Consider the following 52,653-nt stretch of genomic DNA (forward strand, 5'->3'; position numbering starts at 1 on the left):
GAGAAGGAGCAGGCGAGGGTGGAGATGGAGGTGGTGGTGCAGGACCTGCAGGAGCAGCGCAGGGTGGAGCTGGCCCAACTGGAGGCGGCCCTCAGGCGCTTCTACGCTGCCGAATGGGACAAGGCCCACCAGACCTACCAGGAGGAGATGGACAGATGCCAGGCCCTCATGATACAGCAGGTGGGCCGCGTCCCAAATCGCCACACAAACAAGCAGACTACAGCCCAGGCACCCCACACACTAATCCCACAACACAGGGCCATACATTGAGCATTCCGTTCATTACTTGTATTCATTCACATTTGCATTTAGGGCATTTAGCAGACGCTGTTATCCAGAGCGACGCAGAAACACACAGGCTTATGTTACTACCTTTGTGGGGAATCTTTGTTGACTGCTGTGCTAATTCAGCTCTCAGTACTTCACACACAAATTTTAGCATGTCATGGTCACATTTGCATTTAGGGCATTTAGCAGACGCTCGTATCTAGAGTGACTTACAAAGTATTCACACCCCACTATACACAGAAACACACGGGTTTGTGTTACTACCTTTGTGGGCTATCCTTGTTGACTGCTGTGCTACTTCAGCTATCAGCTAACACACACACACACACACACACACACATGTCATGGTCTTGAAGAACATGTTGCTATCATTTCTGTTTTTAGAAGTTAATGACTAGTATGCAGAGTTGTATAGTAACGAAGTAGAACTACTTCACTACTGTACTTAAGTACTAAGATGCTGTATCTGTACTTTACTGGAGTATTATTTTTTTCTCCTACTTCCACTTTTACTTCACTACATATTTTCCATCAGTTTAATACTTTTACTCCGATAAATTTTTTACGTGCTATATAGTTACTCATTACAATTATAAACATGTTAGCTGGCGCTGTCACCGGGTCAAGCGATCAGGTTGTCTTATGAGAAAACTGCGCATGCTCCGGTCGCGTCTCGTTTACTCTGCTGCTGCCTTCACTGAACACTTGAGCTTCGTAATCTAGGTTCACTTGACACGTCGTGACTGCCGCAAGGGTCCGCGCGGCAAAAATGACGCAATCGCGGCAGCTCCGCCCACGCGTTGACCACGCGCGCAGTCGCGTCGCGATGTCGTGCACCACTCGATTTTTGTGCGTGCGAAGTTACAAGGTAGAATTCATGCACTTGTACGGCACTTTGAAGGTCCATTTTCTGTATTTTCCAGCACCTTCAGCTTAATTTACATATTTATACAAATGCACATATATTCGAAATGATTCCAAATAATTCGCTTTTTATCTCATTAAAAGAGATGGTACCGTGTTTGGTAACAGCAGAAGAGCGCAGTAAGCACTAGTTAGGTTAGATATCTTAGCTAACTAACCTAATTATGTTCATGGCGTGCTGCAGAATTCACTTAACATTAGCTGGCAATAAAGGCAACGTGCTGACTAATCGTGTCCATTTTTATAGTGTAGTGTTTTTATAGGGTAAGGGCATTTAATGAGGGTAAACGCAGACAGACGCAGACGGATTTTACGTCCAAAATACACCTCGTTTTCTCAGCTAAATTAAGGCGAATTTGTACTTCTGCGTCAAACCTACGACATAGCAAGACATAGGTTATCTGTTTTTTGTGTACGAAGTGTTGTTAACCCCAGTTTTTTAAGTACATACAGAACACTTGTACTTGTGATCTTTGACATCTTTGATTTGTAAGTGATATATAAAAACTATTGATAATCAAACTTTGATGGCTTTCTTTAATTAATTCAAAACACAATACTTGTACTTTTTACTTTCAGTACTTGAGTAATAAATTTTAGACTAAACTACTTGCAATACTTAAGTACAAAAAATGCTGAATACTTCTGTACTTCTACTTAAGTAAAGTTTTTAAAGAACACTTAAACTTTTACTCAAGTCAATGTTTTGATAGAGTACTTGTACTTTTACTCAAGTATGGGTCTCGAATACTTTATACAACACTGCTAGTATGATTTTATTAGATGCGTTGGCCCCAACTGTGCCTGAAGAAATCAATCACGATATTGGCTGTATGTTAATTACAGAAGCGTTATTTGTAATATGTGCTGTGCTCAGTTATACAAGATGTAAGTCTGTTTGATGTTTCAGCTCCTCAGGTGGTCTGTAGTGCGACTGCTGCTGTACTGTGGTGTGACTGTGACAGTATTCTGTAGTGTGACTGCTGCTGTACTGTGGTGTGACTGTGACAGTGTCCTGTGGTGTGGCTACAACAGTGTCTTGTGGTGTGACTACAACAGTGTACTGTGGTGTGACTACAACAGTGTCCTGTGGTGTGACTACAACAGTGTCCTGTGGTGTGACTACAACAGTGTCCTGTGGTGTGACTACAACAGTGTCCTGTGGTGTGACTACAACAGTGTCCTGTGGTGTGACTATATCAGTGTCCTGTGGTGTGACTACAACAGTGTCCTGTGGTGTGACTACAACTGTGTTCTGTGGTGTGACTGTGACAGTATTATGTGGTGTGACTACAACAGTGTCCTGTGGTGTGAATGTGTTTTACAGTATGTGGTTTGGTTACTGTGGGTTTGTTAAAGCTTGTGGTAGGACAGATGTGGCAGTAATACCACTGGACATATTCACCCAGAGCAGAGTGGGGTTCACCGGGTGGTTGTTCAGTGGGATGAATGTCTGTTGCTGTGGCTGTGGCAGTGGTTTTTTTAGTGTGTATGGGTTCCTAGACTGTGAGGGGAGATGATATGCAATGAGATCGATGTGGCGTGTTTGTGCGTATGTGTGTGTGTGCAATTGTGTGTGCACGTGTGTGTGTGCAAGCATGCGTGTGCCTGTACATCGGCATGCACATTGTCCCATCATGAAAAGCTAGACGCAAGCATATCTGTGTTAGCAGACACTGCCTCCTGCTGGTGCGTTTGTGAATTGCGTCTTCAGAAGGCCTGCAGGAGGTAATTCATTGACCTCTCCAGATCTCTCACTCGCTAATCTTTCCTTCCACCAGGTAGAGGAGGTCAGAAGCAAACAGGAAGCTCTCAGGAAAGAGCAGCAGGTGGAACACACTCGGCAGATGGAGACGCTGAAACAGGAACACGAGCTCTCACTGGCGGGTGAATGTTCTGTTTATACCGCCAGCACGTCTGGACCTCTGTCTCTATAGAAGTGTATCTAGCCTCAGACGTCTGGGTTTTTCTTTTCTATTCCAGTTTAATTTGTCCATTTATATCACTGGAAAACAGTCAACCAATCAAAAACCTTTTGTTTTTACCCAGAACTGAAAAAATCCCATGAACAAGACCTGCACAAGCTGGACCACATGCTAAAATTGGAGACCTCGCTGAAGGTGAGCAAACACACACACACACACACACACACACACACACACACACACAGCTACAGACTTTTAAAAACCAATGACGTGTATCATGGTGAAGAGGATCACTTCCTGTCCTAAAGCTCCATTGTAATTTGGTCCTTCAGGAGAAGATTGAGAGTCTGCACTCAGAGAACACTGCTCTGAACGCCCGACTGAGTGAGGAGGAGGACAGGAGGAAGGCGCTCGCAGACAAGAGCCAGGTAACCACTAGGCCTGTCACGATAACAAAATTTTCAGAACAATATATTGTCCCAGAAATTATTGCGATAAACGATAATATTGTCATTTTATTTTTTTTTTTTAATTCTTTATTTTGTGACAAACATATGTTATCTTAGTATACATCATCAAAGTCAATGTTGTCACTTAGAACATTTTGTGCGTTTATAAGATTATGGAAAACAAGAAAAAAAATAAAAATAAACACACTCAAAATATATATATATATATATATATATATGCATACATATACATTCACATACATACATATACACATGCATACATACATACAACAAATAATCAGTCACATGTCTGGCAGGTGATAATTTTACCTTAATACTCGAGCATGGGAAAACACTTCTAATTACATAATTAATATGAACAGACATTGATGTCTACTCACTAGTTATTTCAACAAAATGTGGTCGTAAGGGCTTTACATAAGTTACCCATTTTAGCCATAACTTGCAGAATCTTTTCATTTGTAAACGGAGTGAAGAGGTAATTTTTTCTAAGATATAAATTTCGTTCACTAGATCAATCCAGTTATCTATTAAGGGGGGATCAGGTGTATACCAAGACCTTGTTATATTTTTTTTACAAGCAGAGATCAGAACCCCAAACAAATGTTTTTCAGGCCTTTCCCACATCCAATTTCCCAGGTATAGGATCTCAAATTGAAATGGTATTTCCATATTAAATATTTCCATCAGTGCTTTATGAACAGCCAGCCAATAGTCCTGTATCACGGTACATTCCCAGAATATATGCCAATGATTAGCCATCTGATTCCCACATTGTCTCCAGCATGTTGCATTCCCAGTAAAATGTGCCTTTTGTTGTGGAGTAGTAAAGAAACGTACTAGACATTTCCATCCAAATTCACGCCATATATATGAGTTGGTATGTTTCCATTGAGATTCACAAACTTTGTGCCATTCTTCTTCTGAAATAACAAAGTTGCCTTCTTTCTCCCATTTATTTTTAATATATTGTGTAGAATGAGCTTTTACCATTGTAAAGCCCTTGTACAATCTAGAAATTATGCCTTTACACAGTCTAGATGAGTATGCATCAACCATTATTTGTATCATAGGTTCGTTCATGTCTGGAGTTTTCAGTTTTATTTTATGATCAAAATAATGGCGTATCTGGAGATATCTGAAAAAATCTTGTTTTTCTAATCCGTATTTTTCTGTCAATGTCTGGAAATCATGCAACTGGCCCTTTTCTGTTAATGAATAGTATGTCGTTATCCCTTTAGTTAACCAATATTTAAATCTATTATCCATTTTATTAGGCTTAAAATCCTTATCATAGGCACACCATCTAAATATTCTAAGTTTTTCACATAATTTGTATTCCTCTTTAACTGTACTCCAAATTTTTAATTCAGATTTCATCCAGGGATTTTGGATTTTATCCTCATATATTTTCCAATCATTTTCTGCTAATATTGCTTGCATTGGTGGATCTTTGATTATTGACAATTCAATATCTTTCCATCTAGCTTGATAATCTGGGTTACATAAGCAGATCAAGTATTTGATTTGGGCTGTGTAGAAATAATCTGTAAGATTTGGGAGAGCCATTCCACCTTTCTCCTTCAAAAGTTGTAATGTTTTGAACCTAATCCTGGGTCTCTTCCCCTGCCATATGAATCTAGATATCATTTTATTCCATTCTGAAAATTGTTTTGGGATTATTTCTAATGGAAGAGCCTGGAATAAGAAGAGAAATCTTGGGAGGATATTCATTTTTACAGTGTCTATTCTGTGACTAAGATTTAGGAAGGATATGGAGTTCCATCTCTGTATGTCAGCTTTAATTTTTGTTAAAAGGGGGTCATAATTTGTCTCTGTTAAGGTAAAAATGTCTTTTGGTATATTTATGCCGAGATATTTTATTGTGTTCTGGTTCCATTTGAGGCTAAACTTGTCCAAGATCTTCTTGGAGGGCGTATAGTTAAAAACCAATATTTGAGTCTTCTGTACATTTAGTTTGTATCCAGCATATTTCCCAAAACGTTCCAGTAGGTCCATCAATTCAAGAAACGAGTTTGATGGTTCCTCCATGTACATCAAAACATCATCTGCATAAAGTGCAATCTTGTGTTGCTCCCCATGTATAGACACACCTTTAATTTTTTCTGTTTGACGTATCCATTGAGCGAGTGGTTCTATGTATAGGGCAAAGAGTAGAGGCGAGATTGGGCACCCCTGTCTTGTTCCCCGTTGTAATGTAATAGTGTCAGAGAGATATCCGTTTATTTTAATTTGTGCTTTTGGTTTATCATATAAAGTCTGGATTCCCTTAATAAATTGGTCATGAAATCCAAATCTTTTGAGAATGCTATATAAAAAGGACCAATTTACAGAGTCAAAAGCCTTTTCAGCATCCAGACTCACTAGACAGGCTTTTATTTTACGTTGCTGAATATGGTTCACTATGTGCAATGTACGTCTAATGTTATCATGGGTTTGTCTTTGTGGGACAAACCCTGTTTGATCATTGTGTATGAGTTTGGGCAGGATCTTTTCTACTCTTCTGGCCAGGATTGCTGTATATAGCTTATAGTCCACGTTGAGAACCGAAATAGGTCTATATGATGCACAATCTGTTTTATCCTTTCCTTCCTTGGGAATGACTGAAATTATAGCCTCCCTCCATGAAGGTGGTATTCTACCTTCCAACAGTGCTGTATTACAAGTTCGAAGGAGATTCGGTATTAGTTCAGATCTAAAAATCCTATACCATTCGGATGGAAAACCGTCCGGGCCCGGAGACTTATTGGCCTTCAACCTTGAAATGGCCTTCTGCAGTTCATCTTCCGTTATCTCTGCTGTCAATTCCAATTTTTCTTCTTCCGACAGGATAGGTAAATGGAGGGATCCCAGGAAACTATCTATTTGCGGGTCATTCTCTGTGTGTGGTTGAGAATACAATTCTCCATAGTAATTTTTAAAGGCTTTTTGTATCCCATCCCTGTCATATATTAATATTTTAGAATCTGCTTCTCTAATTTTATAGATCATATTTTCTGATTCCTGTTTTTGTAGTCTTCTTGCTAATAATTTGGTAGCCTTTGACCCTGACTCATAATATTTTTGTTTTGTAAATAACATCTTTTTTTCTATTTCTTGCGTATATATTGCGTTTATTTTATTCCTAATCGTCTTTATTTTTGAAATTAGATTCGGGTTTTGTTTTGCTTTGTTTTTCATTTCCAGCTCTTTTAATTCTTTATTTAAGTCCAACAGTCTGGATTGTCTTATTTTCTTTTGATAAGCACAGTGGGCTATTATTTTGCCTCTCATGACTGCCTTCAAAGTGTCCCACACTATCTCTGAACCCACTTCCCCATCGTCATTCTGTTGAAAAAACATTTTTATTTCTTCAGCCATTTGTGTTTTGAAATGCTGATTATTTAAAATGCTTGAGTTAAGCCTCCACAGTGTATTTCCCATAGTTCTATTAATTTGGATACTCAATGAAATTGGTGCGTGATCTGACAAATCAATTATACCTATATCATTATGACGTATTCTGTGTCGGTCTCTTTTAAATAAAAAGAAGTAATCAATCCTTGAGTAAACATTGTGGGGCGGGGAGTAATATGTGTAGTCACGTCCTGTTGGGTTCAGGTCCCTCCAGATATCTATTATACCCAGTTCTGTCATAAGTATAGACATTTTTTTATGTAATGCATTCCTTGAGTTATCTTTTGTCGAGTCCAATCTTGGATTCAAACGTATATTCCAATCTCCCCCACAAATTACAATACCTTCTGCTTTTGCCATAAGGTCAAACATTTTCCTATAAAATGTAAAATCACTACCAGGTGGTGCATAAACATTCAATATAGTTATTAGAATGCCCTCTACTTTTCCTGAAACCATGACATACCTTCCCTCTTTATCTTTTATTTCAGATATTTGTTCAAATGGTATTTTATTAGAAAATAAAATTGCAACCCCTCTCCTATGGCCTGATTTATAAGATGAATAATACATTTTTGAGAAACCTATCCTTTTAAGTTTTTCATGTTCACTAGAATCCAGGTGTGTTTCCTGCAGAAGGACAATATGTGCTTTTTCCTTTTTCATTTTTGTTAAAATCTTACTTCTCTTCACTGGGTTTAGCAGCCCGTTTACATTAAAAGAAATTACTTTAAGATTTTGGTTGTTCATAGTTTATGAAGCATATCCAGTTCTTTCTCATAATTTCCCCACCTCTCTGAGCTGAATTTAAAATATTACGTTTCTCCCTGCCTGCCATAAACATCATGTGACACGTAAACTTCAAAAATCCACACAAAAACAGTGTAATAAAAGTAACTATGGTACATTCAAACAGAACAGCAGATTCCAATGCTGGGGCTCGTTTCAGAAGAGCCCTTTGGGTGCTTAGGTAGTCAATACACCCACAAGGGAATATCCCACTCTTTAGGCAGAGTAGGGCCCTTAAAAGAACGTCCGTGGTAGCGTTCGTTATTTCTTTTCCTTTTTAGATCCTGACTTGTTTACTTAATTCAGAAACTTTAATTTCAGATGGCGTAGGAATAATACCTCGTGTGAAATAAATAGTCATGTATGACCGATGTTAATTAAACCGATTAACTGAGAATGTATGGATAACTTATCTATTCCTGTAGTGTAGTTCAGAACGTCTGATCATAGTTCAGTCCTCCACTGTAGGTTTCCGCCTGAACTCCCGCAACTTTTCCCTATAACGTGGTACCGAAGTCGTTTTCCCTGGCTGTGTAGATCCTGTAGCCGGAGCCTGAGCCCGGTGATATGGGCGACGAGTAACCACCTGCCATTCCGATAAAAGCTGCATCTCTTCGAGGGCCGAATCGGTCTGCGGTTCGAGCACTTGCACCGGTATTCCCCGCGAGGCCATGTCCTTCGTTGCGTCCGCCGCGTTCTGATACAGCCTGGTACCATCCTCGTAAAACACGCGGAGTCTCGCTGGGTAAGGTGTCTGGAATTTGATTTTCTTTTCTTTCAATACTTTCTTTGCTTCCTTATATTCACTGCGTTGTTTAAGGATAGCAGGAGGATAGTCGTGATCCACATAAACACGGGTATTATTATAGAGAACCTCTTTCTTCTGCCAAGCTTTACGAAGCACCACTTCTTTGATTCTATAGCTTGTGAATTTTGCCACTACTGACCGCGGTCTTCCCTGTGGGCCGGATGGTTTTGGGACCAATGCTCTATGCGCTCTCTCGATTCGTAGGTTTTCATCTTGAGGGAAGTCAAGCGCATTGGTAAGAAAATTCTCCAGAAAACTGATCATGTCCTTTCCCTCTGCATCTTCGGGGATGCCATAGATTCGGAGGTTGTCTCTGCGCGAGCGGCCTTCTTGGTCAATTAGCTTAGCCTCCATTTCAGTTTGGCGTCGGAGAAGATGCTGGATCAGCGATGTTGCCGTCTGCAGCCTCTCCTCCGTCTCGCCGATGCGTTCTTCCGCTTGCTCTAATCTGGCGTTCGTTTTATTCAATTCTTGCTTTATATCTGCAAGCTGTTGCCGGTTGTCCCGTCTGAAATCTTTCAGCTCGTTTAGAATGCTAAGCAGGCTGACCTCTTGTTCTGGCCCGCCATGTTGTTCTTGCTCGGGAGAACCGCTTCGGCTTCGCTGTTCAGCAAAATTCTGGGTTGTGTCGGTCGTCAACATATTTGTCCTTCGCCTTGTTGCAACCCCTTTTTGCATTATCTTAGAAATTCACTTCGATTTTTATATTCGTTGTGTTTTTGGGGTTGTTTTACTGGAATGTCAGGAGGAGAGCCAAATTACGCTGCCATGTCGTGCCGCGGCGGAACCGGAACCTCCAATATTGTCATTTTAAAGTGCCATTATAGATTTTTATCTTGCTTCTGGGCTCCCCAAAGGAGCTATAAGACAATGTGCCACAATAATAATATAGTAGCATAATAATACAATTACACCAGTTTGCAGTAATGTATTGTAAAGCTCATGTATGGGGTCATATTTGAGCTTGACCACATATATGTAGTAGGCAGATATAGTGGGAGATATAGGTTTTCTTTGGCAATTCATACTGCTTGTCAAATATTTGCAGCATGTTTATAAATGTTTTCTTTTCAACCGAATTTAACGGCAGCATCTCGTGGCGAAAATGACGATATCGCGGTGGCACCGCCCGTGCTCGCGCGCTGACGCTTTTTGATCACAGATTCGTCTTCCCTTAAGAGGGGGGAGGTGTGCGACAGAGCAGCACTGCGTGCCTTTCTGAAATCTAACGTAGTTGCGCAAATTTGCGCGAAAACCCAATGGCCAATTATCGACATCAGCAAAAATGATCGCGGTTTAAAAAATTATCGTACGATAAGTTGATAATGTAATTATCGCGACAGGCCTAATCACCACACATGCTATTCATCAGAACCAGTCTCATTCAGCACCTGGGCACTGTCTCCCTCTAGTGGCTGACTGAGGAACTGCTAAAAACTTTGTTTATATTCTACACATCATTATTATGGTATAAACCCCTTCTCTCTGTCTTTCTCTCTCTCGTCCTGTCTCCCTCTCGGCCTCATCTGTCTGTCTCTCCAGAAGGACTCTCGGGTGGTGTATCTTGAGCAGGAGTTGGAGAGTCTGAAGGTTGTGCTGGAGATTAAAACCAACCAGCTGCACCAGCAGGACAAGAAACTGATGCAGATGGATAGACTGGTGAATACACTACACAGGGATTAGAATACACTACACAGGGTACACTACACAGGGATTAGAATACACTACACAGGGAATTAGAATACACTACACAGGGTACACTACATGGGGATTAGAATACACTACACAGGGTACACTACACGGGGATTAGAATACACTACACAGGGATTAGAATACACAGTCACTGTTTCCATTGCTGTCTTTGTTGGTTCCTCCTCGATGTGTTTGTTCATTGGTTCCCTTCCATGTGATGTGTTTGTTCATTGGTTCCCTTCCATGTGATGTGTTTGTTCATTGGTCCCCTCCCATGTGATGTGTTTGTCATTGGTCAGATGGAGAGTAATGTGAAACTAGAGGAGTGTGTGACGAAGCTGCAGCAGGAGAATGAAGACTACAAGGCCCGCATGGACAAACATGCTGCACTGTCCAAGTACGGAGTGTGTGTGTGTGTGTGTGAGTGTGTGTGTTTGTGTGTGCACCCGTGTGTGTGTGAGAGAGCGAAGTATTACAGTTGATATTCTGTTTATTTCAACATTGCACTTCACGTGCGTGTGCTTCACGTGTGTGTTGACTATATTTCCTCTCACTCCTGCAGGCAGCTGTCCTCGGAGCAAGCCATGCTCCAGCAGACCTTACAGAAAGAGTCAAAGGTCAACAAGAGACTGTCTATGGAGAATGAGGAGTTGCTGTGGAAACTGCACAACGGTGACCTCAGTAGCCCACGCCGGCTCTCACCCACCTCCCCTTTCCAGTCGCCCCGAAACTCCGCCTCCTTCCCCAGCACACCCTTATCGCCCAGATGACCTCCAGTGGCCTCCTGTCAACCCCACCCTCCCCGACTCCAATCCACGCCCCCGGCCGCCCCCATCGACGTCCTGGGAAATACAACTCTTTACTCAAGTGACTTGTACAGTTTGTAAAGACCTTATCACCTAGTCAAAAACACAGTGTTGCACAGACGCACTTCTGCGGGAAGGACCCGCCTTGCTCTGCCTCGCCATGTTTTTACTTTCTTTCCTCTCTCACTCCCCCTCTTGAAGGAGGAAAACACCTCAGGGTTTGTACACACACTCTCACCCACCTCGCCTCACCACGAGCCCCTTCCAGCTCGCCTTCTTTGGTGGTTTTATCGTTAATGTTTTTAAGGCGTTTGTGCGTGTTCCTGATCCTGGAGGACTCTTAAACGGACACGACGACGTGCTGGCCTCGCTGCTTCAAACGTAACCAGTATGTCTCTACATGGGGACGATATCCCACTGTGATTGGCTTGAGGATGAAAAAATATAAATAAAGCAGGCTTGTACAAAAGCTGGTGGACATCCCATTCAAACAGGGTGCATTCTACTTTTATTATGCATTTTGAAATTTGAAATTTGCTAGTCAGTTCTCACTGGCTGATCCATGTTCCAATATACATAGCATATAAAGTTTGACAAAAGCATAGAAATTAAAATAACTTTCCTGTCTGCTTCTAAAATGGTAAGTACAGAGATGGACGTTGAGTTCAAACCTGGATATTAAGTCCACTTTGTCCTCACACCCAAAGGAAAATGTGTACAACACGAGTTCTGAGATTGGAGTACCTTTGTTCTAGAATGTGGTCTGCTCAGAATAGAGTTCATCTGTGCCCTAAATCTCTACCCACAAGTCTGTGTGAGGACTGGGACACATGACTCTCTCACACCAAATACCATCACCTTCAGTGTTTGTTTTATTTTGAATAATACATTAAAATAATCTGACTTTTGTGGGTTATTTATGACATGATAATCTGACAGTTGTGGGTTGTTTTGACATTATAATCCGACAGTTGTGGGTTATATGATGATAATCTAACAGTTGTGGGTTATAAAATGTGCCATATTTGTGAATTGTGATTTTCACCCCAATCGAACCTTGTCCTCCACATTTACCCATCTGCGCAGTGATATCACACACACACACACACACTAGTAACTAGGGGGCTGTGGTACACATGGGAATTTATGATATGATCGTCTCACAGTTGTGCGTTATTTATGATATGCATCACTCTAGTTTTGCATTTCTTTACTCAGTTCTGACATCTAGAGGTTAAAATGTGACGCATTCCTGAGAAGCACGTTCTCAGTTTTCTAGTGTTTTACAGGATCAAGGTTGTTGAAAGAACAAGGTGGATTCATACCAGTAGTTTGGTCCAAATCACTGCAGACCCAAAACTGCTTATGTCAGGGGTTTTTTTTTTTTACCTGGGAGAGGAGCAACTGCATGTCATGTCGCATGTAGAAGGTGGGTGGAGGTGGATGGAGGGAGATGGAGGTGGGTGGATGACCTGTGGTTCCGGTCCAGCTGGGCCTGGTTTCACACGGGTTAAAATGCAGTGTGTTTACCATGCATGTGCACGGCTGGAGATTTTGGAGATGACGGCAACACAAGTTCACGGGTAGCACGTTGGACAGACTCACTGCGATGATGGTCTCACCCATACCACGGTCCTGTCAGGACGCCACACCGCGGGACATACCACGGTCCTGTCAGGACGCCACACGGCGGGACATACCATGGTCCTGTCGGGACGCCACACGGCAGGACAGCAGTCCGGTGGCTTCAAAACGACCAAACGCGAGGCTCTATTCCCCTGGTAACTCAAACCTGCTGGTGTTGGAACTATTATCAGCCAATCAAAAAGCTTCCCATATATACAGGTCAGAAATAGTTGACCCAGAGAGGAAACATACACAGAAATGTGTGATTTCCAAGGTCCATGATTGCGAGACACGAGCTGAATAGGAAACTTTGCTAAAATGTAATTTCTCATTATTTGTAATCATGTATAGAACTCGCTCCCACACATCGCAATCAGAAACCACTACATGTCCAATGGCACTGTCCCTCAAAACTCTTCTTTTCTCACTGTGCTAAAATAAGTGAGAATAACCAGTAAACAGTTTCACTAAATGACGGGCTGTACCAGTAAAATGTTTCACTAAATGACGGGCTGTACCAGTACAAGGTTTCACTAAATGACGGGTTGTACCAGTACAAGGTTTCACTAAATGACGGGTTAAACCAGTACAAGGTTTCACTAAATGACGGGTTAAACCAGTACAAGGTTTCATTAAATGACGGGTTAAACCAGTGCAAGGTTTCATTAAATGATGGGTTAAACCAGTGATGGCCTATTACAGGATAATAGCAGACCTCTAGCTGAATGTGACAGTGATATGGCACAGATGTGTGTGTGTGTGTGTGTGTCTGTGTTTGTGGGCATGTGTATTTTGGGGGTATGTCTCCCGGAGTAACTGCAGCTTGTCAGATAGCTGTAGTTAAAATAAAACCATGACACCATCTCCATGGACTATACCACTACTCATAGGGAGGGGGGGGGGGGGACTGGCTGTCAGCTGTGCTCTGTGTCCCTGACTTCAGCTGTAGTGAGATATACCAGTGGTATATTTGGATATAATGATAAAATGGTCATAGTACTCAGCACACAAATAGGTCAGGTAAAGTCTGTCAGTGAGTACAGCCATTGTGAGGTGAGAATGTGATATCTGGTCTGAAAACTGGAAATCAGAGGTCATGGATGAGAGTTCATGGGTGACATAATCTCACACACAGGTTTATATGGCAGGGTTCATTTGTTAGTTCATGTCAGAATATCCTCTCTCTCTCTCTCTCTCTCTCTCTCTCTCTCTCTCTCTCTCTCTCTCTCTCTCTCTCTCTCTCTCTCTCTCTCTCTCTCTCTCTAGCCAAGAAACAAATCCTTTCCTGTAGAGTGTGGGGACACCATAGCATAGATGGTCCATGACTGAAGCGCAGAGATCCTCTGTAAGGCCGTCCAATCGCAGTGAGCCCTGGCCACTTTTTCATATTTTACTACATTTCAGTACCAGAAAAATACCCAAGCTAACCAAATAGCTAGCAAACTAGTACTTATAGCTAATGTCTAGCTATGTTAGGTTCACAACATAAGAGCTAGCCATCTTCAGTTTGATGCCCAGAGCCAACTGCAAAGGACTGACATTGTTTATGGTCAAAACAACCACGGCTGTTTATAACCGTTAAAACTGTTGAAGGAGAGTGTATGATAACTATACCCCACTTAGCTAGCTGTATTCCTGCTGAGACCACTCCTTATTGTAGAGACCACTGTTACACCACACCCTGTTGTAGAGAGACCACTCTGTTTCACCACACCCTGTTGTAGAGACCACTCTGTTACATCACACCCTGTTGTAGAGAGACCACTCTGTTACATCACACCCTGTTGTAGAGAGACCACTCTGCTACACCACATCCTGTTGTAGAGAGACCACTCTGTTACACCACACCCTGTTGTAGAGAGACCACTCTGTTACACCACACTCTGTTATAGAGACCACTCTGTTACATCACACCCTATTGTAGAGAGACCACTCTGTTACACCACACTCTGTTATAGAGACCACTCTGTTACACCACACTGTTATAGAGAGACCACTCTGTTACATCACACCCTGTTATAGAGACCACTCTGTTACACCATACCGTTATAGAGAGACCACTCTGTTACATCACACCCTGTTGTAGAGAGACCACTCTGTTTCACCACATTCTGTTTTAGAGAGACCATTCTGTTACATCACACCCTGTTGTAGAGAGACCACTCTGTTACATCACACCCTGTTATAGAGAGACCACTGTTACACCACACCCTGTTATAGAGAGACCACTCTGTTACACCACACCCTGTTGTAGAGAGACCACTCTGTTACACCACACTCTGTTATAGAGAGACCACTCTGTTACATCACACCCTGTTGTAGAGACCACTCTGTTACATCACACCCTGTTATAGAGAGACCACTCTGTTACACCACTCTGTTATAGAGACCACTCTGTTTCACCACACCCTGTTATAGAGAGACCACTCTGTTATAGAGACCACTCTGTTACACCACACCCTGTTGTAGAAAGACCACTCTGTTACAACACACCCTGTTATAGATAGACCACTCTGTTACACCACACCCTGTTATAGAGAGACCACTGTTTCACCACACCCTGTTATAGAGAGACCACTCTGTTACATCACACCCTATTGTAGAGAGACCACTCTACTACACCACACCCTGTTATAGAGACCAGTTTCACCATACCGTTATAGAGAGACCACTCTGTTACACCACACCCTATTGTAGAGATTACTTTGTTACACCACACCCTGTTATAGAGAGACCACTCTGTTTCACCATACCCTGTTATAGAGAGACCACTCTGTTACACCACACCCTGTTACAGAGAGACCACTCTGTTTCACCACACCCTGTTATAGAGAGACCACTCTGTTACATCACACCCTGTTATGGAGAGACCACTCTGTTTCACCACATTGTTTTATAGAGACCACTCTGTTACACCACACCCTGTTATAGAGAGACCACTGTTACATCACACCCTGTTGTAGAGAGACCACTCTGTTACACCACACCCTGTTGTAGAGACCACTCTGTTACACCACACCCTGTTATAGAGAGACCACTCTGTTACATCACACCCTGTTATAGAGACCACTCTGTTACATCACACCCTGTTATAGAGAGACCACTCTGTTACATCATACCCTGTTGTAGAGAGACCACTCTTACAGAGATATGGTCAGACAGTCAGCACAGTCTCTATTGATTCCTGTGCTCTACGATTGCTAACAGATGAAGGGGAAAGTACTCTGTCTTAGACACACACACATACAGACAATGGTGAAACACTCTTAAAGGACCATAGTAATGTTCTGACAATGGTGAAACACTCTTAAAGGACCGTAGTAATGTTCTGACAATGGTGAAACACTCTTAAAGGACCGTAGTAATGTTCTGACAATGGTGAAACACTCTTAAAGGACCGTAGTAATGTTCTGACAATGGTGAAACACTCTTAAAGGACCGTAGTAATGTTCTGACAAGCTCTCTGGTTGGCTAGCTTTATGGACCTTTTATTATTATTCTTTATAATTATTTCTGATATTTTTCTTTTGAGTGTCACTTTTACACAACACTCTCGGGGAAGCTGGTTGTTAATTTGCTCTTCTCCCAAACTCTTCACGTGGAAATATTTCCAATATTTGGGTCATTTTCTGTTTCAATAGAAAATGGAGAAGCAGTATGTTTACTTCCCATTTATAGACACATGGGTACAAACATTCACACACACACACACACACACACACACACACACACACACACACACACACCTGTGCCTTCGCACTCCCCTTAACCACACGGGGGAGAGATGGGGCAAATCAGAGGGAGATCTGGTGAAACAACGATGGTGCCAGTGGACAGGACACCCGTTACCTTGACCACCCGTTACCTTGACCACAGGAGCAACCCAAACTGGGGTCAATCTATTACAACCTACATGTACAAATGGTTAGTCCGAATGTTACAGCTCTACAGGAAGAGTATAAACAGACATGCCACAGCACACACGCACATGCCACAGCACACACGCACATACCTCAGAACACTCGCACATACCTCAGAACACTCGCACATACCTCGGAACACTCGTGCATGCCTCGGAACACACGCGCATGCCACGGAACACGCACACGCCTCGGAAAACGCATTGATATTACAGGCAAAGAGGTAACTATAATACAAAAAAATGATTTTAAAAAATGAAATAAAAACATGAACCTGTTAATATGGTAATCATATACACCAGGGAATAGTACAATCAGAGTACAAGTACTTTACATGCCTCCACATCTGTTTTATTTCATAATGTATATTAACACATAATATACTGTACATATTATGTAATTAAAAACCATAACAATTTCCATGAATGTGACCTTATTTATGTATTTATTTATTTATTTATTTGCTGTCCCTGTGTCTGGAAGACTCCTACAGTGAAGTGTGTGTGTGTGTGTGTGTGTGTGTGTGTGTATGTGTAATGAACCACAGCGCTTGTGGGAGTGAAAAGCTACTCACACTGCACATCTAAATACTATTTCAGCAGTATCATTAATGAACCCAAGAGCATGAGAGAGACTAAACGAGAGAGAGAGAGAGAGAGAGAGAGAGAGAGAGAGTGGGTGAGAGAAGGATAGTGCTTGTGCTTGCATTGAATTAGTGAATATTCAGTACTGAGCATGCAAATGGTTCTGTTTGTGCATGAAGGTTACTGGATGCAGTACTGTGTGTGTGTGTGTGTGTGTGTGTGTGTGTGCTTTACATCAGTTTCTTGATCTCTTGCAATGGTAAAAATACTGAAGATGACAGTTTCTGACAGTTCACTTCCAAATGCCTACAGACCAGCTCTGTAAATGGGACGACTGACTCATGGTGTGGTCACGTCTTTCAGGAAGCACGCCGATCCCACGTTTGTCCTATGATCAACCTGCCAACGGTCATGCAGGCTGAGATGTATGGACGTGTAGGGTCACAGCTGATTGATATGGGGTTGGCAAAAGATGTGATTAGAAGATCAGAAGCCTTTAACTCAGACATATTAATATTAATATTAATTAATATAGTGACACTGCCATTTTATCCATAGCATCAAAAAATCTGAGCAAATTAACATATTAAAGAACTTCACTGCAGACGTGCAATTTCCTGAGGTGGAAGTCAGATTGCATTAGTAGGCTGGTTCATAAAACCCAGGGGTAGCCAAACTAGTTTTAGACTAAAGTTCAGCATCAATAGTGTCAACAGAACAGTACAAATCAAGAAGTTATGTCACCAACTAAGGTGTGAGAGCACCATATTTGTTTTGGCAATAGCTATATGATTTCTGTCATGGTGGACCAGAGACTCCCCGTGACCCCGACTAGCGGGATTAAGCGGTTCTGATAATGGATGGATGGATGGACCAGAGACTGACATCAGGACAAGACTTTTGAGGGACCCTGATTATAAATGTATTTTCAAAAAGGTAAATTAATGTAATGAATGTATGATTTACTGTCTTGGACCCTCAATCTGAACATGGACATTTTGTTCAGTCATTTGGGCAGTCATGGCCTAGTGCAGGGGTGGCCAACCCAACCCGCGGCTCGCGAGCCGCATGCGGCTCTTTGCCTGGTTTCATGCGGCTCCCCAGCCGGTCCGCGGGCTCACCTGCACAAACGGGGCGACACACTGCTACATTTTCGTGGTGCGCGGTTAGTTTACAAGCCTAGCGAGCCGCTAATACTTTTAAAACCGGCGTAGTGGAAAACACGCATTTGACTGTCTTCACAGCTAATAATTTACACTCAGCCACCCCCCCCCCCCCCCCCCCCCCCAACAGATTACACTCGCCCATGTACGACGTGGCTCTTTGCCGTAACACAGTAAGAAAAGTGGCTCTTGGTCTATGACGGGTTGGCCACCCCTGGCCTAGTGGTTAGGGAACTGGTCTTGTGACTGGAGGGTCGTTGGTTTGATTCCTAGACCTGAAGCCATGACTGAGGTTCCCCTGAGCAAAGCCCTTAACCCTCAACTGCTCACTTGTATAAAAAAAATGAGATAAAAATGTAAGTCGCTCTGGATAAGGGTGTCTGCCAAATGCCATAAATGTAAATGTTCACTCTGTTGTCTGTCTGCCCCTCAGTTAGAACTCTTCTTTTCCATCTTAAGCCCTGTTTATCTTGTATTTATCCATTACTCCCACATCTATTTTGTTTCAACTGTACCTCCTTCATCATACGGTTTTTATTCTTAACCAGTTGCTTGAAGACATATTTTATTTCTATTCTATTCTATTTCTATGTTCCTTATTACACTTTTGAAGTCTTTCCTGACACCTGTGTGTAGTGAATCTGTTCTCCTGGTATGATTTAAAAGGTAAAATCCGTTCTCCTGGTATGTTTTAAAAGTTAGTCTTAAAGTTAAAACTAGGTTTAGATTAAACACGTAATTCTCCCGCCGAGGAGCCAAATCAGGCATCCAAGAACGACTGGATTATTGGACCCATTAAATTTACGGGTACATTTCTAATAAAGAGGATAATTTGGCCACCTTGCGTGTGTTATTTTCATTATCCTTCCAACAACTCGGTGTATTTCGGTACGGGTCTTACGTGCTTTTATTCGTCCTCTTCCACATTGCAACCGAGTTTCTGCAACTTTGTGCGTCTCTTCCACGCAGAACCAAGTCACCAACACAGCCATCGTTTATCCCTTCGCGAAACGAACTAGTGCCGATTCCAACGTCCTCTATAAACACGTTAGTTGGAACATGTCGACAAAAACGCCTCACAACACATAAAAATTAACAAATTATTTTTGGTTTTCGTGTTGATTTACGGAATTTGCGAAATTTTTTTGAGCACTCGATCAAAGAATCGCGGCCAGCAACTCGATATCACTCCGCGCTCCCGTGTGGATTTGTGGTGGAAGATGGCGGCGCGTCGAGCTGCGTTCACCCGCTAGAGAAAGCTCGTTGTTCCGACAGCCACCCGCAGTATTACACGCTTCAACCCCCTCTGGAGTCGTTTGAAACCCGGAGCCCAACACACCCGAGTGTCGAAGGTGCTGTATGTCGACTAAGGGCCCGCCGGTCAGCCGGTTAGTCGTTGGGGAGGATTTACCAGGTCACCACGTCTAGTTAATAAACGCTGGCCGCGCTGTTTTGAAGTGATTAAACTAATTTATCAGGGTGTGTGTGTGAAACTGGGACACATATTAAACCACCGGCCGCTCGGGCAGCCCGCTGTCATGTTCCAGGGGTATTTGGGGCTTTTAACTTTGTCCTGACCCCCCCCCCCTCTCCCGTGACGGGTGACCAGTCGAGCGCCTCAGTCGCGCTAGCATCGTCGCTAACCGTTTAGCGCGCGCGCGTTTTCCCGGGGAAACGCGAGCCCCCCTCGCGCAGGGGTTACCATAGTGACGGGGTCTCGCGCTCTCGTCCTCGAGGTGGTCGGAAGTCGACTAGCGCTGCTAATGAAGCGACCTGTGAGTTGTGTACGTCGGGAAAATACACTAATACGGTATTTATTATTGTTATTATTTTGTTTGTTTTGGCCTCAGTAGTCACGTGGGCTGGAGGGTTTGTGTCCTAGTTGAGACTCTATATCCGCTAAACCTGCGAGGGCCGGACCGAGAGCTAAGCTAGCAGCTAATAACCGTCACTGAGCTGGTTTAACTGAAGCTTTTGGTCGCGGTGATGTGTGTTGTGTGATGTTGCTCGGTTGCTGTTGAGAACAGTTGATCTGTGGAGACGGTAAACACACAGGACGACTCGACACGCCGTAGTTTCAGTCTCCGTGTTTGGACGTGCCACACTGTGTTGAGCCGAGGTGCTTGTGTGTTGAGTGTAAACCCTCGCTAGACGTGTGTGTGTGTGTGTTTGATCGCTGTTCTCTCCTGCAGATTCTGAGTGGGTGAGATGGCAACAGGTGGAGCGCCATATGATGAATGTGCAGATGACCAAGACCTCCATAACTGGAGCATCACTAACAGCAGCCTGGATGACAGGCTAAATAATATGGTATTTTTACTCACACACTCACACACACACACACACACACACTCGCACACACATACACTCACACTCGCATTGTCACAGTCTCAGTCTTGCATAGTCACTTAGCAATGCTTGTTATTGCTGGACTTGACAGATTTTTGCACTTTGAGCAGTTATTTGAGGGAGTCAGTGCAATGGGTCCTGATTATAGATTCTGATTTTGTGCCCAGGACTGGGGTGTACAGCAGAAAAAACCCAACCGCTCGTCCGAGAAGAACAGGAAGAAGCTTTCCGCCATGTCCGAGGGCCGGCTGACCAATGACATTTCTCCAGAGTCGACTCCGGGGGCGGGGAGGAGGCGTGGCCGCACGCCCCATTCGTTCCCACACCTGAAGTACACTACGCAGATGTCCGTGCCTGACCAGGCTGAGCTCGACCGTCTCCGCCAGCGAATCAACTTCACCGACTTGGACGAGGTGTGAGCCAACAGCCAGTGGCAGACCTCAGTCCGCAGGGGGCGGAGTTATTTCTTCTAAGGCAGGCGATGTGCACAGAGCAGGGCTTTGTACCTCCAGACCTCAAGCAGCTCCTGGTCCAGGGTTTACAATCACTGGTAGTTAATTGAACAGTTGAAGCGAGTGATTGGGCATTTTGTGGTCACATGACTCCCAGGTAGTGTGATGGTGTCACATGACTCCCAGGTAGCGTGGTGGTGAACGTCTGGAGGACCGTGGGGCTAGTTAGCGTAGTCTAGTGAAGCGGTGCGTGAGAACTGACCCACGGTGGAGATGCTACGCTGTGTTTGTCCACTCAAATCTCACTTTCCTCCCGTAGAGGAGCATCGGCAGCGACTCGCACGGCCGCGTCACTGCGGCCAACAACCAGAGGCAGCTGTCGTCCGACACCAAGAAGCCCTTCAACCTTCTGCCCCTGCACGTCAACACTAACAAGAGCAAAGACTCGCCCGGCCCCCGCCTCCACCTCCTCCACCCCGGGCGCCAGGGAGCCGAAGAGGCAGAGTCCGCCCAAGGATCTCTTCGTCCCGGTGCCGGCCGCTCCTGCGAGAGATCCGTTTGGGCTGGACCAGACCTCTGCGCCCCCTGCAGAGGACGGGAGAGAGGAGGATGTCATCGACAGCAGCCAGGTGATGAGACATGATGGCCGTCACGGGGTGGGGGTTTGGGTCTTCGGCGGTTCGTCAACCAGGACGTTGTGCCGCCTGATGGAGGCGAAGTCGCAGTTTAAAAATAAAAAATCGAACCCAAAAAATGAGATTTCGGTGGGGTTTTGTTTTGACCTCAGCTGTATCCTAAATTGCAGTAGATGAATGTGTGTCATGAAGATGATTTGTGAGTGAGGGTGCAGTTTTGTGCGGGGGGCGATGGAGAGAAGGAGGTTTGATCTGATCAGAAACTAGAGCACAGATGTGAGCTCGCTGAGGCATGTGCTCTGAATTTAGGCCAGTTTAAAAATACGCCACCGTCCATGTGGAGAGCAGGCACTGTTTCTCCTTCTCCTACGCTCTCATACTCCCCCCCCCCTCTCCCTCCCTCTCTCTCTCTATTGTCTCTTTTTCAGACTTTTTCTTTGTCCTCCCCCCTCTGTTTTCTCACCCCACATGCTCCCCCTCCCTCTCTAACCCTCCTTCCCTTTGTCCTTCTCTCTCCCTCCCTTTTTCTCCTTCATCCCTCCCTCCCCTCCTTCATCCCTCCCTCCCCTCCTTCATCCCTCCCTCCCCTCCTTCATCCCTCCCTCCCTGCTATCAGCAGCGCAGCGTGTGTGTGTGTGTATGTAGGCTGCTCAGTCTCCACGGTTCTCCGTGCAGGTGGTGAGCAAACTGGTTCAGATCCGCGAGTACATCAGCAAGGCCAGCTCCATGAGGGACGACCTGCTGGAGAAGAACGGCGTGGCTGCCAACGTGGAGCGCCTCTCCCTCCTCATCACCCACCTGAAGGAGCAGGAGAAGTCCTACCTGCGCTTCCTGCAGAAGATGCTGGTGAGTGATCACGCACGCTTCCCGTCACTCCTGATCCGCTGGCCTGCTTTCAGTGACAGGCTTGTGTGCTCTCAGTACTGCAGTACTGGTGTTTACCTGGAAGCCTGTTTAGGTGGTTTGATTTATGTGTTTATGTTGGTGGATTTGAGGGCTGAGTTCTTAACTGAACAGCCTGTCTTGCTTCGGTGACAATTTAGGAAGGGCTGTGTTGAGTCCGATGAGCTGATTTGACTAAACGAAAGTGTCGGGTATCAAGACAGTTAGAAGATTAGTGAATAAATTTCACTTCTCTTGTTAATTCAGTTGGTGCTGTGGTCTGCTCTGCTGGGAGCCTTAAGGGTCTTCTGACATTTGTCTGTGTTTAGGTGGTGGTTTGAATTAGGTGGTGTTTAGGTGGTGGTTTGAATTAGGTGGTGTTTAGGTGGTGGTTTGAGTTAGGTGGTGTTTAGGTGGTGGTTTGAGTTAGGTGGTGTTTAGGTGGTGGTTTGAGTTAGGTGGTGTTTAGGTGGTGGTTTGAGTTAGGTGGTGTTTAGTAGATGGTTTGCTCTGCTGTCATTAGCTGCACTTGACTAATGGGGTGCTTGTATCTAGGGCAACACTTGCTCCTCTCTCTCTCTCGCTCGCTCTCGCTCTTTCCCTCTGCTTATGTTTGGACTTCACTTTAGGACTCTGACCAGGACTCAGAGCAGCTCCAGAGATGTTGGTCGATGGTTGTGAGGTGTGATAATGCTCTATGGGTTCAGTCTGGTTTCAGTGTGTTTACATGAGTTATTTAGTGTTATTCTGGAGGATCTCTGCCCAAACGCCTTCATCCTTATTCCACGTTCTTCCTGCACCAGTGACATGATGGACGCTTTTGGCCACTGGAGCCGTTTTAGCGCTCACATTTAGAGTGGGAGAGATGTACAGAGCTCTAAATCACCATCGCATCTCTGAAGGGCATTGCATATGTTTGTGTTGCTGGGTATGTGAGGTTATGGATGGATAGATAACATCTTCAACATCTACATTAAGACATTTAACTGTATCACAATAACCTCAGCATGGGATACCTCATAGAATGGGATAAACATTAGGCCTCTCAATACCTATTTAGCCTAATTATCTACTCATATATCTAATTATCTACTCATATGTAATTATCTAAGGGCGTACTCACACTAGGGCCCCGATTCGCGTGGTCTCGGGCATGGTTCGCTTCTAATGTAAGCGCTATCCGTGCCCGGGCCCACTTGGTGCCTCGTGTGATTGGTTCATTTTGCCGTTACTCAAACATGACGTCAGTGATGCGACGCTCACGTTAAACAGTCATGGCGGCAAATGACAAATGATGGATATAAATCTGTGCTCGCACCGTGTTTCTGCACTCCTAAAACGACTCAGAAAATACAATAAAAAGAGAATCGTGAACTCCATAGTGTTGTGCGAGCGCGCTTTTTATTCCAAATAAAGTCCCGTTGTGATGACGTAAGCGTGCTCGGGCCGGGTTGCTGAAGCCAGTGTGAGTGCAGGCCAGAGGGGGAGTGGGGAGGGGGGATAACCGGGCCCCAGCACGGAACCAGCAAACCGTGCCTAGTGTGAGTACGCCCTAAGACTTTCTTTTTAATTTTTTAGAAATGTGAATATTCTGCAAACGTACAAGATCCCCATACATTTGAATGTTTACATGGAGAGCTTGATGCAGGCCGGCATGTTTCCTTCACTAGTGACCAACAGTAAAGCTGCCCGATGCTGGAAAAACACGACCATGACCCAGTTGTACAAAGTTCTGATGACACAGGAACATTTGAAGAGTACGGTTTGGGTCTGGGGTGTAGGGTGTGGAACATTATCTACAACATCTGAAATATGCTCTACATCCCAACTCTACATTTATTTACTTTCTTGGCTGTCTAACATAACACACAATCATTTCAAAGTTTGTCTTTGAAATGGTTTGTTGTCTTGCTATTAGTGACACCATCACCTGTGTAAACAGTTTCTGTAATCTGACGTCATGTCAAACATTAGCTTCCCTCCCATAGTCAGTGGTTCCTGCAGTTGCCTTCACTCCCAACACAGGGAACAGGGAACTGTTCTGAACTTCATATTCAAATAAATTTATTTGATTTTAGCTCCAGATTTTATTTTCAGCTCTAAAATGTTACTGAGGTCTGGATCTTGATGGCATCATAGCTGTCTATGCCCATGACCCAGAGGACACAGTGTGTGTGTCTGTGTTATTGTGTTTGTGTTTGTTATACATTTAACGCCTGCTGCCTCAGCATAAGTTACAGTCCTTACATTTTTGCCGCTCCCCACAGAAGCTTGGCTTGCTAGTCAGCAGGGGGGGGCTGCCCTGTTCTTCTCTGCAGTAAGAGACTCTAGAACACTCACTCTCTGCTGCCCCCTCCTGGCGTGGAGCTGTTGACACTGGCTTTCACAGGGCTGTGACTGTAGAGTGCTCCAGTGAAACTATGCCTGCCTGCGTGTCCCAGTTTGCTTGACAAACACCAACATTTGTGTTACGATATGTTCCCATTGTTGTGTAATCAATCATATTAAAAGAAGAACGACAGTCTTCAAATATGCAGTGTGCTATTAACAAATTACTCTTCACAACAATACATTTTTAACTTACTTAAATCATCAGTCCCTGTCTTTAATTTGACAAGTGGCAGTCTGGTAAATGCGGGTTGTGTGTCTCAGGTTAACTCTAGTGGATTAATCTTTCCTAAGCGCTGTGTGCGCTTCTGTTCTGGAGGGTTAGGGGAGTTCAGATGGGTTTCTGAATCTAGGTGTTTGGTTTGGCCATGGTGGAGTTTCGTGATTGAAACCAGAGTTAGACTAGGGAGTTAGACAGGGAAATTACCAAATATCTATCTGCATTTATGTAGATAGTTTACTGACCATTTTTTAATTTGGATTTTTATGTTTAATGTAGTGGTGGGACTTTAATGCGTTAATTTCGATTAATTAATTACAGGGAAATTAACGAACAAAAAAAATTTGCGCAATTTAATGCATTAGACACTTTTGTACCGTGGAATGTTTCTCAGTGCACGAGTTCCAGACATACAGATTATATGGACGTACAATAAGATCATGATGGAGGTGACTGAAGAGGCTACGCTGGTGGATGGGAAATTTAAATATAAGAAACTTCCAGATGGAAGTACAAACAAAAATAGTGTTATTTACACTTTATGTAGGAAGGAGTTCGCTTATCACAGGAGCACTTCCACCCTTCGTTACAACCTCAACGCAATACATGTTGGTGCTAACGCGCAGGTCAGTGATGATAACTTGGCTGCTAATTGTATTCCTAGTACGAGCAAACAGTGTCGCCAGTCAACACTCGACCACATGTCGGGGTTCAAATTAAGAAACAAAATGTCAAAGTCCACATCAGACAAATTGACCAATTCAGTGGCGAGATGGATTGTTGTGGACTGTAGACCGCTCTCTGTGGTCGAAGGCTTAAGTAAGACGCGGCGAGTTTAAACGCCGCCGCCGTTTGCGGAGTCACGCGCTACGGTCACTCATGAAAGTATAATCCAGACTTTACAAGAAGTGCTGCAAATTGCGTCAACTGATGCAAGTTACGAACTACCGTCCAGAAAGACAATGTCGAAGAAAATCCAGCAGTTGTATGATGAGGAAAGGGAAGTAAAACAGGTTATTGTGAAGAGCGCCACAAATGTGGCTCTGACTGGGGATCACTGGACCTCTGTTAGCAACAAGATTTATCTTGGTGTGACGGCTCATATTATAGATGATGAATGGAAGATCCAGTAATTTGCTTTGAGCATGCAGAAGACCACTTCTAGGCACTATGGAGATGCCTGTGGCAGAGGCCTGGGAAATTAAAGAAAAAGTATACCATCTAAAATGGTATTAATAAACATCTGATTTACTTCAGTTCTTCTTACTCTTCCAATATCCTGAGCAAAACTCCCAAAATAAAACAACATTTTTGGTCAGAATTTCCAGTGTTCTGAAAACTGTTTACTCTTGTTTTCTGCACTCATCTATTGGTCTGTGTAGTAGACTGGTGGAAAAATAAACAAGATGTTGAAGTCTATCATTATGTTCATTGATTCATTCATCATTCAAACTTAAATGAATTTTTCTCATGTTAAATACTGAAATGCGATTAAAATGCGGTTAATTTCGATTAATTAATTACAAAGCTTCTGATTAATTCGATTAATTTTTTTAATCGCATCCCACCCCTACTTTTTAGCTGTTGGGTAGTTGGAATTAGCGTTGAAACTGAAGAGTTCCTGCTTTCTGTGGTTTACACCGTCGCTTTTTCTTTTTGCCAGTAAATGTCCTCTGGTCTGGGGAGAATGACTCTGCCGTCCTGCTCGTCTGGCCTGTGGTGTGGCTGCTGCTAGCGTTAGCCTTTAGCATTCAGTGCTTGTTTACCAGACAGATTTAGCGCCATCGTTACCTAGCGTCTATCCTTCGCCCGCTGGCGGCTATGTTAGCGTTAGCCTTTGTCCTCCTTCTGTCCTTCTCTGAACCCACTCCGCTTCACAGGCTAGAGAGGAGGATGAGGAGGAGGATGAAGGTGCCACGGTGGACTCGGCAGTGGGTTCTGGCTCCATGGCCGATGGCACGTCTCTGAACTTAGAGCCGCGTTCAGAAGCCTCAGATGCCACTGTGAGTACCCACAATGTGTAGAACTCGCGCTGGCCTGCCCGGTTTAGCCAGATCTGCATCACAGAGACTTCCCATTCAAACCAGGACGTTTACGTCTTGTAGCTCCGCTGGGGAGACGCCGTCTACAGTCTCACTGTCCCTGTTCATTCTGGTGTGTGACGGTGCTGAGGTCTGTGCTGAGGTCTGTGCTGTGATGTGCTGTTGGCAAACACTTGAAGATCTCCGTATCTCCGTGAACACTACTGCACGCTGCCACATCTTACAAACACCTTAGTGATAACTAAAGGCGCTTGCAAGACCTTTAATGACTGGTCTGAAGCAAATGGGAATATTCTTGTGTAATCACACATACACACACACACACACACACACCATAAGAGTGGTGTGGTCCGTCAGGTCCCCAGCCCATAGTCAGACAGCCTGTGTAGTCGTGGGTCAGAGGAAGGTCTTGTGTAGCCGTGGGTCAGAGGAAGGTCTTGTGTAGCCGTGGGTCAGAGGAAGGTCTTGTGTAGCCGTGGGTCAGAGGAAGGTCTTGTGTAGCCGTGGGTCAGAGGAAGGTCTTGTGGATCATCTTCTTACACGACGTTCTCTTGTAGCGCCCCCTTGTGTTTGTCCTGCTCTTCTACGTCTAAAAGGCAAACGAGGAGTACACAAAGGTGCAGTTTTACCACATGGAGGAGCTTGAATGTGTTGATGAAACATGCAGATGTAAAGCCAGTATATCTGTGTTATCCTCAAACACATTAATAACACATGGACTGACCTCTCTGACTGAGGCACGGACTTATATTACCAGTTTAATGAGGCTTAACTGAAAGGATGTTGAGGCAGTACAGTTTATAGAAGCTCTCTCTCTCTCTCTCTCTCTCTCTCTCTCTCTCTCTCTCTCTCTCTCTCTCTCTCTCTCTCTCTCTCTCTCTCTCTCTCTCTCTCTCTCTCTCTCTCTCTCTCTCTCTCTCTCAGGGCTGTGGGGTGCCCGTAGAGCAGAAGGAGGAGTTGGAGAACTTGAGGAAGCAGCATGATCTCCTACAGAAGATGTTGCAGCAGCAGGAGGAGCTCAGGGCTCTGCAGGGCCGCCAGGCCGCACTGTTGGTCATGCAGCACAGCGCAGAGAACGCCATCGCAGCCATGGATACGGGTACACACACATATATACACACACACGTGCGTCAAGAACGCCATCGCAGCCATGGATACGGGTACACACACACACACACACACACATATATATATATATATATACACACACACACACACGTGCGTCAAGAACGCCATCGCAGCCATAGATACGGGTACACACACACACACATATATACACACACACACACACATATATACACACTAGGGATGCAAATTATCGATTAATTAATTAATCGTTAGTTGATTGATCTTATCGATCGACTTTCGATTAATCAATAAGCGGCGTTTTTCACCTGAATTTCAGTGTTTCAATAGGGCCTTTAAAAATATCAGCTAAATAGTTAAAAAACTTTGTTCAAAAAGTATATATTATATTATGATAATTATATGTATTATATGATATATTGCTCAAGTAATTATGCATGAGGAAATTTTTATGGTATAACAAAATACATTCTTTCATTTAAAAAAGGAATAAATTAAGGACTGGCTCCATTTGAAACATTAGACATTTTAAAAAATGTAAAAAAGAAGAAATTAAATAGAGAGCCAAACAGAATATTATTGAGCCCATGTTTGGACAATGTTTCTAGCGTTGTAGTGAACACATGCTGTAACGCGACCAGAGAGTGCCCAAGTTTCCACAACATCATTGAGCTTGTCAGTTAGACTGTCAGCGGTGTGTCTGTCCGACATGTTCGTCGTAATCAGCACTGCAGATTTTAGCTGCCAGTTCTCGTCAGTGTAGTGGCACGTCACAGTAATGTAACTTTCTGTTGTTAGAGCCGTCCAACAATCTGTTGTAAGGGCTACAGCAGTAGCAGTAGCTAGCTTTGTTTTTAGCTCACTCTTCTTTTTTCGTAGCGAGCTTTGAAAACGCTCGCCTTCCCAGTGTAGCTGTGATTTTAGGTTGACCAGGTGCACTGGTGATATGCAGGACAGCTGCATGCATGGTGTTCAAATGATAATTGAGTGAGCTAGTGGAACTGTTGTACTTCAATACCGCATTACACACAGAACATTTGACTTCTTTGCCTAAATTAACAATGTTGAAATTGTAGCGACTACTACTCCTCGCAGCGAGTTCCCTAACAGACGGGCACTTGGCCCTTTAAGTGACACTGGGAGAGCGGCGCCTGCGCGCGCCAGGGGAGGGGAAGAGAACAGTGCTGTTGTTTGAGTTGCGTGGAAAATAAAGTTTCCCTCCTTGGGATTTTCTGGATTACGCGGTTTCTGCCTCGTTTCCCAAACACGCTTCAAAATGGTCCCACACCGCACGTCTTTTCGCCCGCTTCATTTTGTTTTCCACTCTGGTCTTTTGCGACACGTGTTCACCTCTTGTTCTTACGCTCTGTTCAAGTTAATACAGGAGCGCTCTCTAACGATTAATCGTGATTAATACATTTTGATCGAGTAACCTCTTGATCGACAATTAATCGAAAGTCGATTAATCATTTGCATCCCTAATACACACACACGTGCGTCAAGAACGCCATCGCAGCCATGGATACGGGTACACACACACACACACACACATATACACACACACACATGTGCTTCAAGAACGCCATCGCAGCCATGGATACGGGTACACACACACACACACACACACACAGTGTTTGAAGCTGTTAAGCGTCATTATGTTAAGAGTCGTGTCATCACTGCTGTCCATGTCAAACGCAGGTTTTTGGTCATTTGTTTGTATTTTGTGTGTTGTAGTTGTAACAGAGACTACAGGAAGTGTATCGGGCATCAGTATTACTTCAGAACTCAACGATGAACTCAACGACCTGATCCGACGATTCCACAATCAACTACATGACTCTCAGCCGGTCCCTGATAATCGGCGTCAGGCAGAGAGCCTCTCTCTCTCCCGAGAGGTGGGACGATCCCGCACTTCCCAAAGTCCCCGTGGGCCCCTCGTGGCCCCGCCCCCTTCTGCTGCGGCCACGCCCCCTGCTGGAGCCAAGCTCGCCAAGCTGAAGGAACTGCAGGACAAGAAGCAGACCATGGACAAAATCCTGCAGGAGCTCCACTCACTGCGGGACCAGAGCCTCAACAATGGGTCCTGTACGCGCGCGCGCGCACACACACACACACACACACACACACACAATAACGTCAGTCAGAACTTGAATGTAGTTGACTACAACTGCTCGTGCGTGCGTGTGCTCTCAGGTCGTGGTGGGTCTCAGCGTGGTGCATGTGCCGTGGAGCGCACGTGTGCCGCTAGTCGTGAGGGGGTCGGTGCGTGTGCAGCGAGGCAGGACCCCCCCTCCTCCTCTTACGATGACGGCGGCCATCCTGCAGACAAACTCAGGTACTGCATCACCACAGGTGCTTCTAAACGCCATCGACACCCCTCCTGCCGGAGCCTAGAGGGGTGTGTGTGTGTGTCAGTCTCATAAATACCTAATGGACACACACACACGCAGCACTGTACGTCAGTCACAGGAGCTACGAACACGTACGCACGTGGGTGTAGTTTCATCAGCACGCGTCTTTCTTTCCGTTATAATAATAATAATAATAATAATAATAATAATAATAATAATAATCTTTATTTGTATAGCACCTTTCATACATACATGCAACTCAAAATGCTTTACAGTATAAATAAAAAGAAACATTAAAAGGAGATTAAATTTTTTATTTAAATTAAAAACATTAATTTCCGTTGCTCTCGCCCCGTCCTCACCGCCCTCTTGCGCCCCCTGCAGGAAGCTGAAGGAGGTGCACAAACGCCTGAACGAGCTGCGTGAGCTGGTGCAGTATTACGAGCAGACCTCCGACATGATGGTGGACGCCGTCAACGTGAACGAGGACGAAGACCCGGAGACGGAAGACGGCTCGCTCTTTGAGGCCATGTTTGACTCTGAACAGGAGAACCGGGATCCCCTCAGGAGCATCAGGTACTGTGTGTGTGTGTGTGTGTGTGTGTGTGTGTGTGTGTGTGTGTGTGTGTGTGTGTGTGTGTGTGTGTGAGTGAGGAAGTGACAGGACGTTTATGGGGACCTGACTGAGGTGCGTGTTTGTTTCAGGAACTCTTCTCAGCCCCAGACCGTGGGCAGCTGGACGGACCTCAACGCTCTGCCCAACACGTCCAACAACCGAGACGGGCGCCTCAACTCGCAGATCAACAACCGCAGTGTGGCCAACCCGCGTGGCCACGCCCCCTCTGGCCACGCCCCCTCCGGCCCCTCCGCCATGGGTAAGCACGCCTGTCCAACACGCCCTCGTCCGTGTCTTCGTGTGGGCTGTAAAGTAAACCAGCTCTCGTGGACCCTCTTTGCAGAGAGCCAATATAACCGCGACGGGCCGTACGTCGGCACCAAGGACGCAAACGGCGCCGGCCGCCACGACGGTGATGATGACGAAGTGTTGGAGGAGGAACAGGATGGGGGGCGGGGTCGCAGAGACAGCTCTGGCTCCGCCTCCAGCCCTCGATGCAGCATCACCGAGGATGCGGAGTTTGCTCAGAAAGTGCACCGCCTCCACACCGCCAAACAAAAGCTACGGCAACTGCAGGAGCTCGTCGCCATGGTGCAGGTCGGTTGATTGACTGTGAGGGGGGTGTGGTCACTGTGAGGGGGGTGTGGTCTCTGTGAGGGGGGGGGGCGTGCGGTCTCTGTGGGGGGGTTCATTCATAGGCCCGAGGAACGTTTACCGACACGCAGCATCACGGAGGTCACCTCGGACCCTGGTTTAGATGTTTACTGTTGCTATGGCCGTGAGGTGGTTGGGCGCACGCAGGGCGGTGTGGTCTCACGTGCTGCTCACGCCGGAACACCACCAGCTGCAGTTCACCTCAGAAGGCCACCAGTGGCATATTTGAGGTCTCCTAAAACCACATGACCAAGGTGACCTGCTCCCCTAGCTGCGGTTCTGCTGCACAGCGCTCGGTGGCGGCCCACTCCGAGGAGGATTGTGGGAATGTGGGCGGGGCTTCTGCTGGCCAGTGGAGTTCAGCTGATTTATAACCGTGTTTGACTCACTGTTTAACTTTCCTGGCACCCTTGTGTGAATGATCAAGAGTGCAGAAATCTAAGCTGTTCACTGAGGCTGCACGTTCCACATCGATCTTCAGGTGAACTAATTAGTTATCCTCACCGTCACGCTGTGTTGTCACGGTGACTGGGCGTGTCTTCCTGCAGAGCGATGACACTGATGCCACGGCGGCCAATGAGGACGAAGGCTTTCAGCAGCAGCCCAACAACACTAGAGAGACGAAAGCCAAGAGAGAGCTGTCCCTCTCCGACAAGGCCAGGTGTGTGTGCGTGTGTGTGTGTATATATGTGTATGCGTGTGTATGTATGTATATATGTGTGCGTGTGTGTGTGTGCGTGTGTGTGTATATGTGTGTGTGTGTGTATGTATATATATATATGTGTGTGTGTGTGTGTGTGTGTGTGTGCGTGTCCTGATTCTGCTGAAGTTTCTCTGTGGAAGCAGTACATTTGCTTCTACTACTGTGGTGGTGTTTTTTGTCTTTAACCAGTTAGTGGTTGTGTGTGTGTGTGTGTGTGTGTGTGTGTGTGTGTGTGTGTGTGTGTGTGTGTGTGTGTGTGTGTGTGTGTGTGTGTGTGTGTGTGTGTGTGTGTGTGTAGGGAGAGGTTATATGAGGAGAGGTTAAGACAGCAGCAGCAGGAGTTGAAGCAGCTTCATGAGGAGAGACGGAGACTGATGGAGATTCAGGGCAGAATACAGGACCTTCAGTGGGCATGTCCTGACCTGCAGGTACATACACACACACACACACACACACACTCCCGGATGAGTAGCAGTGTGACTCCAGCCTGTCTTCCTCTCCCCTCAGTCGTCCGTCTCCAGCAGTGCCAGTGCCCCGATGATGACGATGATGAAGAAGCCCCCAGCGGCGGCCTCCACCCCAGCCACGGCCCCTCTGCCGTCCTCGTCCTCGGCCAAACGCGAGGGCGCGGTGCTCAAGCCCACCACAGAGCCGGGGCCCGTGGCCGTCACCGACAACGAGGTGCGTAGCTGCGATGGAGGAACCTTGTGGGATTGAGGAACCTCTCATTACACCTGGAGACTCCGCCGTCTGTGGTGGAGCGCTCGGAGTGGATGTGTACGTGGGGAGCATGGTCTCTAAACCCCCCCCCCCCCCCCCCCCTCTCTCTCCCCTCTCTCCCTCTCTCCCCCCCCCCTCTCCCTCTCTCTCTCAGCTGTGGTCTGAGATGCGCAGACACCAGGTTCTGCGTGAGGAGCTGAGACAGCGGCGGAAGCATCTGGAGAGTCTGATGGCGGAGCAGCAGAGGAGGAGCGCGCTCACCGACTCCCCCTACAGGACAGAAGTGCACGCTACACGCAGCTTTGGCTGTGATGACAGGTACAACACGCTTCACACGTCTGCCGTCATGACGACACATGCTGCATATACAGCACTTCATTCAACTCTTTAAATGTATCTGGAGTTTATGGTTATTGATTACAGATTATTGATTGATTTGTTGATTTTATTAGGACAATGGCAACGTGGGGTGGGTCCACCCAGTGCCCTCTGGGAGAGGAGGAGGATGATGATGAAGACTCCCCATCTGAGCTTGGGGTGGAGGAAGAGGAGGAAGCAGAAGACGAGGGTGAAGAGACTAGCTCTGGGGACGAAGTCCGTGCATACCCCACCAGGAAACACCCCGGGGACACCGACAGGAAGAACAGTGATGGGTACGTATACACACACACACACACACACACACACACACACACACACACACACACACACACACACATACATATACATATACACACACACACACACACACACATATACATACACACACACACACAAACACACGAGGGCTGTGTATCGATTCAAATTCCAAGAATCGATCCGATTCTGATTCTGAAGATTAAGATTATCGATTTATTTCGATTTAATCCGATTTAATCGATTCGATCCGATTCGATCCAATTCAGGGTTTAGTGTTATTAAAATGTATTTGAGCTATTTCCTGACTATGTACAGAAGCATGTTAAAACTAGTATTAAATCGATATTAATCAGCAAAGTTACTGGTAGTTGGTAGTTACTGATGGCTGGAAGACTGGTGAAAAGGGTCATCATAAATCTACTTTCAAGAAAGGTAATCCAGGACAATAAACAGAGGACATATTTGAGGTGTCTATATCTGCAACAGTGGACTCCTACTGGGACACTAACCAGTGCATTATTATTATGATTGAAATAATTAAGAATTCAGCTGTTGCTACGAAATGCATTTTATGCATTTTTAAGTGCTCTCACTTAATAAACTGAAAGTATAAAATGTAAACGTGTATTTTTCTTTAAAGTGCGAATATAAGAACAGAACTGTCATGTTACGGTCCCCGACCCCTCCCTGTTGGGCGTGTGTTAACGTTGTCTGCGTCTACTCGTCTGCGTCTGTGGATCTCCGTGGGTGCAGGTGCGTCTTGTGATAGTCCGTCTCACCCAGAGACCGTATATACAGTCACTGGTCTCACTTGTGGCTCGTCTCGGCATGTGGGGTTTGTGTGTTCGCGCAGCGTCCTGTGCTCGTCGTTGTTTGAGTCACACATGTTCTATGTAAACGTGTTTTATGTGCGCTGTTTGCGCTTCGGTAAACATAATAAACGTAACGATTTGGAAAGTGCAAAGGATTCTGTCTCATCCATCGCCTTGCGCCCAACGTTACAAGAACATTTTTAACTTTTTAAAACTGTAAAAATACTGGGTAAACTGTCAGTGACATGGACTAACTGTAAATAGTCACTGACACTGGATAAACTGTCCTTCTGCTTTTAGATTTCCGATTTGACTATCGTCGTTACCGGCACTGTCCGACGCCATGTCGTTTTACAGTTAGTTAGACCGAGCATGCCTGCGTGAATTCAGTGACGAGGCGGGGGTAAAAGTTCACTAAAAAATCGATCTTTGGACGTACGAATCGATTATCAGATCATCATATGCGAATCGATTCTGAATCGGAAAATAGATTTTTTTCAACACAGGCCTAACACTCACACACACACACACAGGAACAGACTTGTTAACAAAACACACAAAAATGGGTATTGACCCATACAAGATCTCGGGAGCACATTACGCCGGTGTTGAGGGATCTTCACTGGCTGCCAGTACAGTTGTGAATCCAGTATAAAATACTGGTACTGGTTTTTAAATCTCGTCATGTCCTTGCCCCCTCATACCTGGCTAGCCTCTTGGAGAATTATATTCCGACACGCACTTTACGCTCCTCTAACTCACATCTTCTAGCAGTTCCATCTGCAAAATTGCGTACTCTAGGTGACAGGGCTTTTAGTGTTGCTGGTCCTAAACTATGGAATGATCTCCCGTTACAGTTACGTACCTGTCAGTCTTTACCGTCGTTCAAAATCAGTTTGAAAACTCATCTATATCAGCTAGCATATGAGTGAGCAATTGTTTGTGTAATCATTGTTTGGTTTTTATTATTATATGACATTTTTAATTATCATTTTATTATTATTATTATTAATGTTTTATTGTACAGTGTCCTTGGGTCTCATGAAAGGCGCATTATAAATAAAATTTATTATTATTATTAAAACACTTTTCTTCTAAACTCTCCCACGTTGCGTCTGTCTCTCCTCCCCAGTGTAAAGGCCACAGGAGAGACGGCCGGACGGGTGTCGCCCTGCGGGCCGAGACCCCGCCCCCGTACACAGCACCGTCAGCCAATGGAAGGGGCGAATCCCGGAGGCGGAGCCAAGAGGCAGGAGAACCTGCACTGGCCCGCTGACCTCTCGACCTCGGAGGGCAGTGGCCACGCCTCCTGGCAGGAACAGGTGGCTCAGCTACAGAGGCAGCTGGACTTCAGTACGGCCATGTGTCACACCCTGCTGCAGGACCAGCAGGTGAGGGCTACACCCGACTACGCCCCGCTCAGGGTGGCCGCGGGTCCTTAAAAAGTCTTAAATGGTATTAAATTTCATTTTTGTAAAATAAGGCCTTGAAAAGTCTTATTTTGTCTTAAATTTTCAACCACAATGTCTTAAATTTGCGGAGCTAAATTTAGGGAGGAATAATTCCGTCAGCCATGTGTTGAACTTCGGGGGCGGAAATCGGTAGCCATGCAGTGCACAACCTTCGCAGTATTGCTCGCAAGTATTTCGGGCTTAACGAACACCCGTAGTTGTTGGACTGGCGGGATCGTAATTTCATGCGGGCTGTATGTATGTTAACGTCTGTTCGGAGAGATGGGGAAATGTAAATTTAGCCAGAAATGGTTGGACGACCCGAAATATTCTTGGTGGCTCAGAGCTGTCACAGATACCAGCGAGGCTCGTCAGCAGCAGCCTGTAATTTCACCGTTTTGCCCCGCTGCTGGCGTTGCTGGCGCTACTGCAACGGCCAGCAGTACAACAATTCAGTCGAGCTCTGCTCAACGTAGCATTCACGCTGTATGTGGCTCTACCAATACTTGAAGGCTGAGGTAATATGGGCGCTAAAACAGTTACGAGTCACCAGGCATACAGATCCAACGAAGGAACTGACTCATTGTTTAAAACCATGTTCCCTGATTCTGCCTTCAAGCCTGGTTTATACTTTCGCGAGTGACCGTAGCGCGCGAACCTCCGCGAACGGCGGAAGCGTTGCAGTGGCCTCCGAAACGATATATGTGGTAGTATAAAGAAACATCCCTCAAAAACAGGGGAAGGAACATTTACCTGGCGAATTTTAATGTTAAATTGTGTTTCAGGTTTGAAAAGTGCTGGAATTTGTTCGTTTCACAACAAATATCTGTCTGAACAGTTCTCTTGTATTACGTTAACAAATACGAGCCTCTTGTAATTCCAGGACGAAACATGAGAGAACGTGAAGACGTTAAGATTGGGCGTTTTGAAAATAAACAACCATTAAATAATGTGATAAAGCGAATTATTTCGAGTATATGTATAAATATTTAACTTAATTAAGTTTAACGTGCTGGGAAATATTGAAATGGACCTTGAATGTGACATACAAGCGCTTTAATTCCACCTTATAAAGGTGTATGAACCCTGCAAACGTGACTTTGTTCATTGCGCTGAAGCGCGGCGCGCGCGAAGTTACAAGAGTCGAGAGGTGCACGACCTTGTGAATCGACAGCGCGCAAGCCGCTAGCGCACGGGCGAAGCCACCGCAATTACGTCTTTTTCGCCGCGTGGACCCTCGCCACTCGCGACGCGTCAAGTATAAACCAGAAACAGGAACCCTGATGGCCAAAGTGATCACAAAATCAAACATCCTTAGAAAACGTTTCACAGAAAAAGTAGCAGAACTGAAAGGGGTTGAGCATGAGCTGGAGTGTGAATCAGAAAAACAGGAAAATGGCCTAGTGTGTGTGTGTGTGTGTGTGTGTGTGTGTGTGTGTGTGTGTGTGTGTGTGAGCGTGTATGGTATGATGCTGTTGTCAGTGTTTGAATTTTGTTTTGTATAAAGTTTCATTGTGTATACTGTACAGTGAAAAATTGTAATGTTTGTGTCTCGTATTGTCTGTCTTGTGCATTCACATTTGAAGTTTTCAAGCAGCTAGATTAAATAATGTAAATACTCAGTTCGTTTTTGTGCTTTATTTTAACGTGTATGATCTTGTGAGTTGGTCTTCATTTTATTTGGAAAATGGTATTAAAAAGTCTTAAAATGTCTTAATTTTCACTTGGTCAAACCTGTAGACACCGCTACACCCGGCGCTGCACTACACCCAGTCACACCAGCTCATGTGTGACGGGGTATGTGTGTGTGTGTGTGTGTGTGTGTAGACTCTGTCGTGCATGCTACAGTCGGTGTTGACGGGCCCATATAACGTGTTGCCCAGCAACCTGGGAGCCCCGCAGGTGCCTCTCATCATGCACCAACTCAACCAGTGCTACACACAGCTCGCCTGGCAACAGAGCAACGTCCACAGGTACACACACACACGTGTACACACATACACACACACACACACACGTACACACATACACACACACACACACACGTACACACATACACACACACACACACGTGTACACACATACACACACACACACACACACGTGTACACACATACACACACACACACACACGTGTACACACATACACACACACACACACACACACGTGTACACACATACACACACACACACGTGTACACACACACACGTGTACACACACACACACACACACACACGTGTACACACATACACACACACACACGTGTACACACACACACACACACACACACACGTGTACACACACACACACACACACACACGTGTACACACATACACACACACACACACACACATACACACACACACACACACGTACACACATACACACACACGTGTACACACATACACACACACACACACGTGTACACACATACACACACACACACACGTGTACACACATACACACACACACACACACGTGTACACACATACACACACACACACACACGTGTACACACATACACACACACACACACACGTGTACACACATACACACACACACACACGTGTACACACATACACACACACACGTGTACACACATACACACACACACACACACGTGTACACACATACACACACACACACACACGTGTACACACATACACACACACACGCACACACATACACACACACACGCACACACACACACACACATGCACACACATACACACACACATACACACACGTACACACATACACACACACACACACACACACGTACACACATACACACACACACACACACACACACGTACACACATACACACACACACACACGTGTACACACATACACACACACACACACGTGTACACACATACACACACACACACACGTGTACACACATACACACACACACACACGTGTACACACATACACACACACACACACACGTGCACACACACACACACACGTGTACACACATGCACACACACACACACACGTGTACACACATGCACACACACACACACACACACACGTGTACACACACACACACACACACGTGTACACACATACACACACACACACACACACACGTGTACACACATACATACACACATACACACACGTACACACACACACACACGTACACACACACACACACGTACACACATACACACACACACACACGTACACACACACACACACGTACACACGTACACACATACACACACACGTACACACGTACACACACACCAGTTCTTTTGGTTTTTGTGTGAACAGACTAAGGCAAGTTCTCCACGAGCTCCTGCGACAGCAGCAACAGCAGCAGTCATCAGGGCAACAGCAACAGTCGTCCTCGTCGTCCAGGCAACAGCAGCATCAGAACGTGGTGCTGGACTCCGTGCCCAACTCGCTGTTCCTGCCCTTCCCAGCCCTCAACGCTCTGGGCTTCTCCCCCCCCTCAGCTGGTGCGTCTCTCTCTCTCTGTCTCTCTCTCTCTGTCTGTGTCTGTCTGTCTGTCAGTCTCTCACTCTCTCCCTCCATCTCCCCCCTCTCTCTGTCTCTTTCTCACTCTTTCTCTCTCTCTCTCTCTCTCTCTTAATCTCCTCCCTCCCTGTTCCCAGGTTTTAACTTCTCTTCGCTCTTCCCGCCGCTGGGTTCGGAGGTGCCACAGAGCTCGGCCGTCCCACCCAGCCCAGAGCAGCCGCCCCTGCACGACCCCAACGTGTCCCTGAAGACGGAGTACATGAGCTTCCCCCCGCCGCTCCAGAGAACGCCGCTCAACAACCACCACCTGAGGTGACCCCTCACCCCACACGTGACCTTTAAACGGCAGCTACAGTCTCATTACACATGGACAATTAGAGAATTTAGTCCTGTGTAAATATGTAAATATTAATTTGTACATAACCAACCTCACACGTGCTTAGCAGCCTTTCTCCTTATTTCTGTTTTAACTTCCAACACTGAGGTGACTGGACGCTTGAGTAATGTCTGTCTGTCTGTCAGTCATGCTCTCTGGCTCCCTGTCTCTTCTCTGTGTGTGTGTCTGTCTTTTTCTTGTGTGTCCTCCCATTCATGGGTTGAACTCCTCTGAACAGGTCGCGTGACCAGCACGTGGGCGGCGGGGAGTCCGACCGAGACAGCGAGCCGCGCCTGGCGTCTCCCTCCTCGTCCCCGGCGCGCCGCGGCCCCACGTACGTCGCGGACTCCCACGACTCCCTGAGCAGCGTGCCGGACCGCGCCGACCCCGCCACCGTCACCAGGGCCTTCAGACCCGGGCACAAGGCCTCTGCACAGGCCAGCCTGGCCTCCAGGGACAAGACCCCCAGGAGCCGCCGCCGGAGGGGCAGGGGCCACAAGAACGTGGGTGAGTTCTGTCTGCTGCACACCCCTCCGTCCCAGACTGCTGGGTCTTCAGTGTTTGATCAGCACCTGCCTCTGCATGTTGGAGCACATTATGCAGCCCTCCTGAGGGGTGTCTTTCAGTGGTAATGTGTCTGATGGATATGTCTCCGCCCCTTCTCCATCCAGCAGGTCTGGAGAGTGACAGCCTGTCCAGTGTCCCAGAGGCCACAGTGGAGCGAGGCAGGGAGAAACCTTCTCAGGCCAGACACAGGGACACAAACCAGAGTCTCCTGGACAAACTCACGCAGGAGAAACTGGACAGCAAAACCAAGACCAGCAACCACCACGACGTCTCGTCAGGTCTGTCCGTCTTCCCAGAACGCAGAGATTCTGCGAGTTTTCCTACCTTCCACCTGCTGATGATGATCACCTCATTATCAACGTTATGTTGATAACCTGCAGAGTTTGAGATACCCGTCGCTGCAGAAGCAAAAGTCCAGGGGGTGGAGCTGGATCTTAGATCCAACTCCTCCCACCATCAGCCATTCCAAATCATTGTTGCCGTCCTAAATTGCTATTCTTATTTATTCACTTGCTGTTCATTTGTGAACAATCACGAATGTGAAAGTAGGTTAATAATAAACCAGTTTTCATCTTGCTAATGCTAGTAACTAGTTTCCTTTGGTGATTTTACTAAATCTGACTGTTTCTGTTTGCACTAACACTGTTAAGTTTATCTAATCTAGGTTTCAGTTGTGCAGTGCACTACATGTTGGTAAAAAAAAATGAAATGGTACATATTTAATAAATGTACTGTGTTTTATGTTGGCAATCACAGATCATTCCTGTCCACTTTTACGTTTCCTTGTAAACTTAAAAAAAAAACGTATTGTGTTATTTAAATAACATTTAAAGAACATTTAGATCTTTAAACGGTAAAAGTCTTGAGGGTGAATTTATTGGATTTATATTTCCTGGTTGGATAACATTAGCGACACGTGTTAGCTTAACGACCAATTGAAATGTGATGAATTTAAACTAACGAAAAGATATGGACGGTAGAGGAGTTGGATCTAGATCCAGCTCCGCCCCCTGGACTTTTGCTTCTGCAGCAACAGATACTTGGGAGTTTTAGGGACTCAACAGGGAGATTTTTCCAGTTCACAACCTCACCAGCAGGGGGGTGCAACTGCTCAAGCACCTGAATATCACAGGTGGATCCACTCTGCAGGAACTGCAGACGCACCTGCTGAAGGCCTGCGTGTGCTTGTCCCACACATTAATATGTTGACCTTTGCCCTCTACTAACGCACGCTACCAACACGAGCATGTTTTGGCTCTACCAGCTGACCACACCCGTGTCCTCCACAGGGTCCTAAAGCCCTCCTGATTCCCCTCCCAGTGTCATGGTCCATCCTGTGTGTTAGCTGTGGTCTCTTCTGTTGTGTCTGTCTTCACCTCATGTCCTGGTTTTTGGTTTTCTCACAGCGTATGCATGGAGAACCCCCTTCCTCTCTAACCGAATTGCATGCACAGAAGCTCCAGGTAACATCACACCCAACATCAGTCTAACAGCGCACATGCCCTCCCCCCTCATCACACCTCCAAACACACGTCTGCTTGTTTGTTTTGAAACATTTTACCTGTGTGTGTGTGTGTGTGTGTGTGTGTGTGTGTGTGTGTGGTAGACCTCAAACCTCACCGCGCAGAGCGGCTAACTCAGACTAACTCTGTCCCTGACTGGTTGAGCTAGTGACCTCTTAACAGATAACCGTAACCAAATCATATTAACAAGAAAACGACCGTCGGTAAATGCGCGCACACACACACACACCGATGGTAAAACACGCAGGTGGAAGCCCTCCTGTCTGAGATGTTCCCAGCGCGTGTGTGCGAGGTTCTGGTGCTGTAGTGTGTTGTGCTCTGTTGTGTTCTGGTGGTCCGCTCCCTCTTCCTGTGGGCTCCTTCCACCGGGTAGCACGTCAAATCCACCGGCCGCCTCAGGACTGCTAGTTTCATCCTTTCAGAACAGCTTACATGACACTGGATTGGGTGACGTTTAACTTGTGTGTGTGTGTGTGTGCAGATGCCAGCAGTGATTTCTCCCTGTTCGAGGCCCTGCGGGAGACCATCTACTCGGAGGTGGCCACGCTGATCTCCCAGAACGAGTCTCGTCCCCACTTCCTCATTGAGCTCTTCCATGAGCTCCAGCTGCTCAATACCGACTACCTACGCCAGAGGGCGCTCTACTCGCTGCAGGTGATGGCCCACACACTCCTCCCTGTGTGTGTGTGTGTGTGTGTGTGTGTGAGAGAGTGAGAGAGAGAGATGGTTGTACCTGAGATTTGGTTGATTGAAGCTTCTCTTTACTTCAGGACATCGTCACAAGGCACCTGACGGAGAAGAGTGTTGCCGAGGATCAGGGGTCGTCGCTAGGGCCAGCAGTGTGGGCAGCAGGGTCACAGTCTGAACTCACTCCTAGTGAAAGTCTGGCCACGTCAGATAATGTAAGGAGCACACTCACACATGCGCACACACACACACTTGCACAAATATTCACCAAACGCAGTAGCTAAGTAAGCGTTGTCCCTGTATCAGCTGTGCTGAGTGCACCTGGAATGCAGCACACGCAGGACGTGCCGTTGGTCACGTGCACGTCCATCAGAACTGCTGTATCTCTGCCCCACTGTCCTGGCATCTTCAACATATCCACACGTCCACAATAATGTCAACAAACATACCCGTGGCTTCCTGCTGCTGTTTCTGTCCACACGTTCTCCTTGATTCCGTCCCTGCTCCCCTGGGTCCCTGGAACTGACGTCTCTGTTGTGCTTTTGCAGGACGTCTCTGAGAAGGACGTGAGGGTGAAGGTGTCTTCGGGCCGGAAGAGAGCGGAAGATGGCGACTCTGTGGACGATGAGTCTCTGATGTCCACTTCGTCCAACCTGGAGCCGTTTGCCAGCGATGACCTTGGTACGCACAACGCACAAACGTATTCTCCACTCCACTCATATGAGCCGTAGAGCTGTAGTGAATGTCAAGGAGCTGCTCCTCTGGATCTCGCTTATATCACCTCAGCGCAAACACGACGCCACACATTGACACTCAGAAACCAGCCCAGTGCTTGCATACTGCTGGCCAGGGTTTGGGGGTGGGGCCAGGGAGGCCAGGGTTTGGGGGCGGGGCTTGACTGGCTTCTCATGCTTGCTTGTTCTTGTGGTGTTGCTCTCTCCTGATCTCCAATGATCTGCAGGGCTCCGTTTGTGGCCTGTTGCTTATTCATTACAATGTGGATCCTCTCATGGCCTCTTCCCGTCTCTCTCTCTCTCTCTCTCTCTCTCTCTGTCTGTCTGTCTGTCTCTCTTCTTTTCCCACTGTCTATCTAGGTAACACGGTGATTCATTTAGATAAAGCCCTGGCCCGTATGCGGGAGTTTGAGCGCATGAAACTAAAGGCGCAGCACGCTGTTGGCTCTCCAGCGCCCCCTGTCTGTAACACTGAGCTCTGTAGGGCAGCTGCTACAGGTGCTTCTCCGGCAGTCACAGAAGGTACCGCAGCGTTCAGCCTCAACACGGTTCGATTACAGGCTGTGTACAACAGCAGAGCGCGTCCATCTGGAGGACAGTGGGTGTGTTTAGACGGCTCAAAGGTGTGTGTGTGTGTGTGTGTGTGTGTGTGTGTGTGTGTGTGTAGGCCAGTCGTCCATGGAGGTGCGCTGTCCCCAGATTGACACTCAGCAGCTGGACAGACAGATCAAATCCATCATGACTGAAGTCATCCCCTTCCTCAAGGTGAGAGGTCATTGTGGGCGGAGCAAAGTCCACCTATAGCCTACATGAACCCCACCCAGCACCACAGTGCACTAGCTGAAGTGGATTACCCCATTCACATACTCCGGGTGGAGATCTTAGTTGGAGACTGAGAGGTGTGTGTGTGTGTGTGTGTGTGTGTGTGTGTGTGTGTGTGTGTGTGTGTGTGTCAGGAGCACATGGGGGAGGTGTGTTCTCCACAGCTGTTGTCCACAGTCAGACGCATGGTCCTGAACCTGACTCAGCAAAACGATGACAGCAGAGAGTTCATGCGGTTCTTCCACAGACAGCTAGGGGGCATCTTACAGGTACCCTGAACACACACACACACCCAGCATGCATCCTTCACACACATGCGCGTACGCACACACGTATCTCCATTCTGTAACAATTCAGGTGGCTCTGACTGATTTCACAGGCTTTATAGAAATTATACAGTCCAAGCTAGTACTGGACTCAGGGTACCCGCGGGTCCTTAAAAAGTCTTAAAATGTCTTAAATTTAGTTTTCCATATTCAAGGCCTAAAAATGTCTTAAAATGTCTGGAATTTTATGAGGGGAGGCATTAAATTATTATAAGTGTGTGTTGTTCAGTTGTTCTGGCGCGATGTGAACTTTGCCGAATCTAGCGCTATTGCAGAAAATAACCGCTCCAGGGTCCTAGTGCTAGATTCCTAGCGTTGGCGTATACGGCCTCAATAACGTTAACAATTTTCGTTCGCCAACCCCCCCCGGCAACGATGTGGAACACACCTGCATCCCCGGTGATAGTATTATTTTTTCTTGTGAGAGGTATTAAAAAGGTCTTAAGTCATTGAATTTGAGATTTAAAAATGTGCAGATACCCTGACTGGACTACTAAACAGTAGGCATTCAGTGGATACATTTTCATTAATCTGTGTGCGTGTGTGTGTGTGTGTGTGTGTAGGACTCTCTGAACAGGTTTGCAGGCCGTACCCTGCAGGACTGTGGTGAGGACCTGCTGGTGGAGATCTCTGAGATCCTCTTCAACGAACTCGCTTTCTTCAGGCTCATGCAGGACATTGACCTGAACGCTCACCGTGCCAAGAGGCGCAGGGACATGACGCCAGCAGCACACACTCCTGCTGCGGAGGTAAAGAACAGCTAACGCTGACTACAGTGTGGGGAGGGTGAACCCGTTAAAGAACAGTCAACGCTGGGTACCAAGTCGGGAGGGTGAACCCGTTAAAGAACAGCTAACGCTGAGTACAGCGTCAGGAGGATAAACCCGTTAAAGAACAGCTAACGCTAGGTACCAAGTCGGGAGGGTGAACCCGTTAAAGAACAGCTAACGCTGAGTACAGCGTCAGGAGGATAAACCCGTTAAAGAACAGCTAACGCTAGGTACCAAGTCGGGAGGGTGAACCCGTTAAAGAACAGCTAACGCTGAGTACAGCGTCAGGAGGATAAACCCGTTAAAGAACAGCTAACGCTAGGTACCAAGTCGGGAGGGTGAACCCGTTAAAGAACAGCTAACGCTGGGTACAGAGTTGGGAGGGTAAACCCATTAAAGAACAGCTAACGCTGGGTACAGGGCCGGGAGGGTAAACCTGTTAAAGAACAGCTAACGCTGGGTACAGAGTCGGGAGGGTGAACCCGTTAAAGAACAGTTAACGCTGGGTACAGAGTCGGGAGGGTGAACCCGTTAAAGAACAGCTAACGCTGGGTACAGTATGCAGGCCTGTCATAAATAGCTTTGTGACCAGTGCTGTTTTTCCATTAGGTGAAGAAACCTGAAGATGCAGAAAAGACCTTCTCTCCGTCCTATTTTGATGAGGATAAGGTAAGACCTTCCCTGTGTCTCTGATCTCAGCTGTGATCGGAAGACGAGTGGTGTAGTTTTTCTCCAGGGTTCTGTCCCTGTTATACAATATAACGAAAATATGGCCAAAATGTTACTTATGTTGTAGTTTTTTTTAATGCTAATACTAGTTCCATAACACAGCTTGCTATGTAACTGTAAGAATTGCCATCTAAATGGCAGGTTGTTTATACAGCACAACCAGGTAATGTTGGTTTGAAATGAAAGTCAAAATAATCCATGATGAAAAGGGGGAATAAAATTTAGGGATGTCCCAATCCAGCTTTTTGAACTTCCGATCAGGAACTGATATTTATTTGCACTTTCGATCCGATACCAATATCGGCTGATACTGATACCGATACCGGTGTTGCGGTCAATTCAGTTCCCCCTGTTCCTCCAAAACCGTGCATGTGCGAAATCACGCACAGAGGTGTAAATTCCAGGTTCAGAAAGTAAAAGTCCTCACCAGGATTTTGCTCAAGCTTGCTAGATTTTCTAATTAGTGCAATCCAGTTTCTAATTAGTGGAATCAACACAATCCAGGAAGCCTGAGCAAAATCCTGGTGAGGACTTTTACTTTCTGAACCTGGAATTGACACCTCTGATCACGCATTAGTCTGTTGCTGGGTTATCGCCTTTACTCGATGTATACACGTTATAATTGGGGTTTGGTTTTGTTTCTCTAGCTAAATTTATCTTTGCATGCTTGTGACTAACTGTGCTGTAAAGCTCAGGTGTTTTAGCAGAGGATTCAATGTACAAAATTAGTTGGATATTTAGTTGTTTACGCTACTTTTTCAGCCTCTGTCTGTTTTACTTAACTTACTTGCTTGGTAGCTAGATTTAATGCGTCAGATCTAATATATTTATTTTAGCTATTAAGTTGCCTTGGAATGGATTATCTAATGGGTGCGCTGGAAAACCCGGATCGTTCTTTAAAAAAAAAAAAAAAACTGGATCGGGAGTCTGGATCTGCATTTTTTCGTGCCTGCCGATCCGATACCGATAAGCATTTTTTGCAAATATCGGCAGCCGATCCGATCCAAATATCAAATCGGGACAAGCCTAATAAAAATACTATAATGTATTCAGAATTAAAAGTTAGAATTGGTTATTTTGCAGGGTTATTGCCTTGTCTGTGTGAAGTCATTATGTTGGGGGAGTGAGGTCATGTTGGGGAGGGGGGGAGTGAGGTCATTATGTTGTGGGGGGGGGGGTTTCAAGGGTTTTCAGAATCTGATGCGAGTCGTGGGTCCCACTCTCCTTTGACCAAGGTCACACCTTCAAATCGAAATAATCAATATAATCTAAAAGTTATTCAACGTGTGTGTGTTGACTGCAGGACCATGATGAGGCAGAACTGGGAGACCCATCCTGCCACATCGTGGAGATGGAGGCAGCCGACCAACAGGAGGCACAGAGCAGCCCTGCCTCAGAGGAAGAGGAGGAGGAAGAGGACGGAGGCAGCCGCCCTCTCTCCATAAGTGAGTTCACTTGGAGCGTGTGTGTGTGTGTGTGTGTGTGTGTGTGTGTGTGTGTGTGTGTGTGTGTGTTGATGGCTAATGCGGCGACTCGTCTCAGGTCTGTCCAAAGAGACACAGCCACTCAACAACTATGTCAGCGGAGAGGAGGAGGAGATGGTGGAGGAGGTCACGGCCGGGCCGATGGAGGTACAGACCTCTTTACAGGCTCCTGACAGCATTTCAGAGCAGCAGGTGGGCCGACTGCCTTCACACGTCTAGAGAAACCTGCCGCAGCATTGATGCCACAGTGTGAATGATGATGTGAATTACTGCAGTGTAACGGACTTTCACCAAATGGACCGGACCAGGCGACCGGACCGGAAGGAGAGTCAGGACCGGACCAGCAGTGTGGAGAGAGCAGCGAGGGTGTGTTCCCCCACACCACTCTACACACTTCTGCACCGCAATAACTCATGACCGTCTTCATACACTTGTCAGTACTTACCCCTCTCTCCCTCCCTCCCTCTCTCTCCCTATGACCCTGCAGGCAGAAGCACTAAGTCAGAGTCCCTAGAGGGGGTGGAGTCTCCAGAGGAGGAGCAGGAGGTGGGAGGAGCTGAAAAGGAAAGGGGGGAGAATTCTACTGCCCCTGCCGTGCCCACGGGCCCCGATGCCCCTGTAGCACAGGAGAGTCCTCAGGGTTCTGCTACGGCCAGCCCTCACACAGACTCTCCTGTCATGGTTAATGTTGATGTACGTATACACACACACACACGCACACACACACCGATACTGGTGTATGTACACCACACACTCCGTCTATCTGCATCTCGTACAAGTTGTTCTTGGACAGTAGGATGCTGTTCAGTGTGGGAGGGACTGAAGGTGTGTGTGTGTGTGTGTGTGTGTGTGTGTGTTTTATCTGAACTCTAGGATGTGGGGTCTGGCAGCACCAGTCAGAGATCGGATGAGGAGGACTTTGTAAAGGTTGAAGACCTCCCTCTTCAGCTCTCAGTCATGTGTGAGGTGAGCACACTGCCACTGTACTGAGGAGACAGGTGAAAGTCAGCCAGATGGTACCAACAAATGAACGTGTGTGTGTGTGCGCGCGTGCAGGAAGAGCTGTGTAAGCGCATCTCTGCTGAACAGAGGAACAATAATCTGACTGTGGAGATCCTGAATGGGAATACAGACGATCTGAGTGGCCTCGTGGGCAACGCGCAAGCTCTCAAAGAGCCTGGTAACTACACACACACACACACACACACACCCCACTACAACACACAAGAGCCCAGGGCCTAGAACCTGTACACATCTCCTACTTAGTGAAAGGTTGTGAAGCCTAAAGCCTGGTTTATACTTAACGCGTCGTAAGCGTTGCGAGGGTCCGCGCGGCGAAAATGACGTAATCGCAGTGGCACCGCTCGTGCGCGAGGGCCTCGCACGCTGTCGATTTGCGAGGTTGTGTACCTCTCGAATTTTGGAACTTCGCGCGCGCCGTGCCTCAGCGCAATGAACAAAGTCATGTGTGCAGGGTTCATACACCTTTACATTGTGGAATTCAAGCACTTGTATGTCACTTTAAAGATCCATTTAAATATTTCCCAGCATGCTAAACTAAGTTAAATATTTATACATATACTCGAAATGATTCAAAATAATTAGCTTTTTATCACATTATTTAATGGTTGTTTATTTTCAAAACGCCTAATCTTAACGTCTTCACGTTCTCTCATGTTTTGTCCTGGAATTACAAGAGGCTCGTATTTGTTAACGTAAAACAATAGAACTGTTCATTGCGCTGAAGCGCGGGGCGTGCGAAGTTACAAAATTCCCCTCAAAAAATGCTGAAAATGACGTAATCGCGGTGGCTCCACCCGTGCGCGAGAGCCTCGCGCGCTGTCGATTCGCGAAGGTCGTGCACCTCTCGAATTTTGTAACTTCGCGTGCGCCGCGCTTCAGCGCAATGAACTAATCATTAAATATTCATTTGTTCATTCATTTTGAATATTATAATCTCATGTCCATACTATAAAGTGACTACATTTCAATTTTTATTTGAATTTGTAGTGAAATATAGAAGTTATGGTTATTTATACTCAAGAATCTCTCCACCGATCACAGACTTTTCTTCATTTAGCTTTAATACAGTCGAAGAAAATAGGCGCATTTCTTATATTTAAAATGTCAACTTTTTTATTTCTAAACAAATTTAACATGGATGGTGTTGTTCTGTTTGTTTTTAAAAGTTCTATCCAGTGGTGCGATTTAATTTGCCATTTTTGGATATTTAATTTTTTTGTAACATACCTACTTAAAGCAAGTAATCTTACGGCTTATGTTTTTGTGATAGTGAATCTGATAAAAACAAGAGAGCTTCATACCTTTTAAAACTCACCAGGATTCACTAAATTTGACTTGATCTTTAAATAATTTTCTGGAAGAGCACCCCCAGATAACTCCATTATATAAACATTTATGTACATTTATTGCTCAGGTGTTGCATTTTGTTGCTTCATATATTATCTCTTCTATCCTTACATAGGCTGTTTGGATAAATGTGTTTATTGTGTGGAATTAGGCAAAAGAGGCTTTGTCCCAACTACACCACATTGTCAGTAATTGCTGGCATTGTCTTTTGCCAGGAAAAATTTTCAGTCAAATGAAAATTTCTTGCTTTAACCCATGTTATACTACCACATATCGCTTTGGACAACACTGCAAAGAATGTGACACGGAAAGTATAAACGCCTCCGCCGTTCACGGAGATTCGCACGAGGTGGGCGCTACGGTCACTCGCGAAAGTATAAACAAGGCTTAATTCCGCCAGAACACTCCGTAAAGGTCCATAATGCAGGGACAGGGACCGATGCTGGAACTGAAACTGACCTGTCTGATTCTTACGTACGCTTATACACGAACACGTTTTCTTTTCTCTGCAGAATCGGTTGGAGCCCAGAGTGCATGAAGTGTCGGTGACACGGTGACACTAAAACAGAAGCACCTTTCTTCTTAACGATGTTATTTAATTCCTCAAGGCGTTCACATTAGACTGTGTCAAGGCAGGATGTTGTTGCGTTTCCATGACGTCTACCCCGGCTTGTTTGAGCAGGTTGTTCGGGTTTTATGTTGATGTTTTAGAGTGGATGTGGGAGGGGCCACCTTTGAAAGGGGCGTGGTTTATGGTGTTCTGGGCCTGTGAACTTCTGTGCTCCGCCTCCTGCCCCCAAGCCACGCCTCACACTGGAAACCCCTTCAGACCACTACGACTGGTCTTAAACATGGCGTTTGCTCTCTCTCGCTCTTTTTTTCTCTGTAATTCTCTCTGGTCCCTTCATTAATACATTTTGACCCATAACAAGCTACATAAATCAGGATCTATGGCCACACCCCTCTCATCCCCAACTAATCCAGAGCACTGATCCGGTTAACAGTTGGTTTGAAACCAAGCTGCTCTTTGTGCCGGTGGTCTCCCACCCTGAAGACCACCTCCGTCTCCTGTCCAGGGTGAAGGCCTCTTCATGCGCTTGTGTAAGAACATGTCTCTACTGTTTTTACCTTTTATTTTTTTAATGATTTAATATTGGCTATTTCAGCTATTTGTGTTCTCACCCTGGTTCAGTTGTCATGTAATTCTCAATGTTCATGTTAAGGGTTTAAGAAAAACAAATAAAACGTTGATTTTTTTTTTTTTTTTTTTTTTACCTTCTCCCACCAAAGTGAGCCTGCCTGTTTTGTCAGTCAAATTTATTTATATAGCGCTTTTCACAACACATGCTGTCACAAAGCAGCTGTACAATCGTATGGGTCCAGATCCCTAATGATCAAGCCAAAGGCGACAGTGGCAAGGAAAAACTCCCTAGATGGTGGGGATTAGGAAGAAACATCGGGAGGACCAAGACTCAAAAGGGAACCCATCCTCCATTTTCCATTTCTCCGTTTTGTGTATAGATGACTCGGATTTGTCCTGACATTGAGTGTTAATCAGACTACACCCAGCAGGAACCTGTTCAGGTGTTCAGACCTGCAAACTGATTGTGTGAGGGTACCTAGATTTGGACATTATTATTTTTAGGTTCGTTCAAAGTAAATTTGTAATTTGTATGGTGTCGACACCATGACACTGTTCCGGGCGAGTGTGTAAAAACAACGTTCTTCCCATCCGTAGTCCAACCAGCAAGTTTGCGGAGCGTGTGAGGAAAGGTCTTCTGTTTGGATCATGGGTTGGTCATTTCAGCAGATTTGTAAGCCGTAACATCTGAAAGAAGCGTGTTTTTCCAAAACCTGTGGTATCTAGTGCACATTAAGCTTTCTTTGCGTTAAGCTTTTTAGATTCTGAGAGGAATCAAACTCGTGTCCCCACCGTCCAACAGCACTCCTGAACAAAACATGGTTCAACTTGAGTTCCAGATCAATCACAAGACCCGTTAGTAGTTAAATGCCTGTGCACAACACTGTCTACATTATAACCATCAGGCCTCATGAAACCTGGAGACATGCTCTTCTGATAAGAGCCTTGACTCAAAGGAGATAGTACCTGGACCTGTACACTTGGACAGAATTAGTCATCTTGAACTAGGGTGTATTTTTAGAAGTCTTAACATTACTAGTTTCAGTTCTGCGAGAGGGTGGGTCAGTGCTGCCACCTGGTGGTCGTGACTATGTGCGCTGTACTGTCATTATCTGCACCGCACGCGGTTTGTAATGTTCAGACATGTGAACAAGTCACTTAGTAACAAGTCTCAAGTCTCTCAAGTCTTAAACTTCAAGTCCTAGTCAAGTCACCAGATGT

General features: G+C 45.9%; 2 protein-coding genes across 2 annotated transcripts in view; both read left to right on the plus strand.

The window, feature by feature from the left end:
• mtus1b (microtubule associated tumor suppressor 1b) overlaps nt 1-11,604 on the plus strand; it is a 36,444-nt gene extending 24,840 nt beyond the window's left edge. The window contains exons 9-15 of the mRNA XM_076986282.1: nt 1-180; nt 2,994-3,099; nt 3,262-3,332; nt 3,470-3,565; nt 10,164-10,280; nt 10,613-10,710; nt 10,876-11,604. The exon at nt 1-180 is cut by the window's left edge and continues 35 nt beyond it. Coding sequence (XP_076842397.1) covers nt 1-180; nt 2,994-3,099; nt 3,262-3,332; nt 3,470-3,565; nt 10,164-10,280; nt 10,613-10,710; nt 10,876-11,083 — 876 coding nt within the window. The 3' untranslated portion in view covers nt 11,084-11,604. The remainder of the gene's footprint in view (nt 181-2,993; nt 3,100-3,261; nt 3,333-3,469; nt 3,566-10,163; nt 10,281-10,612; nt 10,711-10,875) is intronic.
• An 8,000-nt stretch (nt 11,605-19,604) lies between these two features.
• On the plus strand, nt 19,605-51,567 carry pcm1 (pericentriolar material 1). The gene is given in 40 exon segments (XM_077013601.1): nt 19,605-19,764; nt 20,605-20,722; nt 20,929-21,174; nt 21,533-21,661; nt 21,663-21,842; nt 22,524-22,694; nt 27,219-27,341; nt 28,305-28,479; nt 30,201-30,551; nt 30,660-30,801; nt 31,202-31,393; nt 31,523-31,692; nt 31,777-32,030; nt 32,636-32,748; nt 33,089-33,218; nt 33,298-33,471; nt 33,665-33,828; nt 33,963-34,163; nt 36,094-36,352; nt 38,240-38,385; nt 39,697-39,884; nt 40,041-40,215; nt 40,518-40,786; nt 40,951-41,124; nt 42,253-42,309; nt 42,851-43,023; nt 43,140-43,271; nt 43,605-43,737; nt 44,151-44,312; nt 44,458-44,555; nt 44,747-44,881; nt 45,502-45,687; nt 46,318-46,377; nt 47,741-47,882; nt 47,980-48,113; nt 48,197-48,287; nt 48,409-48,614; nt 48,795-48,887; nt 48,978-49,101; nt 50,804-51,567. Coding segments are annotated over 39 exon segments (6,180 nt in total). The 5' UTR covers nt 19,605-19,764; nt 20,605-20,620; the 3' UTR covers nt 50,830-51,567.
• Nucleotides 51,568-52,653: the final 1,086 nt, after the last annotated feature.

Source organism: Brachyhypopomus gauderio, chromosome 1 (assembly GCF_052324685.1).
Source record: "Brachyhypopomus gauderio isolate BG-103 chromosome 1, BGAUD_0.2, whole genome shotgun sequence".
In the NCBI taxonomy this organism is placed as follows: Eukaryota; Metazoa; Chordata; class Actinopteri; order Gymnotiformes; family Hypopomidae; genus Brachyhypopomus; species Brachyhypopomus gauderio.